This window comes from Coenobita brevimanus, chromosome 8, assembly GCF_032717465.1.
Source record: "Coenobita brevimanus isolate Jiangsu-jjx chromosome 8, ASM3271746v2, whole genome shotgun sequence".
Taxonomy (NCBI): Eukaryota; Metazoa; Arthropoda; class Malacostraca; order Decapoda; family Coenobitidae; genus Coenobita; species Coenobita brevimanus.
This window is the reverse complement of record NC_136961.1, coordinates 47,949,347-48,002,237: the sequence shown is the minus strand read 5'-3', so window position 1 is coordinate 48,002,237 and position 52,891 is coordinate 47,949,347. Positions and strand designations below refer to the sequence as shown.

At 40.7% G+C, this 52,891-nt stretch overlaps 1 protein-coding gene across 1 annotated transcript; it reads left to right on the top strand.

The window, feature by feature from the left end:
• Nucleotides 1-27,562: 27,562 nt before the first annotated feature.
• Nucleotides 27,563-50,129, top strand: LOC145407987 (venom phosphodiesterase-like). Its single transcript, XM_080278794.1, has 14 exons — nt 27,563-27,724; nt 28,734-28,886; nt 30,494-30,637; nt 32,201-32,311; nt 34,865-34,972; nt 36,539-36,770; nt 38,574-38,655; nt 39,519-39,654; nt 41,513-41,698; nt 44,015-44,237; nt 45,068-45,283; nt 46,496-46,697; nt 47,508-47,658; nt 49,941-50,129. Exons 1-14 carry the CDS (start codon nt 27,563-27,565, stop codon nt 50,127-50,129), a joined length of 2,295 nt encoding a protein of 764 aa, XP_080134920.1.
• The last annotated feature ends 2,762 nt before the right edge of the window (nt 50,130-52,891 follow it).

The following is a 52,891-nucleotide window of genomic DNA, read 5'->3' as shown; positions in this document are numbered from 1 at the left end:
ATCTGGAGTCTGTTAACGGCAGAAGCATAAAAGACGATCTTGTGAACTTTCAGCCGGAACACTTCTAATGTAATTATCTCAGACCATTTCCACAATCGGCAAGAAGCACTCCAGATTCTTGTATAATTTGCAGCCACATGTTTTCACGGAAAGCATTGCACATAAAATCACAGACAGTAAACAGCTCGTGTGGGTATTTTAGAGAATATAATTGTTTTACGACCACTTTCGATGAAAACCAAGAACACACGAGCAATTAGATAAGTAGCTGTCTGTACACGACTGGCTGTAATCCATCCATCCATCATCCAGTCCCATGTTGCCCCACGAGGAGCGCAGGAGCCCGAGGCTAGGCAGGTTGGTCCTGACATTTAAGATGAGAGTGACCAGCCTAACTCATCCCTGAGTGGCATTACGTGAGCAGTAAGCCCCAACCATCCCTTGGATATAAACCTGCACCGGCTCAATCTGACTGGAGCGCCTTCATTACTCACTAAACCACCAGGTGCCATAATTTGGTTATATGGTTACCACCTACCGTAATAAATGGTTTCCTGGTGTACAGAAAACCATTTCGCTTGTCACTCAGTGTAGAATCACCCACAGGCAGAAGGAAGAGGAAAGAATGAAGGAAAGACAGAAGAGTACAAAGTCACCAGTAGATAGAAGGAAGAGAAAAGAATGAAGGAAAGACAGAAGAGGAAGGAAGGAAGAGAAGAAAGGACACACACCCAAAGCAGCGCTACATTGAGTGAATGGATGATGAGCGCCCCCACCTACCACTGAATTACTTAAACCGAATGCTATGCTCACGGGAGTGTTGTTTTGCTTGACGCGTGCTCGCGGTCGCATGTGTGTGTGTGTGTGTGTGTGTGTGAATAGAATAATTCGAAAGTTGTCAAAAATCTGATTTTAACCAATCTTGGTGGAAGGGCTGAAGGTTAGCAAGGAGGTTGACTTATAATTCAAAGGTCAGTGCACAGGGCTAGATCAAAGTTTGATCTAGCAGGGTCAGCTTAAACAGTTTTGTCCGATTTAGACCAAACTTGGTGGAAAGGACGAGAGTAATGTAAGAACGAAGGAACTCGACTGATTTTGAAAATGATCTGTCAACGGTCAAGGTCAAAATTGACCCGTGTATATGTGTGAGCAAAATAAGCAAAGCAGATTTTATCTCAATATGGACCCAACTTGGTGGACAGGTTGAGAATCAGCCAAAAGGTTTGCCTTTTGTTCTTGAAAAAAAAAAAAAATAGGTTGAAGATCAGGGTCACATAACAAGGCCAACTGAAATGTTTTTTGCTGCATACCAAACTCCATGGAAGTGTTGAGGGTAAAGCAAGGATAAATGGATTCGACTTACAGAAGTCATTCTAAGGTCAAGGCCATAGATAAAACTCAAAGGTCAGGGCTGGAGAGCAATATCTTCTTTGAGTTTTGATCTAATTTGAACCAGACTCGGTGGAAAGATCAAGTGTCAGGGAAGAATTAAAACTCTGCTTTGAAATCAGTAATTCGAAAGTCAAGGTCACGGGGCAAACTTAAATGTTCAGTCAGCTAGTGGACGCGGGTGTTGCACTTTCCTTGTGCTTCGTCTTGTATATATATGATAATGCGTTGAAAACATTGAAGTTTTACCCAAGACTTCCTTTTAACAAGGGTTAGGAGCAAATAAATTATTCTGAGAACATAATGGGTACCGACTACAGTCACCGACTCACAGTAATTTACGAACATTTGCTTGAATTATGCAGAAGCAGTAGCAATTAAGGCTGAACTACAGAATATGTCCTTATAGAAACTGGGCTAACCACTGAATATAAGCTTGAGGCAGCACAAATTCCTTTAATCGGATGCGTAATATTTGCTTTTTTTCTTGCTAGTACCTGACGATTTTATTCAGCTTTGGAGAGAATTTCTTAACTAGAGAGGTTAGGTATAGACTTTATTAACCACTGCAATACTTTGGGTTCTTCGAAAACTAAATAAAATCGCTTAACAACACCAAGAATAAAACTGAAAATACGTCGCCGATGTAAAGGGGCTAAACGTAAGGACAAAACTGTTGTATACTCGCACTGCATATGTTGGAGAATTAGTTGGTAGTGGTATGGTTAACCAGCTCAATACGGTAGTAGTAGCAGTAGCAGTAGTGATAGTAGTAGTAGTAGTAGTAAAAATAGTAGTAGCTGTTGTTTTTGTTGTTGTAGCCCAAGGTTCATCTGAAATGTGAACCTGGTGGACTAGCTGTAGGCTGAAGTTGTTCTGCAGTCCACCATCCTTCTTTCGGGGTACAGGGAAGTAGTTGAGGGATGTTTGTGTAACCGGACTATGAAGCCGCCCAGTTGTAACGGTGCCATCACATGAAGGCGTCCCTTTTCAGCACCCCTCAGTACAATGGCGCCATTTTATTAAGAACACGTTCTCTGGAGCTCTTACTGATATTGTAGATATTATTTATTTATTTATTTTTTAAAGGGGGAGATCTATAAGGCTGGTATTCCAAGACCGTTCGAGATAGAGACGAATTTTTCACGAGTGATGTATCTTGGCGGCAGCGTTCTTTTGGCACAATAATTTTTCCAATCACTAGCGCCCTGTATGTTATGTTTCAATTTATGTTCTGCACAGCAAAAACTACTGAATCGATTGATTTGCAAATGTTCCAGTATGTAGTCAGTATATACTAGTGCACTTGGGTATTGATACTGAGATCCAATAGATACTTTTTGAGATATCGAGAAAAATCAAACTGGCCGCCTCATGCCTGAAAGTGCTAAATCAGAAAGTATTTGGCCGATTTTGGCCAAACTTGGTAGAAATGTAGTGGATCATGAGTGAACGTGATTTGCATAGTATGAATGACATTGACCTTGATCTCAACGTCACGTCAGGTCAAAATCTGTAAAAGTTTTTGAGTCATACCAAAAGTCCCTTAATATTAGGTCTACAGTAATAAGAAAAGTATTTTCAGATTCCTGAGAGTGTCTAGTTTGTAAGATTTCATAACAGCAATTATGACAAATCAATAATTTTTTTGACGCTGTTTAACGATTTTTGGGCCTACCATCAGAAAGTTCCTAAAAATGCTAAAAATGCACATTTTCCCTAATATTGAAAATTAAAGATCAAAATTTATTACCACCTACCCATAATGTGACCCTATTCGGCCAGGTGGAAATGTGAAATTTGACCTCCAAGGTCATTTTTTTTTTTTTTCTAGGTTTCATTGGCAAAATTCCAGTATATTATTGTATATCTCTTGTTATTTTCGGTATTACAGATAAAGATAGCACCATATGCTCAGATAATTTATTCAAAGATTTCTTTTTGCATTAACTGTTGCTAGCGCCACTTTGAAGAAAATAAAAAAGAAAAAATTCGTTATATTATAATACTGGCAAAATGAAGGTTGAATCAAAGCCTTCAGGTTGAAAAAAGAAAATCTTTCCAAAATCGTATAAGCAAGAATAAACTAGAAAATACGTCATCGAAGTGAAGAGTCGAGAATATTTATTTATTTATTTTATCTGGGTGAGGGGTGGTAGTGGTGTAATCGGAAGCATACTCAACGCGCAATCGAATGGTCTCGGGTTCGATTCCTGGGACGGCAGTATGATCTTTATCCCAGTTTTTTCGTACCTAGAAATGAAATAGGGACCTGGGTTGTAAACTAGGCGGTTGTATGTCGTAGCCTGTGGTAGGTTGGGACTTTACAAAAACTGAATGCTGCCTTAATGTTCCCTCGTCTCTTTTGATCAGCCTCTCTCTCTCTCTCTCTCTCTCTCTCTCTCTCGGTACAAGTATCACAAACATGATGGTAATCGAAGTTACTACGTGCTATAATTACTGTACAGGTACGAGCGTCATTGGCGACAGTACAATAATTACATATGAGAGCTATTGGGTTTTGTACGATAATTATTGATATGAAAGTAAAACAATGGGGGTGATTTGCAGGGAATTCGTAACATCACACCTTCGAGAATTTAGTCTGTCACAATTTAATTTATTCATTGCGGTGACAACTTTCAACTCTTTTCTTATTACTGTTAGATTTTATTAAGTTTGGGAGAGACGTATTGTAGTGAAAATGCTAAGGGAACCGATGTCTAACCTTTCTTGTTAATAATAATAATAATAATAATAATAATACCCGGTAATAATAATAATAATAATAATAATAATACAAGTCAATGTTGTATGTAGGTGCAATGTGCAAAATAAATCGTTTGTCACAAAAAGCCGACGAATTAAAAAGAAATATATATTACATTGAGGCTTGCGATGCGAGAGGAGATGCTGTGTTTTGTTCGACGTGTGTGTGTGTGTGTGTGTGTGTGTGTGTGTGTGTGTGTGAACAAAGTAACAAACAGTTATTAACCGATTTTAACCAAATCTTGTGGATAGGTTTAGGGTCAGCCAAGGAGTTAACTTACTGTTTTCAAGAACGGTAAGTCAAAGGTCAAGGTCACAGGGTTAGGTCAGTATTTGACCTATCTATGAACTTAAGCACTTATTATGTGCTTTATCTCAACTTGGTGGAAAGGTTGAGAGTAAAGCATGAACAGAGAAATTCGATTTTGAGAACAGTCAGAGATCAAGGTGACAGTGCCAGGTCAGACTTCGGACATTGCGTCTATGTGTGGACAGTATAACTAAAATAGTTCTGATTTCATTTGAACCTAAGTAAGTGGAAGAACTGAGGATCAGTGAAGGTGTTTAACCTAGTTTTTTAGAACAATAGGTCAAAAGTCGAGATTACTTGACAAGGTTTGATCCGATTTTTACCAGACTTTGTGGAAAGGTTCAGGATGAGTCACGTATAAAGAGATTCCATTTTGAAAACAGTCAGTCAAATGTCAAGGTCAGAGGGAGAGGCCAAAGGGCAAAGTCAACTCAGATTTGATCCTACTTGGACAAAACTTAGGTGAAAAGGCTTAGGGTGGGGCAAAACTAAAGTACCGTAAGTCGATTTTTAGTGCAATCATTTAAAGGTCAGGGGAGCAGGGCAAAGCCAAATTATCAGCCCTTAAACTAAATGGTGGGCTGGTGGGCCGGGTGTTGCACTCCTCTCTTCTCTCTTCTTTCTCTTCTCCCCCCCCCCTCTCTCTCTCTCTCTCTGTAATTCAGGGAAGAAGGAACCAAGGGCTAGAAGTGCTCGTGCATGTTTATTAAGTTCTTAGCACAATGACGATATTTTTTTGTTGCCGTCTGACAGTTTATTGCAGTTAAGGTTAGATCTTGTACTAAAGGAGCTAACCATATATAAGGTAGGTGCCAACTTATTTTTTCCCCTAATTCTTGGTATTGCTAGACAGGTTTATGCAGCTCAGGGAATTCCTGCCTTCTCGTGGATCAGTGGACATTATTTCTAACTCACTGAAGTTGAGATTCCTCCAAAGCTGAACTAACTCCTTCGATCAGGTGACGTGCTCTCTGTTTTAGTCTCGCCACTACTAATTTTATTCAGGTTAAAAGTTATTATTATTATTATTATTATTATTATTATTATTATTATTATTGTTGTTGTTGTTGTTGTTGTTGTTGTTGTTGTTGTTGTTGTGTTGTTATTGAGTTTTACCTTCATTACCTGCTTCTCTACGAGGGGGCGCTCTTAAGATGAAGAAAATCATCTGGTAGGAAGATAGAACTGCAAATGACGTCTTGTGAGTGAGAAGGGATCAAGTCACCCTGAGGTAGCATGAATAAGCAAAAACAACGTCATGGTGCTAAATGAAATCGGTGACATTTGCGGCACGAGGATGATGCCTTGGTTACTGGCATTAATTACATCACTATCAGAACCTATTATTTATTTTATCATTGCTACTGTCGGAACATTATACTCAACTCTAGAGAATATTTTCGAACTAGAGTAGTTAGATAATAACCTTGATTGACCCCTTCACCAGTAGAGGTCTGTCCTGAGTTTAATGATATAGTCTGGCAGTCCTCATCATCGTGGATCTGGTAGCAATAAGAATAAAATGCAGATTATGTCCTCAAGTTGAAGGGGGAGACTCATCCTGAGGCACCATGAATATAATAAAAAATAAACACATGGAGAATGAGGCGCCATGATGATCATGCTGTCATTCAGCGAGAGTACCTCATGGCAGGGTAGTATGATGCAGTTTATGGTGTTGAGGTCCTTCACTACTGACAAGATTGCATGTTGTCTGCAGCAACAGTGTCAGGGCCTGCCATCACCTACAGTAGCCTACACTCGGCGCAAGGGGCCGTATTCTTGTGAGCTTAACAGTCTCTCTGTCACACAGACAGACACAGACCATTTGAGATTCAAAATGATTGCTTTTTTTTTTTTGCTAAAGACAGACGATTACATCCATCTTCGGAAAGAATACGTCTCCTACGTGAGACAAGCCAGCAGACAGACAAAGACAGATTCTGGATGATGGATTCACGTTGTCTTATTATATTCTTGGTTCCACCAGATGCTGTGATTCAGATTAAATGATAACATACCCTTGTACACGTAGAGGAAGGCGTGAAAGGCAAATGGGACAGGCGGACAGAAGGAATGACGAAGACTCAATTATCAGTTCATATCAATTGCTATTCCGTTGCTGCTAAAGGCAGACGATTTTCTTAAGCTTGAGTGAGAATAAACCCTTTCCTTAGAGGAAGACGTGAAAGATTAACAGATAGAATAATGAGAACGAAAATGAGGTAAGCAGATTCCGAATTATCGCTTCTCATTAATTGGAATTATCAGTTCATATTAACTGCTACTGTATTACTGTTGCTGCCAGAAAATTGTATTTAGCTTCAGTGGAAATACAACTATCCCTAAGAGGAAGACATTGCAGGCATACACACTACTAGACAGACACTCTCTAAATAATTTATTCCTCAGGTAAACAGATACTTTATTCCTGCTACTGGCTGACAGGTTTAGTTAGCTTAGGGTAGATCGATCCTCACCCGTAACAGATATTCTTTGGCTACTTACTGACTTACATTAATTACACCCAAACCCTCGGAGATAGATCGGATTCTATGTTTTAAGTGATGTGTGTGTGTGTGTGTGTGTGTGTGTGTGTGTGTGTGTGTGTGTGTGTGTGTGTGTGTGTGACCTTTGACCCCTCAGACAGAATTCCGGTCCAGTGAACAGAAAACTAGCCGAGAAAATGATGAGAGAGAGAGAGAGAGAGAGAGAGAGAGAGAGAGAGAGAGAGAGAGAGAGAGAGAGAGAGAGAGAGAGAGAGATGTTAAATACTACGCCAAAACTCCTAATTATGTCCTCTGAAGGAGTTAATTAGGGTTGTTTCTTTACTGGTCGAACAAGATCCAACAGCGGCAATTACACCTGATACACACCCTTAATTAACCCACCTTGATTACTTAACATGGACTGGCAATTACAGATAAATATATCATGCGTATGCAATTAGATACAAGTCATGAACGAGTCATTTTGAATACACAGGATAGTCCGTAACTAGCGCTTCGTTGCAGGCACGCACAGACGCACACGCAACACACCCTTCATTAGCCCACCTTGATTACTTAATATGGACTGGCAATTATAGGTAAATATATCATGTGGTAATTAGCGGTCAGTATGCAATTTAACACAAGTAATTAACGAGTCATTTTATATATACAGGACAGTCCGTAATTAGCGCTTCGTTGGAGGCACTTATGGAGGTTGCTTGCGTCCTGGAACTGCCCAGTCTGCTGGTGTGGGTGGTGTGGCAGTGGGGTAGGAAATAAATGATGTAGGGTAGACACTGGTAACTTACTAGGGTCTATTCTGCGTGGTTCTTGACATTTTTCTTTGAGCGGTTCATCATTCAGCTAGGAGGAGGATTTGGTTTTAGCTAGATGGGGTTTTGGATTTGCTTTTTTTTTTTTAAATGCAAGGAAGAAGGAGCCAAGGGGAAGAAACCCGCAAATTGTTCCCTCTAAGAAAAAACAATAAGATGATAGAGAGCCAAATAGCATCTTTCTGTATTTCCTATTAGTCATGCCGACGATATAAGGCAATTAAAGTGCCTAATGCTGGCATGGTGTGGGCTGAAAATTCGTGATTAAAAACGTTTTTCAGAGTATTTTCCATCTTTGCACACACACACACACACACACACACACACACACACACACACACACACACACACACACACACACACACACACACACACACACACACACACACACACACACACACACACACACACACTTAAAACACAGCATCCGATCTACCTCCCAGGTTTTGGGTGTGATTAACGTCGTGTTGTTAATATAATGAATAAGGGTCTGGAAGAAAAAAGACTTACTGGCATCGGTATTCTTCGATTATTGTTCCTATTAAGCTATACAAGGTGTTAAATAGAATGTTGAAATAACACTATAATCTAACCATAGGAAAATGTTTCAGGTCACTTAGTACATCGCTGCCACTGCCCCGGTATACAGGGTGGTCCATATAATATAATGTTCCCCTTGCATTCTGCCGTGCTGTTTCTCGTGTATAGTAAGGACGGTTAATTCAGAGTTATCAGTGTGTACCCTGCATCATTTATTCATTTTGTATTCTCGCTGCCTCACCCATGTCCACACCAGCAGACTGAGCCGTTCCCACAACGCGTAAGATATCAGTGAGTGAGTTTATATAGTGCAGTGCTGTTTACGGACAACCCTGCATTGGCCTACACGCAGCCGTACAGCAGCTCCACATGAACAGCCTCCAGTGTCATACTCTTTTGTATTAAGCGTTTAGTGAGTAAGGACGAACAAATGTATTTTATTCGGGACAGCACCAGACGATTTTGTACGTGTGAAAGAAGCCCTTGTCGTCATAGGGTTGGATGTTATCTCGAGTAACTGCTTTGGTGCTTGGGTATTTATTCAGGTTAACACTAGATGGTTTTGCTAAGCTGGTTGAAATCGCAACAAAGATAAAATCATATGTATGCAGTATGTATGTATGAATTAAATCATGGTTTCAACAAGATTAGGTCAAATTTCAATAGGGTTAGTTCAGATTTGTTAGGGTTGATTCACAACTATAAATACATCACTTTGAATAGGGTTAGACCCTCTTTCCCCCAAGGTTAAATGGATGCACAGCTAGGTAAGGTTCGTTAACTTGGTTTAGGTTACGTTAGGTTAAAATGGGGAAGGTCAGATTTGGTCAGCCTAATTAAACTAGGTTATATTGGGTACTGTGGAAGGTAGATTAGGTGCAGTGGGTTGGGTTAGGTTTGGTTAGGTGCAGTAGTTTTTTTTAATGCTAGGAAGAGGGAACCAAAGGCCATGAGCCAGCAAACTGTTCCTTCCAAGAGAAAAATAAGATACAAGAGAGAGCCAAATTCAAGGTTGGGTTAGGTTACGTTACATTATCAGTAGCTTAGGATATATTAGAGTACCACTTTATTAGGAAGAGGTAAGTTAGGTTTTGTCAGTTTTGTTAAGTCATATGAGCGCGTTAGGTAGTGATAGGTAAGTTAGGTTTTGTTAGTTTTGTGAAGTTTGGCTAGGGTAGGGTAAATTTGTTAGGTTGGGTAAGGATGGGTATGGAGCATTAGGTTGGGGTAGGTTAGGTTAGGTCCGTTAGCTTGGGTGTGGGTGGCTTATTTCATCACACCCAGACTCAGCTTCCTGCACCTAACTTTACCCATCCTAGCAGATCAAACCCAACTGGAGCAAACCTTTGCCAGTCTGATATAATCCATCTCAGTCCCAGGATTAGTTTGTTGTTCGCCCTGTACGTACTGTACTTGTTGATTTTCCATTAAAACACTTTCAGTACGGACCCTTTATTATCTTCAGATGCGTTAAATCAGTTTAGGAGAGATATTGAGCAGGTGGGGTTCGATATGGCCTGTAGTGCTCCTCTGCCTACGAAGGGGCTCTCTTAACCTGAATAAAATCGTCTTGGGGTAGCAAGAAGACATTGGAAAATGACACCATATTAGTGATGATGCTAACCCATTATTGCATGAAGCTCCACAGATTGGGTTTTGTTAGGAATATACAGTCGTCAGCGTTTTTCCCACATCATGCTGGCTTGTTCTTGTGAAGCTCTTTGGTTTAAGCTTTAGGTTTCTCTCAATATTCTTCAAACATGCATCTGGCAGCAACAAGAATACACTACAAGAAAACCTGAGACTGAAGGGGATAAACATGGCCCTGACAATACGTCGCCTGTAAATACGAAAGACAATATCATATGCAAGTGACTAGTTTTCCACTTTAATTTGGCAGATATTTTCGTTCTTTTGCAGCATATTTCCCCGACTTTAATGGAAGTAATATACACTAATAAAGCTTTTCATCTTTTCCATCATATATTATCGCTACTGACATCATATTCTGTTGTTAATCTCTTGTTACAGCTGACCATTCAAGACTTAGGGATGACTTATAGGGCCAAGTTAAAGCGGACAGATTATAGTGTACTGAGTTAAGTGTTTGCAGTGGAGGGTAAGTTGTAACAAATGCAGCACCTCATGACCTTCCTCCATTCTCACTCCTCCAGTCCAACCCCCCCCCCTCCCTTCCTTCCCCCTTCTCCCTGAACGCTTTTCCTAGAGTGGTGGGCAAGTCTAGTTGTTGAGGGGAAGATGAAGGTCAGACAGGTCGAGGGGGTGTGGGAGAAAGTGTGTTGGTTAACAATGATACTCGTGACCCATCTATTCTTACGCATCAACTCACTCACTTGTGCGGTTATCATTTACTCATTCTCTCATACTCACTCACATGTATTTTAATCATTCATTTACGGTGCTACCATTCACTCGAACACTCGCTCGTACTGATACCATTCACCCTTTCACTTTCACTCTTATCATTCACTCATTGACTAACTCGCATGTACTGTTCCCATTCACTAACTTATTCAGTCACTCACTTGTACTGTCATAACTCACTCGTTCACTCATACTTTTCTAATTCACTCACATGCACTGTTACCATTCATTCATCTACAGTATGCTCACTCGCTCACTTGTAATAATTCACTTACTCTCACTTTTGTTGTTGTCACTCCCTCACTGTTACGGTTATCATGGCCTCACATACACACCCGTACCTCCACCGTTAAGCTGACGTCATTGGGCAAGAACTTATTAATCCTTTGACTTTTCATGCGACACCAATATTGCAGTCCATTTCAATAAGACGAACTTCTTAAGTTAAAAGAAAATCCATGTAGTCCGGTGACGGTGACTTATTTTGTATCATATTTTTGCCATCTCCAAGCTGTTTTATTTAGCTTGGGAGCACTTTCGTAACTGGAAGCGTTACATAAGCCTGCACAAACTCTTTCAGTACCTGGTATTTTCCATGTGTGAAATAGAATCGCATGGAGGCAGCAAGAACGAAATGAAAATTTATCTTTGGATTCAAGGAGTTAACAATTAACAGGCATCCAAAGTTAACTAAAACAAATGGAGTATGACACCTACACTCATCAAGTGGTCTTAAGGGCAGCAAATTTGACTTTGCCATGTGATCTTGACCTTCGACCGATTGCTATCAAAATAAGATATTTATTCTCGCTTGACCCTAACATTTTCACCATGTCTGGTCTAATCAAGATCAAAACTACTTGAGCTGAGCTTAACCTGTGACCTTGACATTTGATCTTTCCCTGTAACCTTAACTTTGGACTGATTGTTCTGGAAATCGAAGCCATTCGTTCTTGCCTTACTCTCAAACCATTCCCCAAGTTTGGCCCAAATTAGGTAAAAACTATAAGTTGACCTTGCTAGGACGGATTTTGAACTAGTCCTGTGAACTTGATCTTTAAGCTGTTGTTCTCAGAAACAGTAAGTTTACTCTCTGGGTAACCGTCAACCCTTTAGGCAGGTTTGGTTAACATCAGATAAAAACTGAGCTTCCTCTCTCTCTCTCTCTCTCTCTCTCTCTCTCTCTCTCTCTCTCTCTCACACACACACACACACACACACACACACACACACACACACACAGAACACTGGATTGAACACCAAAGATGTGGCAGTGTGACGGGGTTATCCGTTAACTGTGGCAGTGTGAGGTGCGTACGTGTGTATGAACATGTGTGTGGGGATGGGGGCATTTTTAAGTGTGTGGTGTGGCAGCATGAGAGGGGGCACTGTGATGTGGTTATATGAGGTGTACCTGTGTAAGATGTGACACTGTGTGGTGTAGCAGTGTGAGGTGTGGCAATGCGGGGTGTGGCAGTGTGGTGTGACAATGAGAGGTGCAGCAGCGTGGTGTTGTGACAGTGAGTGGTGCAGCAGTGTGAATGTATGGCAGTGTGGTCTGGTGTGGCAGTGTGTGTTGTGGCAGTGTTGTAAGGTGTAGTGGTAGTGTGGTATGGTTAAATGAGGTTTGACAGTGTGTGATGTGTCTGTGCGGTATGGCAATGTGCTGCTTGCGGCAATGTCGACAGGTGTGGCAGTGTTGTGTGATAGTGTGGTGTAGTGTAGTATGACAACATGAGCTATGGCTGTGTGTGGTGTGGAGTGATAGTATGGTGTGGTCGTGTGGTGTGGCATTTTGAGATATGGTAGTGTGGTTTGGTGTGATGTGGTGGTGAGGCAGGACAGTGTATGGTGTGGTGTGGTATGGCATTGTGGTGTGTCAGTGAATTCCTCACACATCCCCCACACCACGCAGCCTTGTGCCTCAAGGTGACTTGGTGGACTGTGGCGATATTCCAGAAAGCACCTACAAGAACCAGCAGTTGCCCTTTCCACCCCCGTTAACATCCTGCACGTGTGTGTTTCGCCTTGTAATAACACCATACACAAAGGTTACCACAAAAACCATATACAGGCTATTGCAAGAACCTGTAAATTGGTTATTGCAAAAATATGTACGCAGCCTGTTACAAAAACACCTTTGTATATACAGTAGGTTATTGCAAAAACTTATAAAAGGACACATACATTGCTAGTTGCAAAAATGCCAGTGCATATTGGTTATGTGTGTGTGTGTGTGTGTGTGTGTGTGTGTGTGTGAGAGAGAGAGAGAGAGAGAGAGAGAGAGAGAGAGAGAGAGAGAGAGAGAGAGATCTTTGTAGATGTCTGTGAACATGTGTGTATATCCTTATGAACACGTGTGTGTGTGCATCTGAACAAGTGTATTCATACGTGCATTCATAAGTGAGGAGGGCTGCGGGTAAGTGGAGCAGGAAACTACAAGGGAATTTCCACGGTGTTGCCCCTGGGAAAACCTGATTTAGCAGCCACCTTGTGAGTTCTGCGACCCGACACCGTCTCTGCCTCGGCCTGTCGCTAGAACAATGGAATCTGAACACTTGTACCATTGTGATATGGTACAATCAATCAAAAAAGTATCGCGCAAGAGAAGTTCGATATCCTAAATGACTAACATAGCCATTGACGTTCCGAGGCGATGAATCTATTATCCTCTGAATGTCCTTATGTTAACAGTATTGACCAGGGAATATATAAAAAAAAGCAATATATATGACATCCCTAAGAAGGTAGGTTTATTAACGTGGAATAGAATCATTTAGAATTTAGTGGTAGCCATCGCCTGTGGTGTCATGCTTTCGCGCGAGGTGCACACTTTTTTTTTTTTATCGATTGTACCTCAATCATCCATCTCACCGTTAGGTAAATTGTTAGCTGGTGAATAATTTGACTTGTTGATCCGAAATGTTACTAGGACATCTGTTTTCATTTAACTGTAAACGAACCATACAAATAACAGGAGATAAACCTCCTGTCTGTTGCGCACAATCCCGGATACACAGCACAAGTGCCAGAGGCAACTTGCTAATTTTTTGCTGCCAGTGGACTGTCCTAGGCCACCAGTCTTGTACCTCTCCCTGCTCCGTCGGTAACGGGATAACCCACACAGATTCTGTTGTCCCACGCAGTCATGGCGCATACAATCAAAACGAAAACTATAATAATCTTTTCATTCCTAAAAGGCTTTCTGATATAATCGATATTATTTATCTTCCGATTTTTTTTAGTACCGTATATTCTTAAATGTTTCAGAAAATTTTTCAAAAATACTGAGATGCGGTACTTGTTGTCGTTGTTGTTGCTTAACCCCGCGATCTGTCTCGCCGAGCAGACCCGTTCACCACAGGTAAGCGGCTTCTAAGGGATCGTCCTACAGGTACAGTACAAACATCGTGTAGGAATCTGGCGTACTCTTGTGGTAGACAGCACCTCACCAGCGCCCAAGACCCTTCCCACGGCGATATGCGGGAAATGTTAGGTGGTCTGGCTCTAGGGTGGAGGTCGCAACAGCTTTACCAAGGGTGCACAGTATCACAACGCGCAGCTCTCGTCAGCGTCTGTGATACTGGTAAATTCAATGGATACGATTCGATTATTGGTTTATTTGGAAGTCGCACTCGGGGCATGCAGGATATCCCCAAGTTGTCATAGGAAAAACATCCATCAATTCGTATTTACGTGGATTAGGAAGCTTGCGCGTCTTTTCTAACCAGGCGGAGACCCTTAACCTATTTCAGCACAGTTGATGGACAGATGTAGTTAAATCTGATTGTCGTTTTGATAGGTAATCGACTAATGCTCATCGAATTTCATACAGCCACTGCTTAGTACTCGACTATGGGAGAGGTATTTACGTCAGGTAAAAACAAACCAAGTATTGCGCCTCTTCTCTGACTATTTATTTTGCTTGTTTCACCTTAACTCTTTCAATCCGGTGACGCGTTTTTCATTGTATTCCGACTTCCTCCAGGCAACTTTATTTCACCTAAGAAACGCCTCTGTCGCACTCAGAGATATATCTAACTCCTCCAGTCCGAAAAGTCTGCCCTAAGCCATAAAAATTCGTCAGGAGATACCAAAAATAAATTGCAAAATACTTGGAAAGCGCATACCTCTGCCTATGCCAATAAGATTTGATTTACTAGTACTGTATTATTCCGCTTTTCCACCAGACGGACACTTTTACAGTCTCACTGAGTCAGTTAATTCTACGGCCCTGTTACACAAAATCAGAGAGCGTCTGCCTCCGCCAATGCCAATAGATTTTATGATTTATTTCTGCGTCCGGATCCGGAATCACCTTGATCCATTGCTCATCTATCCATTAGGTTTCATAGAAATCCAATAACAACATTTTGAAATATCGTGTACGCAAACAGACACTGGTGAATATATAACCTCCGTCCAGTTCGTTGGACTGGCAGCTGAGACACGGAGTGAGAGGAAGACTTGGACAAAGCCAAACATGTAATTTTGCCAAACTGGGATGGAAATGGTCGGACAGTAGATAATTTGTAGGAGTTTCGTCCTTCACTGGACAGCCCCTGGCTGGAGATCGTGATGGTGCACTAACGTGCAAGTTTTTTTACGTAATTCCATAAGAAAAGATTACACAGTTACTTGAGTATGCCAGAACAGAGCATTTTTAGTATTGTTGCCTACCCTTCATCGTTATCCAGTTCATTTGGAGGATCCGATGATGTATTGATTAGTACATCCAGCTTGTACAGGTTTGATTCTCAAGTCGGTCAGACTGTTGGTTACAGTTTGTTTTCACCTTTATCCTTGTTCATCCAGGAATATAATATAGGGACCTGGATGTAGCACCAACTGTTGTAAGTCGTGGTCTAGTGGAAGATTAAGACCAGACATAAATAGTTGTTTGTCGTAATGATTGTCTTAATGATAGTACTGCAGACAGTTAGCATAGGTTTAAGGTTTAAGCTTTTCTTAATTTCTTCATCTTCACATTTATCCCCTTGTTTCATTTTAACCCTACACACCCTCCTTTGCTTTCCTATTCCCCACATACGTCTCCGTCTCTCATCTTACTCTCCCCCACCGCACCTTCCCAAGAACAGCCACACCCTGCCTCCCACCCATCCCATCCCCACACCTCCCTCCCGCCCATCGCCACAACTTGCCCCTCCCCTGCACCGCCACAACTTGCCCTGTCCTCTGCACCGCCACACCTTGCCCCTTCCCCACTACCACCACACCCTGTCTCACACCTCCCCCTCCGTCTGGGCCTGTCATCTTCACCAGGCAGATGCGCTTCCATTTTTTATTTTCTGCGTTTCTAGATCCAGTTTAGGATCCGCCCATGCGACCTTCCCTGCCACGCTCTTTTTGTGTCTGTGACTGGCTGCGTAAAATGTAATGTGTGATGTATGTACTTGATACAGCTATACTCATTTCACATTAATTTTGGCCCAGATTTTTGTCCTTTTGCAGCTAATTTCACGTAGCTCAGTGGCACAAAAAGACATTACTACGACTGTACATTGTTATAACACGCCTTCGTAAATAACTTCACATTATAGTTTGCCAGTTGTTAGAACTCAGCTTTCAAGATGATGAGATATTAGTTTAGGAAAACTTAAAGTAAAAGGAGTATGTTATGCAATCAGAGAAACCATTGTCTTCCCAGTTTGATCTGAAGATTACGTAAAACGTGCGCAACGTAACCAAAGCATTAGCCTTACTACAGTATACTGTTTTTAAATTGACGTAAAATTGTTATCTCTCCATCTTGATGACTGAGGTGTAACAATAGATAAACACAAGAATATGATGCTGGTCACACACACACACACACACACACACACACACACACACACACACACACACACACACACACACACACACACAAGCTATGGATATAATATAGAGCTGTAGTATTATCTTTTTCGGCCATTGAGCTGCGAGAAATAGGCTGCAAATGGACGATGATCTGGAATAAATTTGAGTAAAAGGCAGTATAATTCCTGTTTCGGATGGTTCAACTTTTCCACGTTGTATTTAAACCTGAGGAATATGATAATTTCCCTGACTACATCATTTGCTGTAACTGGCGTCGCTTCTGGTACAATCAAGGAAAAAAGTGCTTATGCTTATGGATCCGGCCACACATGCTCCAAACATATGATTGGTAAGAGGAAACGAGGCTCGGGGTCCGACTAACTTTCAGACTCGGATATTGCAGTAGCTCTAACCCGGTGTCTCGTTTCATCTTGTCGATCACATGTTTCGAGCAAGTGTGGCCGCACCTAATCACTTAAGGTATGTCTGTCACTTTTCTATCTGACGCATCATATCCAAGATAATCATTTATGGGCAGAGAAACATACCGAGTCTCTCTCAACTTGGGAATATTAGGCAGCTCTGGACAGTGAGAAGTGGAACAATTGAAATATTCGGCAAACTTTTGTCTCTGATTGAACCAGGTGCTCAAGATAACATTACTTGTTATACCTCTCGATGTAGTTGATATAGCTTGTGCAGTTTAGGAGTCAGCTACTGTGTCTCCCACCCTCCTTTATCCTGAAGATTAATTTAAAACTTGTGAAACAAAACCAGAGTATGAACTGGACTAATGAAGGCTTCGGATGGTGAGTGTTTTTTTTTTTTTCTCCATATATTCACAAAACCTTAGCAGTTTTTCTTCATTCCCTGGCTACCATTTGCTATAGATGTCGCTTGTTGTGCCACTTGTTGTATCTAATTAGCTTTCTGTACCACTAATTATCTCTAACTGATGGACATAAAGAAGATTGATCTGTTGCTGAAGGCTTTGAGATCGCGGGTTCAATCACGGGATGGTTTAAAATGTATTAATTTACTGAGGCCCGTCCGACACGCCATAAAAACACCCACACGTACACTTTCGCACCAGTTCTTGGATTCAAAAACATCTTAAAATCGATTTGCTGCCTTAACCCAGATTTATTTTACGGGAAGAACAAGAGACGCAAGAAATTTTTGCAGCCATGTCACCTTATTCTTCCTGCACATGATACCTTTCCTCTCGTGACAAGTAAAAGAGAACACAAAACCTTCCCCTATTTGGTATTATTCCTTAAAAACAAATCTGAATTACGAGAGGGACTGGACCGTATGTGTTTGTGACTCCAGGTCCAGGTGAGAATATAATATACTGATTATAGGGCGAGATTAGATATGGTGAGTAACTGGATATTTGTGTGGTGACGTGTGACCTGTGTTGGGGATTCACCCTTTGTTGTGACAGGCTTCGTGAATGAGCTTTCCATCCTTCGGGAGAGAGAGAGAGAGAGAGAGAGAGAGAGAGAGAGAGAGAGAGAGAGAGAGAGAGAAAGCGAATAGTAGTAGTAGTAGTTATAATAATAATAATAATAATAATAATAATAATAATAATAATAATAACAATCATAATAATTTTTGGCCAGCTCTTATGACAGAAATAAGCGTAGGATTGGCCTTAGACTGTACAGTGAAAACAGTATTGATGCATACCACACAAGTCTTATTATTATCACCACTGTTTTTATGTGACGTAACTTCTGGTGTGTGTGTGTGTGTGTGTGTGTGTGTGTGTGTGTGTGTGTGTGTGTGTGTGTGCGCCAGCAGGATGCATCGTCTACTCAAGGTGAACATTTCGCCTATTTTTAGCATGGGGTTCACCTTGCTTGTGGTGAACAGAGTCTCGGGATGCGTTGCGTATCGTTAGTCCTGTTTTTTCCCTTGACACTGGAGGCCCCTTAGCACTTCTTCTCCTGCGATTTATTCTGTTTTCATCTATATCCCTTTCATGATCTGGGCATCTCTAGTACTATACTTCTGCTAACGCCAGATAATTTATAATATTTCTGATACTGGCATTGATTGCGTCACTAACACACGAGAATATTAGGGGATGCAAAATAAATGAATCGCAAAGGAAAAAGTGCTAAGACCTGTCACTGTGCTAAGGAGAATACGACTCATCACAGTTCGCGCCTCCCTAACCCATTACTGCCTAAGCTTGCGGCTTGTGGGATTTTAGTGGACGGGCAGTTAGCGTACCACACCCCACCTACCGGCTCATGGTCGCGAATCACATAGGACCAAACTCCGGAGTTCCCCCAGGATTGCTTTGTGAAAACTCATAATTCTTATCATCTCATTACTACTACTACTACTACTACTATTACTACTACTACTACTACGACTACTGCTACTACTACTACTATTTCTACTACTATTACTACTACTGTGACTATTACTGCTACTTCTACTACTTCCACCATTACCATTTATGGCCACGGGCACTAACAAGGTAAGCGGAGATTTTCGTCTTTTTGCAGTGTATTTCGCGTTGGGTAGTGACAGTGTGAGACAGTACTACGGCTCTGCATCCTTACTCTTCAAAATCTTAGTAATCAGCACTATATTCCAGTGTTAATTTCTTGTTAAAGCTGAGCATTCAAACTGAAGAGATGGCAGTTTTAGACCAAGTTAAGATGGATAGCGTATAGTGCGATGGCCAGCTCCAAAAATTCCGCTTATTGGTGCTTCTCCCACACGCCCACCCACTGTAATCATAGCCAACCACTTCACACCATGACGTATTTATGTATTTTATTATTTTTTATTCGTATTCAGTTTTAGATTTGGAAGACTTAGCTACATCTTTATTAGCAAGGATGTAAGTAATATTCAAGGGAGCAAGGAATAATGATCTCATGTAATGTTAAAAAAAACACACACACACAAAAAAAATACAACTCAAACCGAGGACGTCTATTTTTGTTTTTTTAAATCCATATTATTTTATTCGTTTTATGGGGGACTGCTCGTAGGAATAAGGGCTAACGGGAATCCTTTCTATTCCCTTGACTGTCACACGTTTCTCCTAAGCTAAATAAAATCGTTTGGTGGTAGAGAGACTAACATGTTGAAGACGCCATCACACTAAAAGAAGTAATAAGACAGCCTTGTATAGGTTCCATCCCCAAGAATTCACTTTTTTTTTTCTTTTTTTTTTATCATGTTGTGCCGTCAAGGAAGGTAGGCTGGTCATCTACCCTAAAATGTACAACTGCGTATAGTAATATTGATCCACTTTTTACTTGAACAATTATAAAACTCTTACACAGTATTCTGAAAAAGGGTTGGTAGTAGCATAAATGAATAAACAAATGAATAAATACCCTTACTGTTCGAGTTACACTAGCCATACAAACGACGCGAGTTAATCCTTTCAGTACCATAATGTACATATTTATTTTTCTTTCACCCCAGACAATTTCACTCAACTTGAAAAAGATCTCTAGCACTGAAGGAGTTAATGAAGTTAGTATCTCACCCGTCCAAGCCGAAAAGTATGTCTTGATGTGAAGAAATAACCACGTGTTTTTCTGTTTTATTATTGCTATTTCCAGGCGGGTTTAATCACCTGAGGAGAGATTTTTAGAACTGGAAGGGTGAGATGTTGCCTTCAATGACTCCTCCAGTATCAAGCTCCGCATACATTTATTCTATTCTTGGTACAGTCAGACGATTTTATTCAGTATGGGAGAGACTTTAAACTGGTGTAGAGGAGGGGTTAGATTCTGCACCCATCATCCCCTTCATTACATCACGTCTTCCATAAATTAAAAATCGTCCATACCACTTTTACCCTAACTTGGCCAAAAATTGTCATCTCCAATCTTGAGCACTGAGTCATAACAAGAGAATAGCGCTAAAATATATGGTGCTAGTCACGAAGAAGTACAATGGAAAGGATGTAGAGCCGCGGCAGTATCTTTTTCTGTCAATGAGCTGCGGAAAACAAGTCCCTAAAGGACGAAAATCTGGGCTGAATTAGAGTAAAAACGATATAGTAGCATCAGTAATAAAATACAAGACACGTTACTAGGTTGAAGAGGTTGGGCATATTGTTTTCTTGGGATCGTACTGTCCTGGGCAGAGTAAACTTCTTAACACGCTTTCCTTACCAGTTTATTTTGCCATGATACATTAATATTTCCATTTATCTTGTTTATGTTAACTATGGCAATATTAGAGAGAGAGAGAGAGAGAGAGAGGGAGAGAGAGAGCTCACAGTAGGGTAGGTGAAATCAGATGCTAGGAATGAGGTGTTACAGTACCCGCTTTTAACTCAGTAATCCCTTTCAATTCAGTTCATGGAGAAGTGTAGTCAGTTTGGAGGACCTGTTTAATTAATAACCAAGGAGACTCATTCCTACCTCATAATCAGTGCTGTAGAATTTTATGCAGCCATGATCTAGTAACGTATTCAAGTTATGAGTATAGTCTAGTTAGATGAGGGAGAAACAACCCGACAACAATATTCAGACTTATTTCAACCTCATAAATAAGGCTTATCGAATTTCGTGAAACAACTTTAATATTCACGTTGTGGGAGTGGCTCAGTTTCGTCAGGGGGAAAAAAAATGTAATTCTTCCTAATCTCACATGGCCCTTACGTAACAAAAGGTACAGTCTGGAACGAAAGCTCGCCCACTGATACACCTCCCCTACTTTTTTTTTTTTCTTTCCTCAGCTTATATCCTTTGTCTAAGAGACGCTTGGTATGTTTCTTTGCCCACTGAGTCTCTTTGATATATGATGCGTCAGGGAGGAATGTGACAGACATGCCATAAATATGAAGTGGGCGCAGTGGTGGTATAACAAGGTGAACTTTGGGCCCTGACAGTACCGTATTTATATCTGGGAATAATTTGGTGTTAAAAAAAAAAAAAGTTTCAAGGTGAAGTTTAGTTCATTAGTGGAGGTATGGCGTAGGTGGTGGGGAGGTATGATGTGCTGTACCCAGTGCACTGTGGGCCAAGGTTAGTAAGACCCTCCACTTCCGTGTACTGTACCGCCACATCCACGGGAGAATATCACTGCAACCTTTTCCCGGATCTTCCGTTGTGTGCAAATAGCTGACATGGTGGTAAACATTGGTCTCAGCAGGGTTAGATCACAGTTATATCGCAACAAGGTTATATTAGACTCGTTAGGTTGATTTGCGTGGCTTTATTATGTAAGGATATCACTGCCACCTCTCAGCGAACCTTCCATAACGTGAGCAAATAACTGACTTGGTGATATTTTTTAAACAGGAGTATGTGAGCCCCACTTTCCTGCCAGTCATTTTGGGAAACATATGTTAAGATGTGATGTGGTTAGCCTGCATGCCACAATAAAAAGTGCATTTATGGTAGAGGCAGCGAAGCCAAACACAATTTGCTCTGGTCGTAGTGTTCACAAAGGACCGTCAAAAACTGAGAGCGTGCCGACACCTTCACCATTGCAGCTAAAATGGTTGTTACATTTCCTGCACACGGCTTTACGGCGATTTGTGTTGCCTCTGCACCATAATGTCTATATATATGTTACTGATGCAGACTTTGTCAATATTTTAAAGAAATGAATAACGGAGAAAAAAAAATAAAGTGTAATATGAAAAATAAATCGCTACGTAAGTGCTGCGAAGGCTTCTGTGATTACTAGAATATTACGTTCTGTTACATCGTTCCACTGTTGACCTTTTGAAACCGATGACTTATTTCATATTTGAGTGTTGATACCACAAGATAGTTTTATTAAGATTGGTAAAGACTTTGAACTAGAAGGGAGAGATAAAGCCATCATTAAGTTGTACACTACAAATCTTTAGCTTCTTTTACCAGGTTACTCTCTTAATCTGCATGTCTGCTTGCAACAAGAGTAAAATAGTAAGAGCATTATCGGATAGAAGATGTTAAATTAGGTTAGATTTGTTAAGTTAGATTTGGTTAGAATTTTCTTTATCACGAAATTCCTAAACTAAGAGAGATAACACGTGGCTATGTTATGGGTGGCATAGGAGGCTTCGTAGCACCATTTATTTCGTATATTACACTTAATGTTATCTTCTGCACGTTGTTATATCGTTTTAGTACCTTACATAGTGTACAATAATAACCTCCAGAATGATGTTGAAGAGTGTTCTTAATGTAGAGAATAAATAACTGAGGAAGACGTGTTACGAAATCACATCCCCTGACTCAACCTAATGGCCGTAACCCTACCGTAAAGTAATATAAACCGTGACCTTCACTTACATTCCAACCCATATTTACTGCCATGTCGCTATTTCCTCACACTGTGGAGGATCTGCACGGATTTCCAATTTTGTTTGTGTAGACATGTCTGTTCTGGAGAATGGATGTTGTCGTCAGAGGATAGAGAGGGAACTGAGTGTCGTATATACAGTATATAACCGGGCAACGGAGCTCATGGTTCTATCGGTATCACTACATAAACGAAGGCGCCCCACTCCAGCACCATAGAAAATGCCATACCGGTATCTATTATTTGCCGTCACCCTGAGGTCGTTATTCTAATTTCATTGTTGTTAGCCTCTGGGGAGTTTATGTAGGGGATTTTATTTAGGAGTGACAATACTACCAGGAGAGATAAGATCTAGCCAGCATTAACCTACTACCAGAGAGATCTGCTGAACAAAATCGTCTGATGGTGGCAAAATTTAAGCATAGGCTATTACCGGCGTCATTTAATTATTTATGATTTGTTCTTTATTATTTATTTCGTTCTCCCGCCCTGTGGTTTAAACCCTCTGGATCCGGTTGCGTATTTTTATTTCATTCTTGCTAACTCCAGACTTTTTTTTTTTTTTTAAATTCAACTTAGGGGGGATTTCCTGTAGTGAAGGAGTTGATGGAAACTATATTTCACCCCTTCAAGTTTTAAGTCTCTCCTAACTTGAATAAAATCGTCTGGAGACAACAAGAGTAAACTAGGAAAAAAAACTATAAAGTGAAGAGGTGAATCCGGCGTAGGGGAAACTCCTAGTGAAGAGACTACAAATACTTCTCCCTAGACGCCAGACGAATTAGTTTTTAACCATTCGAACTGTGCCTGCATAATGCCCTGATAAAATCCTTCCAGTGTTGAATGAAAATTGCCGAGTAAATATTCTGATTGTTGAGGGAGTCAGATACATCATAAGAATGAAGATGTTAATCATCCAGTGATTACTTATTTACGTTTATTTATAATTTATCTGTTTATTAACGGGTGCTTACTTTTAAATTAACGTGTATCTAAGTATTTATTTACGTGTATTTATGTATTTATTTATATTTGTTTATTTTAACAAGAATTTTTTATTTACTTATGTATATTTATTTACATACACGTATTTATTTTTTATTTATGTAATCAATGTATTTATGTATTTATTTGTTATTTACGTGTATATATGTATACGTGTATTTATTCTTTTTTTTACGTAATCAATGTATTTATGTATTTGTTTAGTTACGTGTATATATATTTATTATTTATTTATTTATGCATTTTTTAATCTCTCCTGCCAGGCGATATTGCTTACTTAGGGACGGCCTCTGATAAAGCTGAGATTTATTTGACATGGAAGCTATAAAAGCTTTGACTGGTGGATAGCCTACCTGACCGCAGGAACCTTTGTCTCAAGTGCAGCCAGCGGTGGGTGGGGCAGGAGGACCCTTTAGAAATTTCCCCAAAATCACTTTTATTTGACATAGAGCCTATAAGACTAACTCCTGTGCTAAACTGTTGGGAAAACGATACTAATTATGAATCTGCAACTTAAGACAAAACTCTGTGGTGAAAATGTCATTTAAGACAGATGCTAATTAGTGCTAATTAGTGTTTTATTTGACACAGAAGCTACAAACTTGAAACTATATAGAAATTGTAGACTAAGGTCAACATATCTTGAATCACCAGCTTAAGTCAGAATTATGTGGTGGAAAGGTCATTTAAGACAAGGTCAAAGGTCACTGATTAAAATACATGATATACCAATAAAACCAGCATGAAAATGAAGCATTTGATGAATTTCTTCAGAACAGGTAGTAAGGCCTCCACTTTTACAGTATGCTGTACCACAGATTAATGAAAATCTAAATTTCTTCCGTGATGACCCTCTCATCTCTCACATAGAAGTGAAAGCATTCCCCAAGGTAGGAGAGGTATACCTGACGTCCCTGAATAATATGAGCATACTGCTGTGTTTCCCACTCTGTTGCAAGGAATTTCGGCAGTTGTTCTTTGAATTATCTTGATTGGAGACAGCCATTCAAGTTTCTTGGTCTGTATTGTTCTGGCCCAGTTGTGGTGTATACTCTCTCTTCCATATGGACAAGACCTCTCAGTGCCCTTTCGCTGTCTCTGAGTGGGAAGCACAGCAGTATGCTCATATCATTCAGGGACGTCAAGTGTACCTCTCCTACCTTGGGGAATGCTTTCACTTCTATGTGAGAGATGAGAGGGTCATCACGGAAGAAATGGAGGCCCTGAAGACCAACCATGAGGAGGCAGACACCCTAATTTGTGCACATGTCAGTCATATTGATAAAGGCAATGTGGGAAACATAGCAGGAAGGGCATCGGACACGGATGTTGCCATCATCCTACTGAATCACTGTCACCGTTTCAACTCCCACATTAGGATGGATGTAGGGACATCAGCCAAGAATGACAGACGATTCATAGATATCACTTCCGTCAGTAAGGCACTGGGGTCACCAATGTGTCCAGCACTTCCTGGCTTCCATGCCTTTACAGGTTCAAACTACACACCTGCATTCTACAAGAAAGGGAAGAAGCGTCCGTTTAAAATCCTAGAGGAAAACAAATGCATCCAAAAGGAATTTGGAGAAATGGCTCAAGGAAACTTGGGAACAGAAGCAGTAGAAACAATCATGTCCTTCACATCAAAATGTATGGTGCCAAAGCAAATCACACACATTCTCTGAACACGCATCGTTTCAAGATCTTTGAAAAAATGTATGCACCAAGAGCTACAGTAAAGAACCCCCTCGAGAAACTGAAGGGTATTGATGCATCAATGATTCCACCTTGTGAGGCTGAAGTCACCCAGCAAATCAAACGCCCTACATTTGTTTGCCAAACTGTGGGCAGATTCCCGTGAGAAAATGATACAGCAACAGCCCAACAAAGATGGTGGATGGGAACTGAAAAAAATGTCTATGAAATCCTGTGGTTTGATGGACCCCAAATGCCAGAAACACTTGTCCCAGATGAATCATCATTTGAAACTGGTGCAGAGGATGATGACAGTTTGTTGTTGGAGTTGGAACCCAGCTTCTCAGATGAGGAAAGTATGCCATCATCTGATGAAGGATAGGAGCCTTAATAACAAGATATATTTAGGGCTGAAGACACAGAAAGGTTCGAAACACAACAGCTTGGTACCTCTGTTTTGAATACATTAAGATCTAAAGTCTGTTAGGTCACTGAATGTAAAGTGACCTTTGACCTTGTCTTAAATGACCTTTTCACAATATACTCTTGTCTTATGTTGGTGATTATTGATGAAGGCACCAACCTTGACGTTTTCCAATAGGTTTCAGTTCTGTCGGCCTCATGTCAGTTAAAGGCCTATCAAAGGTCATTCAGTGTAAACTGGCCTTTGACCTTGTCTTAAGTGACCTTTCCACCATGTAATCATGTCTTAAGTTGTTGTTTATTGTTGGGGCGACCAAACTACATTTTGGAAGTGGTTTCACTTTTACAGGTTTGATATCAAATAAAAATGTGCAAGTAGCCGTACAGGGGTCAAATGGTGCATTTTTTTTTTTTTTTTAGATTGTCATTAATCTGTGGTACAGAATACTGCAAAGTGGAGGTCTTACTACCTGTTCTGAAGAAATTCATCAAATGCTTCATTTTCATGCTGGTTTTATTGGTATATCATGCATTTTGTTAGTATATGCTTAAGTTCATCAGTTTTCAGGTCAGGAAAACCATTAATCAGTGACCTTTGACCTTGTCTTAAATGACCTTTCCAACACATAATTCTGACTTAAGCTGGTGATTCAAGATATGTTGACCTTAGTCTACAATTTCTATATAGTTTCAAGTTTGTAGCTTCTGTGTCAAATAAAACACTAATTAGCACTAATTAGCATCTGTCTTAAATGACCTTTTCACCACAGAGTTTTGTCTTAAGTTGCAGATTCATAATTAGTATCGTTTTCCCAACAGTTTAGCACAGGAGTTAGTCTTATAGGCTCTATGTCAAATAAAAGTGATTTTGGGGATATTTTTAAAGGGCCCTCCTGCCCCACCCACCACTGGCTGCACTTAAGACAAAGGTTCCTGTGGTCAGGTAGGCTACCTGTACATCACCACCAGTCAAAGCTTTTATAGCTTCCATGTCAAATAAATCTCAGCTAGCTCCTGGACTAATACACTTATTAACACTTTCTGTCCAATGAAGCATTTTTTCCATTTATTCTTGACTTGATTTCCAGATTATTTTTCTGAGCTTGAGGGAGAAATTATGTTCTGAAGGGGTTTGATGAATGCCATATCTAATTTCACCCGGTCAGAAATCTCTCCTGTGCTGAATGAAGATGTCTTGGAGTAGCAAGAGAACTTCCTAGTTATGTTTGTGAATTTGTTGCATATGGGCATGTGCAGTAGGTGTGTGTGTGTGTGTGTGTGTGTGTGTGTGTGTGTGTGTGTGTGTGTGTGTGTGTGTGTGTGTGTGTGTATGTCTCTCTCACTCTCTCTCTCAACCTAATGAAGGATCCCAGATTCCGTTCAGACCAGGTGATGGCCGAGTCTAGTTATATTGGATAGATATGGCTAGTAACCAAGGAGACTCATTCTTACCTCATTACCCAAGACTCATCCAATTCCATGCAACCAAAACTTAACATTCAAGTTGTAGGAGTGGCTCAGTTATCTCATGCAAAAAACAGACATTATTATTATTATTATTATTATTACTACTACTACTTCTACCGCACTATATTTTTGGGATGTTTTTGCTGCAGATGGGCGTGGTGGGCATAGCAGCGGTGGTGGTGGTGGTGGTGGTGGTGGTAGCAGTGGGTGTGGCAGGAAAGCCCCACCCTCTCCCCCACCCTCCTCCCTTCCTCCCGCGCCACCTGGACCCCGCCTCCTGCCCCCCCTCCTACCAGCAGCAACACCCGCTGGTCAGTACTCACAGATTCTCAAGGCCTTCCCACTCCTGTCGTTGCGGTATCTTTACTACCAACAACGTGGGATCGTGGACTTAGCGGTTTTGCGTCGTAACTACCATAGCGATTTTACTCGTATACTGCTACTTTTATTATTATTATTATTATTATTATTATTATTACTATTATTATTGCTATTATCAGTAGTAATAGTGGTTGTTGTTGTAGTAGAGGTAGTTGTAGTAGTAGTAATAGTACCTGTTGTAGTAGTAGTAGTATAAGCAGTAGCGGTAATGTAGTAATAGTAGTAGTAGTAGTATCATCATCATCATCATCATCATCATTTTGACCCTTTTTCATATCTAGGAGATCAAGAAAGGAGGAGAGTAGAAAAGCTGGAGAACTGACAACCACATTGGCCAGGGAGTTGGAACACAGGTATTTTCCCAGCATTTGAGCCTCTGAATGTAGGATGCTTGGAAAGAGACTCTCATGATGTTTGCGGATCCTACCTTTCCCGTTTGTAATACTGCTGTGTTGATGGTCGTGAAAATGATCGTGATGATAAAGTTGGTGTTGATGCTAATGCTTATAACTTAAATGATGATAAACGTGATAATAACAGTAATGATAGTAGTGATAATGATTATTTCGTTGGTCATGATAATTGTGATGGTAATAATGCTTATTATAACGCTGATTATAGACAGTGATAATAATGATACTGATGACAATGATGATGATGATGATGGTAATGACAGTAATGATGATGATGATGATGATGATGAGGTGGAGGAGGAGGAGGAGGAGGGTAATGAGGATCATGATGATGAGGAGGAGGAGAAGGATAATGAGGATGATGATGATGAAGAGGAGGATAATGAGGATTATGATCCTGATGATGATGGCGATGATAAAGATGATAGTGATGGTAATGACGATAATGAAAATTATTACGTTCCCTTTATTTTCTGTCCCGCGCATGTGTGTGTGTGTGTGTGTGTGTGTGTGTGTGTGTGTACAGGTGTTGGTATCATTGGACGGGTTCCGATCTGAGTACCTAAGCCGTGGGTTGACGCCTACCCTGAATGTCCTGGGTGAGAGGGGGGTCCGCGCCCCCTACATGAAGCCCTCCTACCCCACCATCACCTTCCCCAACCACTACACCCTCGTTACCGTGAGTACTCAATCCCTAACGTTTCTTACCCTACCCTAACCTAAGTTCAGTTAACCTAACCTGTCCTATATTAACCTAACCTGACCTAACGTAGTCTAACTCAACCAGCAACTTAACCTAATTTGGTGACCTACTTCATCTTACACTAACTTATCTTTAGCGAGCCTTACTAAATCTGACATACAATATATCCAGCAACTTAATCCAACAGCCTAACTTAAACTGACCCAGCGTAAGTTATTTTAACTAAACCCTATCCTATCCTATTCTTCTATGCCCTGTTCAGTCCTAACCTCCCTACTCTACCCTATCCTACTCTATCCTACTCAATCCTACACTACTCTACTCTACCCTATCCTACCTTCTCCTTCTCTGCCCTACCCTACCCTTCTCTACCCTACCCTACCCTACCCTACCTTACCCTACACTATCCTACTGTACCCTACTCTACACTCCCCTCCCCCTCTCAACCCTACCCTATCCTACCCTGGTACCCTACCCTACCTTAGCTTGACATAAACATGATTTAATGTAACCTAGTTTAACAATATTTAACCTCAAATGGACAGTTCAGTGACCCACACAGTTGTCAGGCGACTTTGTTCACGGCAATAACAAGTTTTTATGTCTTACCGCAGTGCCTCCAGATTTTATACAGCTTAGTGGAGGCTTTATCTGCAAGGGGTAAAAACAGCTTTCATTAACCGCTTGAATATTAGAGGTCATTCCTAAGCTACTGTATATCTAACTCTTCAAATTTAAAGCTACTGTCATGATCTTAATGAAATATATAGTACATGGCAGTATATTGTGAAGGAGGCTAAATAGTGTAATAGGGACTTCAGTGCTGCTACCGTTAGAGATCTTAAATACACTGAATTCACTCGTCTGGCAGCGGCAATAATAAACTACACAAGACGCGACAGCATGCGGTGACGCCTTTTATTGTTTTATTCATGTTCCCTCCGGACGCTTTTATTCAGTTAAAGAGAGCATTCAAATAGTGAAGTAAATGAAGGCTGTATGTAACCCTTCCAGTCTGAAAAGTCTACCCTAATTTGGACAACGTCGTCCGGGAATAGCAAGACTAAATATATTAAAAGACTCCTGGACTGAAAAGGCTAAGAAGTCTTTCCGAAGCTGAATAAAATCGCCTGGTAACAGCAGGAACAAACCACAGATCACAAGGACATGTCCCAGGTCTCGTCTGTTGCGGGAACGGCTCAGGCAGGATGACCATTCCGTACCCTTCATAAGTTTTTTTGTACTTATATGAGCCTGTTGTTTCTATATATATTAACTATGCTTTTCCACTTCTGATTGCATGACTGACAAGTTTTATCATGAAACAGCCAAAATGTATGCGCTCCTTGCATCAGCAAACTGAACCGTCCCCACAACACACGAGATAGGAAAGCGCAAGGTAAGGAACACCCTGAGCCGTCCCCGCAACACACAAGATAGGAAAGCACAATATAAGGACCACCCAGAGCCGTCCCCACATTACACGAGATAGGAAAGCGCAGTGTAAGGGCCACCCTGAGCCGTCCCCGCAATACACAAGATAAGAAAACGCAATGTAAGGACCACGGTGTACTGTTCCCCAGGGGCTGTATCCTCCATCACACGGGATAGTGGCCAACAAATTCTATGACCCCGAGTTCCAGGCCGAGTTCCGCCCAGGGAGACCAGAGAGCTTCAAGGCGCGATGGTGGGGAGGAGAACCCATATGGAAGACTGTGGAGAACCAGGTGGGTGGTGGCGGTTGTAGTTTGGGAAGAAAGTAATCATATAGGAGACTGGAGAGAAGCGATGGTACTCTCTCTCTCTCTCTCTCTCTCTCTCTCTCTCGTCTGTATGTCGTGTGTGTGCGCGTTTTTTATTTATTTATTTATCTGGAAGACTAAAAGAACCAGGTGTATGGCACTGTATGGTAGTCTGTAATGGAAGTATTTATTCAGAGGCAGGTGGGAGGTGATGGCTTGCAGTATGTAGGTGGGTGGCAGTGTGTAATAGCTTGTAGGGGAAATATTTATGGAGAAGCAGGTTGGAGGCACTGTATTGTAACATGTACCTTTTTTCACTTGTAATTTGTATAGGAATATTCATGGAGAAGTAAGTGGGCGGCATTATTTGACTTTGTAAAGGAAGTATTTACCCAGAAAACGATGGAGAAAGTGGTAGGTGGTAATGTCTTGAAATTTGGAAGGGGAAGTATTCGTGTAAAGGACTGTAGGTTTTCACATAGTTCTCATGCATGGACCATATGACTCATTTTTATCAATACATATTAATTAGTTGCCATTAAAGAAACGACTACTGGATAAATTTTAGGAGGGAGGGAGCATGTCCATGACTTAAAATATCGCACTGGCCAGTTTGTGAGAAGAATGTACGGTATGTAGCGAACCCAACATAGGCCTCTTCTGACAAGATACAGGTCACTTCCTGAAAAGCAAGCACATATAAAGAAGAAGGGAATTATTAGTAATAATAATACAGTAATAATAATAATTATTATAATAATAATAATAATAATAATAGTAATAGTAATAGTGCATAAAGATAATTAAATGTTATGGATAACCGTGGAAGATGGAGGCAGTTTTACGCATATTCCTCCCACACACTATACTGTACCTGGCTTGTTTTCCGGCCACTCTCACACCTGTAATAACATGTTGTGATTGTATGAAATTTGACGAGCCTCTATAACTGTGAGACAGGAATGAATCTCCTTGGTTACTAATCAAGTTTACTGTCCAGTCTGACTGCTCTTAGCCATCAGCTGAGACGAAAGGGGTTAGGGGTCTTTGTCAGTGTAGAGTCATCATATTATTGTGACCAAATAACACTTGCCACTCTAACTTGGCAAATACTATCATAATCACGTTATATCCATTATGCAGTTAAAAGAGAAAAAATAATTGATTGGCCCACTGGTACGTTGTGGATAATATATTGTATTTCCCTTAAGTCTTAAATAGGTTTGTATATAAAGTGATTGCTAACGAACTGTATCATTAACTGCCTTCAGTTCTGATTATTTATCCTCTCTTTATCAGCCTGTTATGATCACCAGGAAATATCAAAATTCGGTTAGTATCTGAAGACAAATGATTAAATTAAATTAGGTGATGATGATGATGTAAATTCGTGGTGATGATGATATTGATGATGGTAAGGTGATGATGATGATGATGGGGATGATGTAAATTCGTGTTGATGATGCTAATGTTGATGATGGTAAGGTTGAGTAAGGTGGTGAGGGTGTTGATGAAGATGATGACATTACCAGGCAATGTGTGTTTCAGGGTAAGGTTGCCGCCACGTACTTCTGGCCTGGGTCTGAGGTGGAAGGCCTGCGACCCACACACTGGTACTTCTATAACGAGTCCATCCCATTTACACACCGCGTACAGCAGGTAAGACTGTATGTGTGTGTGTGTGTGTGTGTGTGTGTGTGTGTGTGTGTGTGTGTGTGTGTGTGTGTGTGTGTGTTTAACCCTTAAACAAACAGAGGCCACTCACGTCATAAAGTCGTCTAATAGCACGAATTGTTGAGGTTTGTATTGTTGTCAGAGATTTAAAGCAAAATAACGTATCCGCTGTGCATCCATTGTGCCACCTCTCCACTTCTTGCTCCATGCTACGCGGGCATCTGGCAGCGCTGATGACTGGACTGTCGCACTGCCATGTTGCAGAACGTCTACCTATCAATTCTTTTATTCCTCGAACTGTATATCTGTGGATATCGCTTCCCCGGAATAGTTTCCCTCTAAACTTCAACCTACAGCTGTTCAAGTCCAATTGTTACAGATTTTTTATGAATGGAGGACACCTGCAATCTGGTGTATGGAATATTGTTTTATTTATTTTTCCTTCCTCTGTTCATTGTGTAAATAAAAAAAAAAAGTCCATTCATCCATCATCCAACCATTTTTTTTTTTTTTCCCATCAGGAGCGTAGGGACTTACGGCAAAGTTGCTCAGTCCTGACATTTAAGGCGAGGGTCACCAGCCCCAGTCTTACCCTAATGGCGTTATACAAGCAGTAAACCCTAGTTATCCTTCAAATACCCGTACAGGCTCCATCCGGTTGGAGCACTTTGACTCCCTAGACCACCAGGAGTCATTTGGTTATGTGGTTACCACTGAGCGCAGTAAATGGTTTCCTGGGTTACACGAAATCAGTTGACTTCTCACACAGTTTAGAGTCACCTGAAAGCAGCACTACATCGAGCGAATGGATGCTGAGCTTCCCCACCTAGAAAAAAAAAAAAAAAAAAAAAAAAAATCCCGAGTTTTTAGTGACTCCACCTCTTGAGAAACTTCGCTTTGATTCACGTTCGTGTCCTAAACTCCTTTATTCCAACGACTTATTATTATTTTTTGTGGGGGGTCTTGCTATCTTCTGACAGCTTCATTCAGCTTTGGAGAGAATTTTCGAACTGGAGAGGTTATACATAACCTTTATTTAGCTCTTCAAATGGTTTTTCAAAATCTGAATAACAGCGTATGAAGAGGGCAAGCATATATTAGTGAAACACGTCCCCCTACTGAAGGAGGTCAAACACTCTTTAATGGCAGTAACTTATTTTACAGTATTTCGACCACCGAAGAGACGGTTTCATGCAATTTAACTTTGGAGGAAGCTGTAGTTTCGGTCTGGTTAATGAAGACTATATACAACATCTTCATTTCCAAAAGTCTTTTCCTGGCTGAATAAAATCGTCTGAAGGTACCGAGAATCAAATATACATGGCGTCCTCTAGTTCAGCAGGTTAAAACTTAGAGGAAGGCATACCCCCAGTTTTTGACAATAATTTATGCAGCATGGGAGGAAGATAGGATTTGATTGGTGTCTGTATGTCGTTGCTGGCAGCACTTTGTAAAGTGGGCTGCAGGCCAACTACATCTAATGCTTAAAGGCGTTACATCAGTGACCGCGAAATATTGGGGATTTGCCTTCATCTATTTGGTTTAAGTTGAAACCTCATTAATCCAAAGACGTAACTCTGTACCGTGCGTTTCCTACTTCTACTCTGATTGTTAGATAACGTAATGGAGGAGTAAGGAAGAATGTATCTAGCATTTCTTACTCAGTACCTTCGAAGTTGAATTATATCGTCAGGAGACAGCAAGTATAAAGATAAAAATCATCCTAAGTGAAGTGGTTAACTTTTCCCAGTAATGACGTATTAGTTAACTATATTTCTACTATCTTCAAATGATTATACAGTATTCAATTTTTGAAAGACCTCTCGTATTGCAGGAATTTATGAAATCATATAGCGCCTGTAGTTCAAAGTCTGTCCCAAACTGAGGCAAGTCGTCTGAAGATAACAAGAATGTGATAAAAGATACGTTTCCGTAATGACGTGGTTAAGCATATATTGCTGATGGACGCCATAAATTACCATACTTACTGCTGCTGCTTCTGCTACTGTTGTTGTTTGTCGCTTTCTCTAGTCCAGAAATTCCGGTTCCTCTAGCGGTGGACAGCATTTTTCTTAAAGCCGAGTTCTTTTTTTATTAGTTTTCTTACTGCTGTAGCCTTCTCCTTATATCTTTATTTACATGTTTTCTTTGTTCTTCTCTCATATTTACTGTATTATGATTTTCTCGGTGGTCTACTTTAGTGGTTAAAACGCACCGGTCGAAGTGACGGTCTTGCGTAGGTTTGATCCCCAAAAGATGCCTGATGGGTTTTCAGACATGTTATATTACCAAGGGGAGCAGGATGGTCATCTGCCTTGAATGTATTAGACAACATGACCTCACCTTGGACTCATACACCTCGAAGGGTATAAATCAGTTGGCTCTTGTAGTTTTTTAATGGGAGTAAAATGGAACTGAGTGCTGTTTATTTAATTATCTATTTATTTGTTAGTATCATCATCATCATCATCATCATCATTTGCAGCCTAACACTCTAACCTCTTCTGAACACATATTTTGGTGTTTGTACATTGCCAGGTGTTATCATGGCTGGAGTTGCCGCCAGAACTACGGCCGTCCTTCATCACACTGTATATGCACGACCCGGACGACACAGCCCACGACTACGGCCCACACTCTCCACAGGTTAGTCAACTCTTTATGCTCACCCCATTACTGGTTTTCTGTTGTGGAATCCTCACTACCCGCTGATCATCTCTCTACTTATTTTTACTGTACAGCTGTTATACTCGATGTGAGTTTTCTGTTCTTTTTCCTTCCTTGCTTTTTTCTTTTCCTTTCCTTTCCTTTTTATTTTCCTTTTTGTCCGATATGAGCACAGACTTGACACACTCTTCCCTAAGTCTCAGCAGTCCCCATACGTACCATACACCTTCACATAAGACCACTTCAACACTAATACCGATCATTAATATTAAATACATCCCAAGGCTGTCTCACACTCAAGACTGGTGTAATGACATCGGCGAATCGTACCGGTGAGACCCGTGAAAGATTGCAGAAGTCCGTTGCAACTAAATTCAGATTATTAAACTGTTCCCTACTCCAGCGTGGGTGACGGACTCCACCCCTTCCAGCAGCAGATCCTTAACCATTAATCCATTGCCTCCCCCAAGTGTGGCACGTGAGAACAGAGGAAAATTGCAGGGCTGTTGCTCTGTTTGATTCCGCTCCTATCACTGTTGATAAACGTGATTTTAAGTACATGAATAAGAAAAGTATATTAAAGAAGTTTCTCCTGTCTATTTGCCCTCCAGTTACCAGATCTTCCTGTCGAAGTCTGAAAGATAAAAATGGGAATTAATACTGTACATTATTAGGGTTAATACATGTTACATGTGCCACGATGACTGGTGTGCGTGATCGTGGGTAGAAGAGGGGAATACCCTCTGAAGGGGTTAAGTTAGGTAAAGTGGCTGAAGGGGTTAGGCTCCGGTGCGTCTCGTGGTTGCAGGAATTTTGTTAGGTCAGGCCACGTAGCTGAAGGAGTCAGATTCATTCATAAACACTTGCCCTCTCCCATTTGCGGCAAAGTGAGACGAAGCTTTAGATATCGTATAGGTTGTTGCATTTTCTTCAGTTAAGGAAAAACCATTTGTGATAAAGTGATTAATAAAGTTCCAAAAGTCTTTTCTGAGCGGAGGAAAATCGTCTGAAGATAGCAAGGATAGAACAGAAATATGTCATCTGATCCCAGGTTCTTATGACCCACTTTCAGCAAAATACAGTCATTTGGCGTTAGCTGGAATAATATACTAAATAAAACACGACCGCAAGTGTGTCAAGATCCTCAGAAAATACTTCCTTTGTTCCCATGGCGATAGGTATAGCCGAAACTGATAGAGGCAAAGGGACTGGAGGAGCTCATAGTGGCTGTATGTAAACTTCTCAATTTGAAGTCTTCCAAAAATTGAATACAGTCACGTAGCTATACCAGAAATGATATAGGGTGCGTCATCGGTTTCAAGAGATCTATTTTCGTCTTGATGCATTATGTTCTTGTTGTGTTCCTCCTGGCGACAGATTGATGTGAGGCTGGTAGATATAGGATAGGATATGATAGGGTAGGGTAAGGTAAGGTAAAGTAGAGTAGGTTAAGCTGGGTAGGGTAAGTTAGAGTAGGATAGGAGTGCGTAGGGTAGGTTAAGTTGTTATCCTTCATAAAAACTTGCCGTGCCTCCCTGGTGGCAGCTTACACAGAAGCTGGTAGAGGTGGACGGTCTGGTGGGGTCGCTGGTGAGAGGGCTACAGGAGCGGGGTCTGGTGTCGTGCGTCAATCTGCTGGTGGTGGCTGATCACGGCATGGCGGACGCTGGCTACAACAGGGTTATCAACATCACACAATACATCCCGAACATCATCAACACAACCAGATTCTGGGACGGGGCATTCGCAAGATTTGAACCCAATGACGGAAAGTTAAGTGAGTGTTCTATGATTTTGTGTTGTGAGTGCAGTGTATGGTATGTGTTGTGTATGTGGTGGGTGTAGTATATGGTGAGTCACGTGTATGTTTAGTGCAACATATTGTGACTGCAGCGTCTTTAATGAGTTCAGAGTATAGTGTAAATAGGAAATAGGTAGCCGATCCTGAGTTACGATTTTAGAATGAGTAATTGGAATGCTAGAGGCGAAATGCTTGTTGAAGTTGCAGAAAAAAAAAGTCTTTGGGTGATAAATACCTAAAAAAAAAAAAAGAAAAAAAAGGCGTGTGCATTAAGTGTGGAAAATAAGCTTAGTGTACTATGTCTGGGATGAATTTGTGTTATTTTTCGGTAGGCACTTAATCGTGAGGACTTGTTACCTGATAATATCGTTAATGATATCGTTAGCCGGAGTATTAAAAAAAAAAAATATTTCTTCGGGCTGAATGAGACTGTTTCTGACGTATCTAATATTTCAAACTGAAAACCTTGAATATGGTGACGTGTATGTGTTGATATATATATAGTTTATTCTTGCAGTTACCATATTATTTTATTTAGCCTACGGAAGACCTCTTATAGTGAATGGGGTGAAAGAAGACTTTATAAAACCGCTGTAGTTTGAAAAGTTACACTGAAACTGAGCAAAATCATCCAGTGCTATCAAGAACGATGATAATAATGGTGGTGGAGGTAGTTGTGATGATGATGATGATGATGATGATTTACCTCTTCAGCAGCAGGTACGGCTGTGTAAATTTAGGTCCTTGTTACCATCAGACAGTTTGATCTTTCAGCTAATGTCATACGTCTTATAGTGAAAGTTGTCCAGATAACCTCAAGAACCTCTTCGTATTTTCTGAATCTATACTGTATATTAACCTGGTAACCCTAACACTATTTTTGAAGCTGTTACTTGTAATTATTTTTCTGAACTAATTATTTTCGTCTGGCAACATCTGACAGTATTTTTCAGGACCTGTTACTTTTATGTGGCATTATTGTGTTACTGAATCTTTATTTTTATATGGTGATTTTCAACATTATTTTTTCTCCGAACCAGTTTTATTTATCTGGTAACAAATTATTTTTTCTGAAAGTCACCTTCATTGTTTTTGCTAAAGTTTTATGTGGTAATTTGCGACATTATTTTTCTCCGAACCAGTTTTCATATTGCCTGGTAACTTACATTATTTTTTTTTCCTGAACATGTTGCTTTCATTTTATTATATATGGTAATTTTCAGCATCATTTTTCTCCTGGTAGCTTACATTTGATTTTTCCTAACATGCTACTTTTGCGTTTTTTTTTTGTTTTTTTTCTGAATCTATATTTTTACCTGGTAATTTCTTACTCCACTTTTTTCCATACCTGTTATTTTTGTATTTTCTGAACTATTTTTGTGTATGATAATTTCTGACATGATTTTTTAAAAAGCCTGATACTTTTCTGCCTTTTAAATTATACTTGTATTTGTTAAATGCTGACATTATTTTTTCGGAACTAGGTACGTTTAATTTTTCTTCTAAATCTGGCAATTTTCGATTTTTTTTTTTTACCAATTCCTTTCATTTTTTTTTCTAAACGCATATTTTTATTTGGTAATTTTTGACATAATCTTTTCTGTGCGTGGTACTTCTAAATATACTGTATAGGCCTATATAGATTTTTTTCTGAACCTATTTTTTTGTCTGGTAACTTCTGGCATTACCCTCAGCCTATATCATATGTTAACATTTTGCTGTATTTAAACTCTGAATATACATGATCTGGTATTTTTTTTTACATCATTTATATTTCAGGCAGTAAGTACGAGATGATGAAGGCGTTATCCTGCCAGAGGCCTCAGATGAGGGTGTATGCCAGGGAGACACTGCCCGCTAGGTAAGAGAGAGAGAGAGAGAGAGAGAGAGAGTTAATAACCAGTCCGACCCTAGAATGTCCCACTCGTTTTATTCACGCTTTCAGACGATTTTATTGAAGTAAAACACACACACACACACACACACACACACACACACACACACACACACACACACACACACACACACACACACACACACACCATCAATCACTTTCATGAGGCAAAATATTAAATTCAACCCATCTGCAACAAGAAGACTAATACATAAACAACAGATGCTATATTAATCACCAAAGGCTCAGTTGACAGAGACAGATACGTAACGCTGTAGCACCTAAATAACTGGGCAACTCCACTGTCAGGTTATGCAAAGTCCCTCAGCTCCCACCCTATCTACCCACACAAGGATGGTGGACCGCTGAAGAGCAATTTCAGCCTGTTGCCCACCGAGTTCATATATATCTGAGCCTGGGATGACAACAACATGCACTTTCAACCTAGTCGCCACAATCTAAAATTCTACACATATCAGGCAAACACTGGCATCTTTTGACACATATTCTTTCCTCGTACCGTCAAAGAATGGGATCATTGCCTATTTCATATACTGTACAGGGGAGTACAAAGGAAAGCAAACAGCAACAAACCTATTGCTTCATTTGGGACTGTCTGTTATAGGAAAGGTAATGACTGTTGCAACTATTCCATGAGAGAAAGGCAAGGATAAAGCACGAGGGCTTACTCTTGACATTTATAAAATCTGAATCACCAGCCATTATATTCCTCCCCCCAGCGTTAACCTTCCCGCACGACCTTCGCATACTGTGCTGTCCATGAGCAGCCCTCATTAGATATTCCCTGTATCATTATTGTTGACCGTTAGGTGGCACATGGGTCGCCAACGTCGTGTGGAGGATGTGGTGGTGGAGGTGGACCCCGGGTATACGGTGGCGGGGGACGACACATTCACGCCAGACCTTGGAGAACACGGATACGACAATTATTTCCATTCCATGAATGTGAGTACTCCAGTAACCAGAGCCTTAACGCAAGATGTATCGTACAGCCAGTGTTATCAGTTTTAATACTGCACGATACATTGTTACTCCCAGCCTCATGTATCTTATCAATGAGAGTCATCCATGGTCAGAGAAACGTACCCAACCTTTATGGTTAAGCACCCAAAGATAGTGAGAAATGGAAATGGTAGACTAATAGGTGAACTTATCATCCTGGGTGTACCGTATTGTGTATTATAATGTGTTACTACTTACTGTTTTTATATTTATACCAGCACGAGAGCGGACATTATGAGTTTGTATGTGTAAACACTTTAACACAATAACTCAAAAAGCTTTCATCCGATTTTAGATAAAAATGATGAAAATTGCTGAGGGACTGCCAGTGAGGAAATCTATCGTTTTTACAGCAACAGGTCAGAGGTCAAGGTCGCAGGGCTAGGTCAAACGCTGACCTAGGAGAATCAGCTTAAACATTTTTTTATCGGATTCAGACCAAACTTGTAACTGTTCAGGTTAAGGCAAGAAAGAAGTGTCACTTTTTATTACAGGGCAAGGTCAAAGTTCGACCCGTGTACCTGTATGTGAACAAATTATTTTTGACCTGATTTGCACCAAACTTGGTAAAAGTGTTAAGGATCAAGCAAGGGGTTGACTTATATATTTTTAGAGCAATAGGCCAAAGGTCAAGGCCACATGGCGAAGTCAGCTAACAACAGTTTTTATCCGACTGAAATAAAACTTTGTGGAACCAGTAAAGGTGAGGCAAGAGTAAAGGATTCGGAATATCGGAGCAGTCAGTTAAATGTCAAGGTCGCAAGGAAAGGACAAAGGTCAAGGTCACTTGGCAAGATCAACTTAGGCAGCTTCGATCTGATTTAAACCAAACTTTGCGGGAGGGTTGAAGGTCAAGCAAGGATGAAGGATTTCGATTTTGAGAGCAGTCGGCAGAGGTCAGGGTGGCAGGGCAACGTTAAATATTTGGCTCTTATATTAATTTGTGGGAGCACAGGTATTGCAGTCTCTGATTTCTCCCTGCTCCATTCTCGTAGCTACCAGACTATTTTAAGTAAGTATATTAGGAGAGCATCCTAGTAGTAAAAGAGTTAATGAAAAGTATATCTTCCCTCATTAGATCGACGACTGTAATCTCTCTCTTGAAATGAATAAATCTATCTGGGGATGCTGAGAATAAAATGAAACTAGAAAGCACTCAGCGCGTACCTTCGCCAACGCCCCCACCCCCCAAAAATAATAATACTATGGTTTCCCGCTGTAATTCCTTTTTCCTACCAGGCAAATAGTTTTACGGTCTCGAATAATCAATTACTTCTACGGCTTTAGAGTGCCCTGAAATAAAGTCTCAGAGAGGGAATACCTCCGCCGACACCAGTAAAATTGATTTTCTGCATACGGATCCGGATCCACCTCAAAATCTAATCAGCTCTTCCTTGACCCACTGCCTGCCTATCCACCAAAGTTCACTGAAATCAGGTTACAACTTTGTTTTTAGAAATCTGGTACACAAACAAACAGACTTGGATGAATACATAACCTCCTCCAACTTGGTTCATGGAGGTCAAAATACGCATCATTGATAAGAAAATAACCATCTGTTTACGATAGCATATATTTCAATTTAATCTGGCTACCACTGGGAAATATTCATCAAATTAAGAAGGATCTCTGATAGTGAATGTACATCATGAAATCTGTATCCAGTCTCCCGAGTTTTAAGTATTTCAAACTGAATAAAATCGCCTGGAAATAACACAAATAATATGTAAAGTTAACCTGCCCTTCTCTTAATGAAGAAGTTTATAACACGGGTCCATATCTGAGTGTATTTGTGTTTCAGGCCCTGTTTGTTGGCCACGGTCCTGACTTGAAGCGAGGGTATGAGGTTGAGGCGTTCCACAACACCGAGCTGTACAATCTGATGTGTGACCTGTTGAAGATTAAGCCCGCACCAAACAATGGCACGTGGGGGGCTCTACATCACCTACTGGCATCACCACCACCACCGCCACAACCACCACCTCACGTGAGTCTCCATCACAGCCATCACTACCACCAACACCATCACTAGCATCCATCGCCATCTCCACCACCATAACTATCACATCACAGGAGTCCTCTACAACCATCACTACCACCACAACCACTACAGTCTTCATTACCTCATTCACCACCACCACCACCTCATGTGAGTCTTCATCACCACCAACACTACAACCACGACCACCACAATCACCACCTCCCGTTCTGTATCTTTCATATCTTTCTTTCTTGTGGATACCACCTTACTTTTTCCTTTGGATGGGAAGAAGGGTGAGGGTGATGATGTTGATTAATTATAAACGATACGTACAATTGAATGTTACGTTAGTATTTTCTGTGTGTGTGTGTGTGTGTGTGTGTGTGTGTGTGTGTGTGTGTGTGTGTGAGAGAGAGAGAGAGAGAGAGAGAGAGAGAGAGTTTTAGGGCTTTGTGTAGTTCGTGTTTGTGTGATTTTTAGTACTTGTGCCCGGTTGATAAAAACTCAGTTTGTGTCCTGTCATACAGGAGCTTAACATTTTTCTAAATCAATTTGTCCCTAGGCAGACTTAAAGAAACTTAAAAGATTATTTACGATGATGAAAATAAAATCATAAGTTTAGAATAGGATAAGATAATGTTATTAATCTTCTACCTTCGTACCAAGTAAAACTCAGTATTGTTTTGCTCTTCGCCATCCTGAGTCAATAAAGATAAACATTCTACTTACCAACTCGTATTCGAAAACCCGAATTACCTGTATGACGTCAAAAGGAGCCAATTTCAAACACTGAAATGTGTTTTCCAACAGCTATGTAAACCCTTGCTACAACAGAGTACACCATTTTGCATCAACAAATACTCCTGCTTCACCTTTGGCTTACTTGACTCACGATTTATATGCCCAGGTAAAATAAATTGATAATAAATAGATAGATAAATAAATAAAATCATGACAACACAGGAACTATTATTCTTGTAAATGTTTTAGTGCCAGACGCTGCTTTTTCAATTTTAGCACATTGTTATAACACATTTTAGAAATCTTGATGTATACTGTTTCCGTAAATGATTTATACAGGTGTATACTTGCTGCTGAACAAAGAATTCGTGAACGAATTTATCTGCATAACTGACCGTTAAGCCTCGTTTCCCTTCCAATTATTCTGTATACCTTTTATAAGTAATTTATCTGGTTGTGCTAAAAATAATATCTAATATTCACTGGCGTGAAGCAGACTCAGGTCCAAGGGGGGGGGGTAGAGTGGGGACAATCCCCGGGGTCCGGGCCTAAGGGGGGGGGGGGCCTCAAGATAGTGTTAACAGGGAGGAAAATATAGCGTAGTTCACTATGTAATGACATATTGGACTTCCAAAGAAAATATGTAAAAGAAAGTAGGAGTAGTTTTATCTAAACAAATTAAAGTAAGACTGTGCATAACATTTATAGTACAGAGTTGCGTATTGCTGTAGTTCTGTCATACTGAAGGGGCCAAGGAATATAAAGAAACTCTGACTCGCCGATTTCCTTTGTTTTAACCTCTTATAGCCATACCAATAAGAAATATATATACTGCATGAATACATGACGAATGATAGTAATCTATAATATAGTCATTTGTTTCCTTCCATTACTTAATAGTATTTCTCATTTTTCTTTACATAATGTGCTATAATTTTCTTACAGTTATTGTTGTTGTTTTATAAAGAGGAAGGGGAAGCTGAAATGGCACACCAAGATTCTTTTGAAAGTACACCAACGTGCCGTGACACACTGGTTGGGGAGAAGTCTGGCCGTAAGCTACACTTGGTGTATGATAATTATATTCAACACAGTTTTCAGGGGAAGGGGGGGCCCGTTGTTGAAAATCTTGCCGCGGACCTGATAATGGGTATCGGTGGCCCTGGAAGCCGTAGCTTCAGGATTCTAATATGGAGCATTGCTAAAGTCAATAAAGTCTACGGAAGTGATGTACCTTATTTCCTGAATACTTTAGTGGACTGCAGACAGACAGGTCTGCGTCTAGAGATGCTGCCGCATCTCAAAGGCAGAATTTCTATCCTTTCTAGTAGCCTGTGGGATATTGCGATTCTCTCCATAGCTTAGTTAGAAATATTTATAAATATTAAAAAGATCCCCCAAAGTGTAGTGGAGGTATTAGTGCAGTACTGTTTTGTCAATGTTATGGTTTGTGTATTTGTGGTATTAATGCACTGGTTGTATCAATATATTTTATTAGTAGTAGTATTTATGTTAATGTAGCAATGGTAATAATGAAGGGATGGTTTGTCAGATGATATTAATGGAATGTTGGTGGTTCAGAGTGATGTTATGGCGGTGGCGAGGGTGCCGAGTGACATAGATGAGGTTGAGCACCGTTCGCATACCGGAGGGTGTGAGACGGGGGTGGAGAGTCGGTGGGTGAATGAATTGAGGGCCGCCCAGGACGACCATACCCTCACATCCACACACCTCCCATGGGGCATCACCGACACCACCCCACTCACACCGACACTAACACTCGCTCTCCATGACGCCATCACAGGTTAGAACACATAGATGAATAAATGCAGAGGTTACATTCACTCCTATTACCTCTTTCGGGGCGTAGAAGGGTCTCAGGCTAATCTTCTGCAGTCCAAAGCCAAAGAGAAATATAAATCAAGGCTGGGTTGAACAGTTATGTTACTTCTGCCGTATTTCCAAGTAAGTTGATTCATTGTTAATCGATTAATTTCCTGTTTTGGGAGTATTGCATATTGCGAGTCAGATGCTGCTACCAGTCAGTATATTTATCTGTTCTTGATTACAGATACTTTTGAAAGTATTTATGATTCAGTTACCGTTACTTGTTATTATCATTATTGTTTTATTACTTCAGAAAATCAGTATATTATTAGTCAAGTAGTGTTACAGATTTTAATATTAGGCTGAGACTGGAGACTTCAAGAGGTTTGCAAGAAGATATGTTAGTGTTTACATTAATATATGGGTGTAAGACTTTGCTGTGGCAGTTACTAATATGGAAAATGTGTGGGCTGCATAGAACAGATGGGATAAGAATCATAGCTAATGTGGAAGATGTAGAGTAAGGAAAACTATAGCACAAGGGTGGAAGAGTGTATTTAAATGGTGTGGTCTTACAGAGAAAACAGATATGGACAGGGTTGTGAAATGAGGATCTGTGAGTGGGAAAGCCATGACAGGTCACAAAGGTAAATGAATATGGTAAATCTGGAAGTAGGCTGATCATCTGTCAATAATATTTTAGAGTCTAGATTATGATAGTCTAGTCTCCAGGTCCATACACCTCGAAAGAAGTGTTATGGGACTGACTAGATATCGTTTCTGATTGCTACATTTTTTTCCCCACAGCATACTCTCCTCAGCTGAAGTTGCCCAGATATATCAGCTTCAGCATCGCCAACGCCAGGGGCAAGGCGAAGTGTAGTTTTGGCGAGACGGGTTGTGATGGATGGTGTGAAAGCTGGCACAGTGACGTGAGGTTAGCGGCACACCAGGCCCCCAGCTGTGCACCATTACCCTCCATGGCAGAGTACAACGTCACCCTCCACCCTCTCTTCCCGCCAGGTCAGTGACACGACACTCTAGAACGTCTTACGCAAGGGATAAAAGAGTGCTTGTGTTCAGCCCCCGTAACCCTGATAGCCGTAGAGATAGTTTCAAAATATGTGACTATTAGTCATACAACTAATTCTTCTGCCTACTTAGTCACTCTTTCTTCTCCACTGGGCTCTTCCGATCACAGTCTGATCTCTGTGACCTGTCCTGTTACTCCCTGTAACACCATCAGTTTGATCTTGTGCTTTGCATTAGCCTATATTCTTACTGCTAGTAGAAGTTTATGTTCAATGTAAGAATTTCAAGCAGCGAAAAGGTTAAGCCGTAGCATAATTAACTTCGCCAGTTCGAGAAGTGTTTCAAAATGTGGACTACGTGATCGGATTTAAGAAGTTAAAGAGTAATGTCTGTCACAAAGGCGCAACCAATTGGAAGGACCTGAGCCAGTACTTTCTTGACTCCCCATGTAATTAGTATTGCTTCCGTGACCGAAAGCTATCTTACTGTGCTTTGCATATTAGAGAAGTTATCTTCGCATGCATTCCCTTTTTCACCCCCCCCCCTTCCCCCGACCATTGCCCAAAAGCCATGGTTTAATTTTTTTTTTTTTTCCAAATGTCATCCAGTAGGAGTGGCTTCCAGAAGGCAGTGACGTCACCGTTCTCCTGAATCACGTATAATTTGTGTTTCTGTCAGGAATCATGCTAAATCTGTTCTTCGTCTTTCCTAAAAACAACTTCATTCTAAGTACAATGAATCTTCCAGTCCAGACTGATCTCGCTCCATCTGGTACCTTGCCAACAGACATCCAGTGACTACTTTTTTCTCTTCCAATCACTCTGCCGTTCTTCCCTCCAGAGAAAGCTGAGCTCTTTGCTTAAACTTTTACTTTTAACTGTACTTTGGATGATTCTGTTACTGTTCTTCCGTCTCTTACTCCCCCCCCTCCCCCGACTTGTTCACGCCTGACAATATAACTTCTTCAAAAGATGTATTTTCTGACATGTTTGTTGCACAGTGATATATGTATTGCCTAGTGATTCATTTATTGTACAGTGATACATTTATTGCGTTCCTCTATGTTTATTGCACAGTAATGTATTTGTTCCAGTGATACATTTATTTCAGTTATACATTTACTGTACAGTGATACATTTACTGCACAGTGATATACTTGTTACACGGTGATATATTTGTTGCAGAATGGTATATTTCTTGTAGTGTTCAGCAGTGATGACGCAGACCACCTGCCGTGTCTGGTGAGCAATGCAGTGCCATTCAGCAGCCAGTTGGGACAGCGATGGCAGGAGCTGACTGAACTGTTGGTGAAGTGGCAGTCTCTCTTCGGCCCGCTCAACATTGTCGCCGGCCCCGTGTTTGACTACGATGCTGACTCACTAGCTGACGACTTCACCACCGTTACGTAAGTTGGTATTATACCCGTTTTACTCCAACTTGGTCTCAAAATGCCATCTCTCCATCTTGAATGCTGAGGTGTAAGATCAGATTAACGGTAGGATATTATGCTAGTCACGAATAAGTGCCATGGAAAGGACGTAGAGCCGTAATATTGTCTTTTTTCTGCCACTGTGTTACGCGAAATAAAACTGCATAGGATGAAAATCAGGTTAAAATGAGTACGTATAACACATTCACTGATAATGTAGTTAATGTTTATATATTTTTTTTCCAGACAATTCTATTCAGCTTAGGAGAGTGCCATATTACCGAGCGGGTTAATGAAGGCTGTATCTAACCCCCCACATTTGAACAGTCTCTTGTAATGAATAAAATCATCAGAAGGTGTCAAGATTAATGTAAAAATACGTCCTGAGGTTGAAGTGGTTAACATTCACTACAACGACTCTCTCTCTCTCTCTCTCTCTCTCTCTCTCTCTGACTTTCCAGACTGGTGGAGTTGTCTATAGCCTTCATAAATCCCATCAATATGCGGTTATCCTTAAGTTCAGTTACGTCCGCAGGAAACAAGAATACCCCGGAAAAGACGTCATCGTACTGAAGGGGAAACAATCACCACGATGACTGATGTTGATTGATATAATGAGAAACTAATAATACTAATAATAATAATAATAATAACTCCAATTAAAGGCGCTGAAATATTCACTTTGATGAAAATGATAATGGCTAAGATGATGGTGATATTAATGAGGATTATGATGATAATGACTGATTTGATGATGATGATGATGATGCTTCTTATCTGTCACAGTGATGGTGGCAATGCGTTGGTACCGTCTCACATGTTCGTGGTTGTGACACGGTGTGTGATGTGGGTGCCCAATCCTCACCTCTGTCCTCACAACCTGCTCGACACCCAGGCGTTCATCTACCCACAGCACCTGCCCGTCACCAACTGTATGGTTAGTATGGTCAGCAGGGTTACTTAGAGATTGTAGTTAGAGTGAGTTGAGATTCACAGAAAGTTACGATCATCACTTGTCTGTCGTAACCAGGATCAGGTGCTGTAGAGGGACGCCTTCATGTGGTTGCACCAGTGTGACTGGGCGGTCCCACTGACCCGTTATACAAACGTCCCTTAACTCCTCAAAGGAGGATGGTGGACTGCAGGAGGAGGGGAACTTCAGCCAGCAGTCCACTGGGTTTGCATTTCAGATGAAGCTGGGGCTACAATTGCTACTACCAAGATTTCATTTTGTAGGAGGACCAAGGGATATGGAAACTTTCTGCATTCTTCTTACCCTGTCCCTCCTGGAAAAACAAATCACAGTTTCGACAGGGAACTGATCATAAGTGTGTTTGTGATCTGGCTCATGGTTGCTTAGATAAAGAGGATACCATAATGTCTGGCGAACGATGGACTGGATGGTTTTAGTAGTGACAGACTGTAAGTAGGTCATATACTTGCACTGAGCCGCATAGCAGGAAAAGTATGTGAGAAGAACTAGAAACTACTGTATTTATGACATTTAAGGGGCTGTGAGGTACTGGAGAGGGACGCTTTCGTGTGGTGGAAACATAGGTTACCTGAATATACAAACATTCCTCATCTCCCTTAATAACCCCAAAGGAGGAGAGTGGGCTGCAGGAGATGGGCAACTTCAGCCTGACGCCCGAGTTCACGTTCAGATAAGCCTAAAGGTATAACAACAGTAACAACATGGATCTGAAAAAAGTGTATGCCAGAGTCAAATAATGAAAGATTTTCCATATGTAGGCTATGGTGTGGATGTACAAATGTTGATTGGTATGAAAAGTTTTTATGGTGGTACTGAAGTATGTATTTAAGAGTACAGAAGAACGATTTCCAAGTAAGTGATCGGTACCACTGTTGGAGTGAGGACAGTGGAAATAAGACTCTGAAGGAATGTGCATGCGTTACACAAAGTGAGAAGAATAAGAAATACAGTACACAGATTCATGAAGTATATGGAATGAGGAAGTCCGTTGATAAAAAGGTAGGAGAAAGTGCTTAAATCGTTTGATTATAGAAAAACTGTAAAAGAATATAGATTGAGAGATGAAAAGAATACATGTGAGTGAGTTTGAAGTTGGGGAGGAGGCTTGGTAAACCAAGAAGATGGATGGCAATGGTTAAAGAGTGGCTGAAAAAGTGAGATACTATATGGAAGATGAGGATGCTAATGAATTGGCAGGTGATAGAAACTGATGGATTTAATCCGTCACACTCACACCACCAACCCCTTTTCGCCCACCCCAACCATCCCAACCACTTCTTTCGGCCATCATCAACATCATCCTGAGTATGTCCACTGCAGGAGAATGGCCTCGGCCATATTTTTCCACTCTGACTTGTTGGCTGTATGCCTGTTCCATTCAATCCCACCGAATTCCCAAATCTCATCTCGCTATCAAGTTCTCAGTCTACCTCGTCCTCTCACTCCATCACTGTTTATCCATCTTATATTTCGTCTACGATGGACGTGGCCCCCCAAATCCATTTGTGCTCTTTGATTGCAGTGATTATATCCTCCACTTTCATCTCTTCCTTTATCCAGAAAACTCACATTTTACCTTTCCATGTTACATCTAATGTACAGTATTCCTTTCAGTTCCTCACTGAGCACTCTAAGTTTACGTTCCAAGGATTTTGTTAGAATTCACGTGTCCGATCCTTAAGTTATAATAAGGACAGTGGGTATGTAACAGCAGTTACTTCTTCATGTAGTTAGCCTATTTAGTTCACTGAATCTCTCCATCCCATTTCTGTTCTTCGTTTGAGTTCATTATCATGAACTGGACTAGTCTTGACTGGGTACTCTGGGTATATGTGTTCCTCAGCACATTCTAGTTCATCTCGTATTTCTACCCACCTTACCCATTTTTATCCTCGGCATTTGACCTGCAGATTACCAGAGGCTCTCAGAAATCTTTACGATTGATTCACTTTCGTAACTTAGATTTGTGTTTGCAGGGAGACTAAAGGCATGTGGAGATTCCACAGTCCTTTCTTTGTCCTTCCTGCTGAAACAGGTATATAAATCTACGACAGTTTTCTTTCCATAACTAAGATTTGTTTGTGCAGGATAAACAAAATACATGGGAAGATTCTGCACTCTTTCCATTGTCTTTCCTAGGAATACAAATGACACTTATGACAGGAAATTGATCTTCAGTGTGTTTGTGAATCTGTTCCCAGTCTACCTTCCCCATGACCACACAGGAAGGCACCCGGTTCGCGCAAGAGTTCAGTGCGCGCGTGGTGGAGGTGGAGATGATGACAGGCCTGCGCTTCTACCCGGCACTGCGCCACGAGGACAGCGTCAGGCTGCGCGTGAGAGTGCACTCCAATGTGTGGGGGCGTGAGACTTGGTGGGACAGACTGCGCAACAACTTTATTCAAGAAACCTGACATGGTGATTGAGAGGGGCGCTTTCCCAAGGTGGCACCGATATATCTTGGTGCCTCACTTGCCTGGTTACATAACGTCCCTTAATTCCTTTCCTGTCCCTTGAGCGGAGGAGAATGGACTGCAGGATGAGGGTACTCGGTAACTTCAGCCTGCAGTCCATCGGGTTCATGTTCAAATGAGCTTGGAGCCATAACAACAACGAATCCATCCATTCTAATCTGATATGACTGAACCTGAAATTTCACCCATCTGATGTAACGTCATTTAAAAAGACCGAATCATATCAAATGAATTTCTTCCACTTGATCTTACCTAAGCTGACCTGCAGTTCGTCCACCTTAACTTGGCGAAGATTTTCGCTCTTTTGCAGTTTTTTTCGCAAAGCTCGGTGAGAGACTACAGTATCTGTGGCTCTGCATCCTTTTCATAACACTTTTCGTTACACGCATCATATTATAGTGTTAATCTTGTCACAGCACAGCATTCAAGATGGAAAGATGGCAATTTTACGTTTGGTCATGTTGAACACTATGAGGCTAACATCTTTATCCATCTCACCTGACGACCTAGTCTAATCTGACACATTTATATGTCTGACGTGACCTAATCTAACATTTCGTCCACCTGACCCGGCCTAATCTAACATTTTATTCATCATATCTGATCTAACCAACCCAGTCTAATATAATTTCATCCATCACTCCGTCTCATCTACTCTAATTCATCCGCCTGACCAACCTGTAATATAGCTTAAACCACTGGAACAGAACTGGCCTGGCGTAGTCTAAACATACTTCATCCACCAGGTAATCTAATGTAGCGTCATCCACCTGACCTGACCTGGCGATCTAACCTAATCTAACTTCGTCCACCAGGGGCCGTATTAATAAATATTCCTTCTCCTAATCTGCCCTGCCTTACCCTTCCCTATCCTACCCTACCCGACTCAGATCAGATTTAGCCTAACTTAATCTAATACAATATAGCCCCATCCGACAGGCCTGAGTGGCTGTACGAGAATAAAAGGTACCATTATAAGTTTGTTTTACTTTAACCCATATGCGGCTACAGAGAGGCTACTGCATGAACTGGGGAAGAATTCTCATATTAACGATCGATTTCCTGACCTAACTTAGATTTTTTTTATTAGGACGAACTAGACACGCAAAGATCGTACACTCATTTTCCTTGTTTTTCCTGTACAACCGATATTTAGATAACCTGCTATTAAATCAATCTCGTGCATTTTTTTTTTTTTTTTTTTTTTCGGATTGACAGGAAACACATGAGACCCACCGCCAAGCCATTTAAATGTGAACCAAACCTGAGATCCATAGACTTAAGATTAACTCCTTGTCTTAACTGTGATTTGTTGCACATTTTCCCACACTCCTTATCCCTGCAAAGACGGTTATTTATGGTTACTACAGAAAGCAGGGAAAAAATATGAAGTGTAAAATTTTCACATGCCTTGCTCATTCTGGGAAAAATAAAAATCGGTACGGACGGAAAATGATCAAGAGCTATTTTGCTGTTTTTGCCGTAAGAACAAGTAGTGCAGTATTTTCCACACACCGTGTTCTTCCTAGGGAAAAAAAAAAAAAAAAAAAAAAAAAAAGTTAGACAATGATCGTTTGAAAGTCCGAGCCCAGATTGCTTCGTAGTCTCCTGGATGAATTGATGTGCCCATATTTGCATCCGTAAGTTGCACAGTGGACGATGGCACGCCGGACCCATGGGATGATTTCAAAAGGCGCGGGCGTTAGGCGGGTTAATGGCTGCCATTACACTGGCGCCACCCTCGGGGCGGACACGCAAACTACTCGGCAAGTGACGCTGACTGCGCAAATCACATGGTTACTCATTGAAAATCTGTTACTTCCCATTATTCATGAATATCATGTACTGCAAAGACAAAGCTTTCGCCAAAGTCCCGAAAAGAGGATGATCATTCCACCCCTCAAAAGAGCACATGGCAAAAATGATCCCAAAACTTTGTTATTTTTGACATACCTTTTGAAACTCATGAAAATTATCTTCCAGGTGAGCCAGTAATTAAGAGAAAATAAAGTCAAATGAAGCCGAGAATGGTAACAAATATGTACAGTCTTGCTTGCTCAGACATACTCCACACATGGTGTGGATGTCTGTTTCATGACTGAAATTCACAACAGAACAGCCAAAATTGTCTTTACATTTGGGATCAGTGGGCAAAACATTTGAAAACCTTCACTGGTGTATTCTCATGGTTTTGTGTGACCGCTGTCTTTTTTTAGTACTTAGTGCAGTATAGAGGGAACTTTATATATACAGTATATGGAATACACCATCTACTAAAAAAACAAAAAATTGTCTAATGAAAAACATTAGCAGTAAAATGTTTTTGTTTAGGGGCTTGCAGTTCATTTTTTTGGCTGAAAATGAAATGATGCATCAATTTACATGAAATTTTACCGGATAATAGCTGTATTTGGCAAAACTAATCCCTGAGCTTTATTTGTAAATGATTAATTTAATCACTGATATTATTAAAATGATTAAATGTTTACACACTTGGAATTAAATGTTTACACACTTAGAAGCAGTAATCAGTGAAAGTTAGGTTAAATATATTAAGGTTTTACTGAATATTTTTTTCTTTTTTTCATGTATCGTCCTGAAACTTTCTACACGCTTAAGTAGGTATCATAGCTATTATCCATGGAAGTTTCATGTTGATTGATGCTTTATTTCACTTTCAACCAAAAATCTGAACTGATGTC

What these genes read in the sequence shown, in the direction of transcription:
- LOC145407987 (XM_080278794.1), top strand. Translation starts at nt 27,563, where the DNA reads ATGGGCGTGGTGGGCATAGCAGCGGTGGTGGTGGTGGTGGTGGTGGTG. An exon ending in GGAAGACTGTGGAGAACCAG is followed by an intron (nt 30,638 to 32,200) that starts GTGGGTGGTGGC and finishes TGTGTGTTTCAG; the next exon opens with GGTAAGGTTGCCGCCACGTA. An exon ending in ATTATTTCCATTCCATGAAT is followed by an intron (nt 39,655 to 41,512) that starts GTGAGTACTCCA and finishes TTTGTGTTTCAG; the next exon opens with GCCCTGTTTGTTGGCCACGG.